The following is a 72,089-nucleotide window of genomic DNA, read 5'->3' as shown; positions in this document are numbered from 1 at the left end:
CACTATTCCACCAACTGTAGGCTGCGCACGCCCCGCAGTAAGGGTTGGTGAGTAGGCAGCGGCTAATAGTGACAAACAGTACTAGAGGGTGCTCCTCCTCGTACTGTTGTCGGTGAGCTGTCACCCTGTGATTGGCTCATGGGCTGTTCTGGTCAGATTGTCTGTCCTATCCATACCTTGGTAGGTATAGTACAGAAGATCTTTCAGAATCATACGGACTGGCTCATTTTGGCGGGATTGTTCCCGCCTTGCTCATTCCTTCATGTGACTACTGAAGTGTCTATTGTCTTGTGCGTGTAGCCCTGCTGTCTGCGGGTAGCCTTCCCTGATGGCTTGTATCCGCAACTGCGGGAACAGGCGGGGTACTTCACCATTGGGAGGCTTTCCCTGCGTGTACAGCTTGCATACTGCGCGTAAGGTTCTCTGAGCATGGTGGGTCCTGCAGGAGCAGATGGCCTTTGCGCAGACGTCCCTGTTCAAGGTGAGTCTTGCGGGACCAACTGGGCTCTGCTGGGACCTACCTCTTCAAGTCCCCCCAGTCCAATGTTCTTCTCATGAATGTTCAATAAAGTGAGGTGAACTTTTGGACTTTAAGCAAGGGGTTTTGAAAAGGTTTTTAGTTTTAAGGTTCTCCGTGGGGATTCTTCCCGCGGGTTTCCTAATGTCACTTGCAAAAATTCCAGATTTTTTTGCTTGATCTTTGGGTATGATGCGGGTAGGTATGTAACCTTCTCGCGAGTCAGGAGCGTTGAGTCTTACTTGTATATAGTCTCCATGGGGTCTTGGTAGTTTTCAACATAGTGATCAATTATGCTAAGACCACCAATTCCATCACGGAGTTTCAAACAATATAATTCTCGACGTTCCCATTATGCGGGGATGTTACTCCTCTATCCGCAAGCATTGCCCAGAAGATCCTTCTTGGTTTCAATTTTCTGCGGGGCGCTGGGTATGTGAAGGGTTTTGCCTTAACACTACCCGCGCTCGTCTTACGGTTACTTTACTTCCAAGGTATTCTTGGCTTTACTTCCAAGGTATTCTTGGCTTCAATTCCCTGCGGGTGCTAGGTTTGTGAAGGGTTTTGCCTTAACACTGTACCCGCACCCGGCTTATGGTTACTTGGTTGCCAAGGTATTCTTGGCTTCAATTCCCTGCGGGTGCTAGGTATGCGAAGGGTTTTGCCTTAACACTGTACCCGCATCCGTCTTACGGTTATTTGTTTGCCAAGGTAAGGGGTGTTTTCCCGCTTACTTTTGAATCTTTTTTGAATTTTGAATTTCGAAATTCGAAGAGTTGGTGGAAAGATAGGAACAGTCCAAATATCTGAAACGTCGTGCGACGGTTTCTTCTGACTGTGTTAGGACGTGCAGGAAGTTATGGTGACGTGACAGTACATGGTCATTCCAGACGCTTTTTCAGGCGCGTGGGCGCTGTTTTTCGGGCGCGTGGCCGCGAAATTAATGGTACGCGTCCTGTCAACAGCTGTTGCCAGCCTGCTTTTTGCCACGTGTCATAGTTTCATTGCACCTTCGATTTCTCTCTCCTCCGCATTAAATTCATCGCATTAATTGCGATTAGTATATAAAGGGGGAGAGGGTCCTTTGTAATTCACATCTTCACTTCTCTTCATCTCTAAGGCGATTTCTGGTGAATACTCTCTTATTTAATTGAGCATTCCTCCGAAATCGTTTCTTCTTCTGCAATGTCTTCTCATGATGCTGAAGCTGTAGTCGACGATAGGAGTACTGCTGGCGAGTGCCAGTGTGCTCTACCTATCGATCTGTACCAGTATGTTGTCAGGAAATTCATGCTTGAGTCTCTTGAGCCTGAGTTTCCTGAACCTCATCAGACTGTGTACGATGCCCCCAGTGGCAAGATCGGGGTATATGCTGCATTCTTTGTTTATGGGAACCTTAGGTTCCCATTGACAAAGTTTGTGTACCGTGTCCTGGAGAGGCACGGTGTGCACCTGACCGAGGTGCATCCGATGGCGATTGCCAAGGTTCGGCACTTCGAGTGGGTGTGCCGAATTCTGGGCATTGAGCCCTATGTGGACCGCCTGATGACCTTCTATACTTGGAGGTGCATCCAGGGGTGGTACACCCTGACGACCCGGATCAAGGGTCTGAAGATTTGCGCGACCGAGCGCAGTCTCCGATCGTGGAAGCGGGAGTTCTTCTACATTTCTGCCCGCGCTATCCCTATTGCCATGAAGTTTAAGAAGGGGCAAGCGCTTCCGAGCCTTCACGCTTCCAGCTATCAGGAGGCGGAATGGTTCGCGAAGATATCTCTTGTCCAATCTCCGGTTTACCGCTTTCCGGAGTCCGGGATGGTAATGCTGGGGATGAGCCGGGTATGGAAGGAGGCGTCTCGGTTCCCCATCCTTCTCGAATACGGTTTGAATTCTATTCCTTAAGGTATGTCTTGTCTTTTTTGCTGATTTGAGTTTGTCTTCTAACTGTTTCTTTTCTTTCAGAGGGGAACAATTTGGAGTCGCTCCTGTACCCGCGGGAAGCTGACGGTCCCGTGCAGGTGGGTACTCGTGCTCTAGACGAGAACGAGTTGCCCATCCTGGAGCAAACAGCGGATCGGTTTGTGGAGGTCTATCCGCTGGGCCACGAGATCCAGAGCCACCGGCGGCCAGGTAAGGCGTTATTCTATCCTCCCCCTCTCAATGCTGTACCCGCTGCTGGAATTCCTGACATCCTGTCTTCTTCTGAGGAATCCGCAGATGGTCCTCCGTTGGTGCGGAAGAAGAGGGCTGCCGGTGGGAAAGGGAAGGAGAAGGTGGCCTCCACGGCCGATCCAGTGGTCCTATCTGACAGTGAGTCAGATAATGAAGAGGTGGCGGGGAACCCCGGTGGCGAGAAGACCACTGTTCCGGAGGCTACGACTGCTACCTCCGGAGTACCAATGGCGACGACGGTGGCCGGCGTCAAGAGACCGGCTCCATCGGATTCGTCCCCGCCCGTCCGTACGTTCAAGCTCAAGAGAACCCGTAAGTACAAACATCCTTATCTTTGTAGATTTCACTTTATAAATTTATTTGACACTTATCTTCTTGTGCAGGCGTGGATGTTGACGCATTCCAGGGTGGAGCGCAGAGGAGTACCTCTCCGCCGATGATGGTAGGCCCGGTCAGCCTACCTGAGGCGACGACCCAGGCGCCTGCGCCTGCTTCCGCTGGATCAGTTGCTCACTCCTTTGAGCCGACTGTTCCAGCCGAGATGACGTCACCGCCGGTGGTAAGTGCGATTTTTACAGCATCTTTCACCGAGCCGGCGGTTACGATTGCTGCAGATTCTGCGGCGGCGACCCCGACGGCGACCACGGCGGCCACTACTATGCCTCCGCCACCGGCAACGACGGCCGGCCCATCAGGTACGCGCAGGGCTTCTCGCCAATCTTTGCCACCTTCCCATCTGCCCGACCTTTTGGATGGATTTCCCTTAGGTTCAGGCGATGGGTTTGGTGGCTATCGGCCTGTGATCGACCCTACAGGTGCGTAGGGTTCTTTTGGCTTTTATATTTATTATTTTTTTTTTATTTTTTTTTTTCATCTTTTCCTAACTGCTTTGTTTCTTTTGCAGTGTCGGATTCCAATGAAGTGTATGTTCCGCGATGGAACATCCGCCGAGGAACAACCCTTCGTACCCCTGTGGAGTGCGTGGAATGGGCTCGCCACGCTGCTCCCCATGGTGCGTTGGGGGAAGCCATGGCTAGCTACCAGGAGGGTAGGCTAACCAATGAGCTTCGGGTTCTCCAGGCCCGGATGCAGCCGCGCGTCGAGCTGCTTTGTCGTGAAAACGACAAGTTGAAAGCAGCTCGCGCCAAGGACGTATCTCAAGCGCGGGCTCTTCGGGAGGAGAACCAACAACTGTCCGCAGCTGCTGCGGAGAAGGAGAAGGCCTTCAAGGCCCTTGAGGTCGAGGTTCAAGCGCGACTCGAGGCCCGCTCCAAGGCTGCCCAAGCTGTTAACGAACAGCTTCGGCTAGCTAAGGAGACTGCGAGGAACGCGACCGAGAGGGCCACCAAGGCTGAAGCCGTTGCTGAGCCTTTACGCATGGAGAACGAGGAGCTCAAGGCCAAATTAGAGGCTCTCCAACGTGCTCATGATGCCTTGGCAATGGAAGATGCCAAGAAGCTCCAGGAGATCTTGGACCAGAGGGGTGTGCTTGACCACACTGAGCGGAAGCTTAAGGGCGTCGAAGAGGCTGCCGCAAAGGAAGTGCTACTTGCCAACCTTAACAAAAGCGAAGCCGAACGCGCCTGCACCCAAGCTCAAGCCGCCCTTAAAGAAGCTCTGGTTGCCAAGGAATGGCTTCTTCGAGAAGCGTTGTCTCAGGTATGTTTATCTTTACGTGTTCACGCTTTCCTTTGTTCATAGAAAAGGTGTTTTGACACTTGTATCTTTTTTTTGTAGGTTGTGCGTCGGGTCTTCTCAGAGACTACCTATGATGATGCCATGAGCGCAGCCCTCAACGCTTCTCATGAGGATGGGGAAAAGGCCGGCTTCCTGCTTGGTCTAGGGTTCGTTGAGAGAGGCTTCCCGCCTTCCAACTTCCCTTTGTTCGATGTGGATACCGAAGCTGCATATGACCAAGCGGTGAACCAATATGCCGCCTTTCCGCATCCGGTGGTGGAGAAGGTGAAGGAAGTCGCTGCTGCTGATGATGGACTTGCTATCCTCAAGGCTTTCCTTGAACCGCCACGCTCTACTGATGGGGCGGGTCCAAGTGGAAGTGGTCCTGAAGCTTGATTCTGAAGAACCCTTCCCGCTGCTAGGATAGACTTTGTATAGATTCTTTGTAGGCGGGTAGTTACCCGGCCATTCTTGTAACGAACAATTATGAAATATAAATCTTTGTGCGGCTAAGACCGCTTCTTTCATTGGATTCCTTGCTTTATATGACTTGCATACTTTAAATTAGCAATTTTCCAAGTGTTTTAGAATAAGTTAACCTTTGAACGTGCTAGATAGGTTGAAGTTTTGCTTCCTTGTTCGTGATTGTGCGGGTAAGACCGTTACTTGCACTTACAAGGACGGCTAAACTTTTACTTACATCTGACCTGCGTGTAGGTTTTCCTTATCCTTTTTTAGTATAAGTTAACCTTTGAACGTGGTAGATGATAGGTTGAAGTTTTGCTTCCTTGTTCGTGATTGTGCGGGTAAGACCGTCACTTGCACTTACAAGGATGGCTAAACTTTACTTACATCTGACCTGCGTGTAGGTTTTCCTTATCCTTTTTTAGTATAAGTTAACCTTTGAACGTGGTAGATGATAGGTTGAAGTTTTGCTTCCTTGTTCGTGATTGTGCGGGTAAGACCGTCACTTGCACTTACAAGGATGGCTAAACTTTACTTACATCTGACCTGCGTGTAGGTTTTCCTTATTTTTAGCGTTGTTTATGCGGGTTTTGCCGCCTTCCACACGCAACTACTTCACACATTGATGCGGTGAATACCGGCATATGTGAAGTTCATAAGTTAAAGGTAAGGCTATCAACACATTGTGAAAGGAGAATCATTTCCATTAGAAGTGGCTCTAGGCCTTTTCTTTACAAGTTTGGAATTGATCTACATATAACATTTGCGTAATTGAGCTCCATTCCATGTTCTTGGGATGGGGGTACCATCGAGCCTTTCAAGCCGGTATGCGCCTTTTCCCAGGACTTTGATAATGTATGGCCCTTCCCAGACCGGGGCCAGTTTTCCTGGGCGCTCTTGGTTTGAAGCCTCGTTGTTACGCAGTATGTAGTCTCCTATACTGAAGTTGCAGAGTTTTACCCGCGTGTTGTAGTACTTTTGCATTTGTCGTTTGTAGTTCTCTTCACGCACTGCGGCTAAGTCTCTGCGTTCCTCGGTTAACATAAGATCCAACCGTCTTTCCGCATCATTGTCTTCTGGCTGACTCAAGACCCTTGGTGAGGGTAGACCAATTTCGACCGGGACCATGGCTTCAGCGCCATAAGTGAGGCTGAACGGGGTTTCTCCCGTACTGGCCTTTTTCAGCGTTCTGTTTGCCCAAAGGACGTGCGGAAGCTCGTCCACCCAGCCGGATCTGTGTTCCGATAGTCTCTTCTTGATGCCTTCGACGATGCTCTTATTTGCTCTTTCCACCTCACCATTACCTTGCGGGTGTGCCACTGAGGTAAAGGTGTGGGTGATTTGAAGTTCTTTTAGCCACTGTTGTAGCTTCTTGTCAGCAAAGTTGGTGCCATTATCGCTCACCAAATTCTGTGGAAGTCCAAAACGACAAATAATAAATTCCCAAATAAATTTTTTGATATGTTTCGCGGTTGTTTGGGCTAAAGGTTTTGCTTCTATCCACTTGGTGAAGTAGTCGATGGCTACCACTAGGAACTGAACATTTCCTGCTGCTGTAGGAAATGGGCCTGTCACATCGATGGCCCACTTCTGAAATGGCCATGAAGAAGTGACCGGAACAAGTTCATTCTTCGGGCGGTGCGTGTTGGGTGCGTAAAGCTGGCAAGACCTGCATTTTCTGATGTATGCCAGTGCATCCGTATGCATCCCCGGCCAAAAGTATCCCGCGTTGTTTAGCTTGGCTACAACAGCGCGGGGACCTGCGTGTACTCCACAGATGCCTTCGTGTACTTCCCTTAGGAGGTAGTCAGCATCTTGGTTGTCCACGCATCTCAAGAGTGGGCCAAGAAAGTTACGTCTGTAAAGGATGTCATTGACAAGTTGATAATTCAGTGCTTTACAGCGTAGTTTTCTTGCCTGTGTTTTTGATTCTGGTAGTGTTCCTGCTGCAAGGTAATTTATTATTGGTGTCATCCACGTTTCTATACCGATTTGGATGACACAAATTTCCTTGTGCGGGACTGATGGTGCTTCGAGGAGTTCAATGCGGATGTCCTTTCCCAAGTGGGTGAAGGCTAGTGATGCAAGCTTGCTTAACGCATCCGCAGATTTGTTTTCGCTGCGCTTGACATGTATGACTTTACAATCATTAAAATCACGCATAAGGGTTTTTGCCTGGGCAAGGTACAGGGCCATTGTGTCATTCACAGCCGTGTACGTCCCATTTATTTGGTTGGCCACCAGCATGGAATCCACGTGGGCTTCCAAGTTTTTCACTCCCATCTTACGCGCAATTCTCAATCCGGCCAAGAATGCTTCATATTCGGCTTCGTTATTCGTACTTGGAAAATCCAACCGAATAGCGTAAGTATATTCTTGGCCTGTTGGGTTGGTTAATTTTAACCCTGCACCTGAACCCTCGTTACTGGCGGCTCCATCAGTGTAGAGTCGCCAGACATCATTGATGTCCTGTGCTGGGGAGGGTTGAGCCTCCTCCTGGCACTCTTTCTCCCGCGAAGCGGGGACCTCTGCAATAAAATCGGCCAGGACCTGGCCTTTTATGGCTGGTCTTGGCTTGTACTTAATTGCATATTCTCCCAATTCAATTGCCCATTTGGCTAGACGTCCCGATAATTCGGGTTTGCTTAGAACGTTTGAGAGTTTGAAGTTGGTGAGAATGGTGATTGGGTGGCCCTGGAAATATCGTCTTAACCTGCGTGAAGCGTGTATAAGTGCTAAGACTAATTTTTCGAGGGTAGAGTACCGGGTTTCTACGTCTGTTAGTACACGGCTAACATAATAGATTGGCATCTGGATGCCTTTTCGTTCTATTAGCAGGACTGCCCCGGTTGCTCTATCTGTTGCGGAAAGGTATAGGATTAACTCCTCTCCCGCTTGTGGTGCTGTAAGTGTTGGGAGTTCGATCAGGCGTGACCGAATCTCCTGAAAAGCTGCTTCCGCTTCTGGTGTCCAGCGGAAGTGCGTTTTCTTTAAGCAGTTTCTCAATGTTGACACGAAAGGAAACGACTTATCCGCATGGTTTGCCAAAAAACGACTAAGTGCGACTAGTCGTCCGTTCAGTGTCTGAGCCTGTTTGATGGTGGTAGGTGATTCCATTTTAACAATGGCTTCGACCTTTTCAGGGTTCGCTCTGAAGCCATCTTTAGTAACAATGACTCCCAAGAACTTCCCTTCTTCCATCCCAAATGAACACTTGCTCGGGTTGAGCTTCATGTTTATTTTTCTGAGCGTGTTGAAAGTTTCTTCAATGTCTTTCAACATCGCTTCTGGCTCGCGGCTTTTGATGACCAAATCATCCATATAGACTTCCAAGTTTCTCCCGATTTGGGCATGAAACTCTTTGTCCATCATTCGTTGGTACGTGGACCCTGCATTCTTAAGTCCGAATGGCATCATTTTATAACAAAATGTACCATCGGGCGTCCGAAATGCGGTTTTGTCTTGGTCATCTACGGCCATGTGGATTTGATGGTACCCCTTATACGCATCCAGGAAGCATTTAAGGCGAAATGGTGCCAACGAATCCACCTTAAGATCAATTTCTGGTAACGGATAACAATCTTTGGGGCATGCTTTGTTCAAATCTTTGAAATCTATGCACATGCGCCATTGTTTGTCATTCTTCGGTACCATTACGGGATTTGCAACCCATGTTTGATATCTACTAACGCGTACGATGCCTGCGTCAAGGAGTTCCTTGACTTGGGTTCTACACGCGTTAGTTTGTTCAGGCCCCATTACTCTGCGCTTTTGTACGACCGGCGTAACAGCCGGATCGCACTGGAGCTTATGCTCCGCCTTACTTCGGGGTACACCAGTCATGTCAGCTGGTGCCCACGCAAAGATGTCAGCGTTTTTCTGCAGTAAGCGTTTGAGCAAGGTGCGTGTGGGATCAACGATTGTTGGTCCAATGGTAACGGCCTGGTCGGGGTATTTGCCATTGAAGGCCCATTTTTCCGGTTCGGTGATGGTTGGTTTAGCCATTTTCGGTTTGGGTTTAGATGAGACAGATGCGATGCATACCTGGGGAATGCCAGTGATCATCGCTACACCCTCAGCTGTTGGCCATCCCATCATGCCGTGGACTGAAGATACCACGGCGTTGAATCTTGCCATCCCGTCTCTCCCGAAGAGAATGTCGTACGTGTGGTGTGGCTTCCTCATCACGACAAAGTCCACATCCTCTGTGCGGGAGTGTTTTCCATCTGTAAGAGTGACGGGGAAAGATAGGATACCCAGGGGGGTTTCTGTACTGCCGTCAAACCCTTCCATTGAAGCGTAGACCGTTTCCAAGCGTTCTTTGTCTTCATCATCCAGCTTGTCAAAGAACTGCCTGTACATCACTGTTGACGAAGCGCCGTTGTCAACAAGAGTGCGGGAAGTGATGTAATGCCCCAGCTGGCTTTTGTTGACGATGGGGCCTTCTTTGCTGGGGCCTCCTGGCACTCGCGGGAAGCGCACCTCAGCTTCCTTCCACGCGCATGGTTCTGTCGCTCGTCTTTTTCTTCCTCCGACCTTGCCGTGAACCATGTTGATGCTGATGTCGACGGGCTTTCGTCCGTTACCTCTGTACCGGTTGTCATTCCTTCCTCCCTTCCTGATTGATGCCACGAGATGTGCAAGTTTTCCATCCTTGACAAATGCTTCAACAATGTCTTTCAAGGATGTGCACTCTTCAGTACCATGACCCTTTGTCCCGTGGAAATCACAGGATTTGCTTTGATCCGCATTAGGTTTCTGCCGGATCAATGGGGCTTTTGGCCATGGCAATTTTTCCGTGGCAAATATCTCCGTGACGCTCTTGGTGAGTGGCGTCCACCGGTGTTTTCGGTTTGAAGGGTGTGTGTTGTCCCTTCCGCCAACAAGAGGGCGAGAGCTGGATGAGGTGTCAAAGTTTACCCTTGACTGCCAAATACCTAGCCGCCTCTTTTTGTTCTGCCGGGCGGTCTTAACGTTGTTCTCCCTTGTCCTCTGCGTGTAGAGGTGTGTACTCTGGGGAAGATCTCTTCCCAGCTGCTTCTCCGTCTCGGCAAAGCGCTTGGCTGCCGTCATGATGGCATCCCATGTCGATGGCATGCCGTCCTTACCCGTCAATGTGCGGATAAGCTCTGGGTACTCGGCGCCCTGGATGAAAGCGGCGCGAACAAGATCTTCACTTATGTTGCCCAGACTCAGCTTCTTGGAGTTGAAGCGGGTGATGAAGTCTAGTAAAGATTCATCCTCCTCTCTAACGCAGTTGAGGATCGTCCACTGCTCTTCAGTATACTTCCTCTGCTGGCTGAAGTGCTGGCTGAACTTGTTCTGAAAGTCCGCCCAGTCATATATGTGGTGGACCGGTAAACGATCGAACCATGCCCTGGCTGCTCCGACCAGAGTCATCTGGAACATGTAACACCACGTGGGTTCCGTCCAGTTACTGACGGTAGCCCCCGCAATGAACCTGTTCAAATGGTCGTCTGGGTCGGATAGACCATCATAAGTACCAATGTTGGACATTTGTTTGGCACTTCTTGGGGCGATTGCTTCCGCAATGTCCCTCGCAAATTTTGACTTTCCTGCATTCGTAGCAGTTGGTCTAAAGGTTTTGGAGAAGTCACGCGGGTTTCTCTCCGCATTTGTTGGTTTAAAGGCTTCCCCAAAATTCCTTTTTGGCTGGGAGTCCGTTTCCTTACGCTTCCCTTTCGCCTTATGGCGAGGGTTTGCGTCGGTATCGGACTCCTCCCTCTCGTCTGAGTACTCGCCCTCGCTGTTCATAATGAAGTGTTGGCGAGTACTGCCGAATTCGTCAGCCTGTTGAACTGAACGCAAGCGTTCGTCCAACTCAGCTTGGAACTCTTTCTGACGTTCTTCGGCCCACGCCTTCACTTGATCTAGTGTTTGGCGAGGGACCCTCGTTCGTTTTTCCAGCTGGGTATCGGTGAACCCCAGTGGAATATTTACTGCACTTGCCCCGGCTTGGGTAGTCGGGGTAGTGTTCGTAAGGATTGTATAACCGCCGGTGTTCCCCCCAGTTGCTGGGGTTGTTACCGGGGTTTCTTGGTCGGTTACTGGCCTTTGGACCGGAGTAACGTTAACCATTTCTTTAGAAAATTTGAAAAAACTAAATTAGTTCTAGCTTTTATGCACGGATGGCGCCAATGAAGAAACACTAAGTGAACCCTGGACAGATTATAGATAATCTGGGGGTTAAGTAATGTTTCCCACGGATGAGGTCTAGCTGAGAAGGTTGTTCTTCAGGAGACCTGCAAAACAGACACCGTAAGCTCGTCACTGAGAAAGGGGGGGGGGGTTCCTCCTTGTGACCACCCTCCGGCGTGAGAATCAGACTAGATTGCTCTGAATATAAATGTATATTAAGAGACTGCTAGATAACAGGATAGCAGATGATCTTACCATTCCAAGATGTTGGAGTATTTATAGCCGAAGGTAGGTTTCCTAGAAGGTACAGCCGGCTGAATAGTATTCCTGTTCTACCAACAGTGGACTGTGCACAGGCCATACTGGTTGGTGGATAGGTTACGGCCAACAGTAACAAAGTCGGCTGCACTATTCCACCAACTGTAGATTATGCACGTCCCACCTACTGTGGATTATACGCCGGCCATGCTGGTTGGTGAATAGGTTACGGCCAACAGTAACACTATTCCACCAACTGTAGGCTGCGCACGCCCCGCAGTAAGGGTTGGTGAGTAGGCAGCGGCTAATAGTGACAAACAGTACTAGAGGGTGCTCCTCCTCGTACTGTTGTCGGTGAGCTGTCACCCTGTGATTGGCTCATGGGCTGTTCTGGTCAGATTGTCTGTCCTATCCATACCTTGGTAGGTATAGTACAGAAGATCTTTCAGAATCATACGGACTGGCTCATTTTGGCGGGATTGTTCCCGCCTTGCTCATTCCTTCATGTGACTACTGAAGTGTCTATTGTCTTATGCGTGTAGCCCTGCTGTCTGCGGGTAGCCTTCCCTGATGGCTTGTATCCGCAACTGCGGGAACAGGCGGGGTACTTCACCATTGGGAGGCTTTCCCTGCGTGTACAGCTTGCATACTGCGCGTAAGGTTCTCTGAGCATGGTGGGTCCTGCAGGAGCAGATGGCCTTTGCGCAGACGTCCCTGTTCAAGGTGAGTCTTGCGGGACCAACTGGGCTCTGCTGGGACCTACCTCTTCACATGGATTTGCTGTTTTTGAGATCCTTAAAATGCATACACAAGCTTCTTTACGTCTATTAATAGTTATCTCCCAGACATCAATATTGTGTAATTATTTCATATCAAAATGCCCAAATACAGTTTGAATTAATTAGTTATTAGAGAGAAACTAATAGATGTTCTTGCTTCAAAAGAATAATAGGAATTGTATAAATCTATATATAGACATATTTGTATTTTCTAAATAATTAATTTTTGCTAAATTCACTAAATTTAGAAACTTATTGTATTTAGTTGAAAAAAGTGAATATAAGAATGAGAGAAACCAGCGTTATTTCAAAATGATATGATAACAAAATACGACTTACGTGTTTGTTTTTGCTTCATCTTTAAGTAAACAAAAAGGAAAAATCAATTCTCGTCTTGAATATTAACTATAAAATATCAAAAAAAAAAATGTTTGTTACGAATGCGTCATGACTCTTGATGAGAGTCATGCTGAGTCTTCACAAGGATCGGCCTTCAATTTCACATATGATTGATGTCATGTCGATTAGTTTGTTATTGTCTTGAGCTTGTCAGTCATCAACAAACTAACACCAACTCTTGACCAGTACAATACCGATAAAAATAAACACCTTGGTGATGTTCGGTTTATTTGTACATATTTATTTGGGTTAACGTATTTGTTTTACTCGTTTATTTTAGGAACTTTGGTACTTCATACATGTTTATTGTGTTTTAGGTCACAGGTACTTAACGCGCTTAATTTGGACCTGTATGAGCATGGAATGAAGACCCGGGATGTCCAGCACGCTTACCGAGGCAGTTAAACGAAGTTGCTGAGAAAAGAGGCCCATCGCGTAGCGCGATGGGTGTTGAAGGTGGGGCATCGCGCTACGCGATGCCCTGTAGGTTCCTGCGTTGAATTTGGTCCATCGCGTGGCGCGATGGACCAAGAGAGGAGGCCATCGCGCTACGCGATGGTCCCCAGAATTGTGAAAGTTAGGGTTTGTTTTATATTACGTTCTTGACGACCCTAGACGCCATTCTGGACCTTCCAGGAGATTTCCAGAGCAGAAGAGCAAGTCCCCATCATCCCCAATCATCTCTAAGTGTCCTACATGGCCTACCAGATCATAATCGAGGACCGAGAGATGCCGATGCGTGGCTAGTTTCTTCGAGTCATACCCGGGATGTAGAGTATTGTATCTTTCAGTTTTTCTCATGTATTTAGAATGAATTGATTGTTGTCACACCCTCAAAATCCACTAACGGAGTTTTACCGTCAGAGGGTGTGAACTAACATGATCGGAATCATTAGTTATAATCAAACCATAAGAACGTTTAAATGAAAATAAGTGTGGAAGCGTAAAAACCAAAAGACAAAAGTTGCGTCACGCAGGACGACTTAAAAACCCAAGTAATAATAGTTAAAAACATGTTTGCATATCAGAATGTTCAAAAACCATGCATGATCCTATACCGTGCGCCCGCCTCGGCTACCTGAGAATAACATACTAAAAGTGTCAACACGGGGTTGGTGAGTTCACAAGTTTATATCAATAAAGCGTTACGTTTGCGTTCAGCGTTTTGCGTTTAGCGTTTTGCGTTCAGCGTTTAGCGTTTTGCGTTCAGCGTTTTGCGTTACCAAATAGTGTTATGTCAATTATATATCTATAGGTAGCTAGCCTATAAAACAAGTATTACTAAGTGTTCGACACCGAAGCTGACTGTTTATCATTTGCCTTGCCACCAGGTCTATCCCGAACATGGTATGTGTTTAGCCAAGATTACACCCACTCGACCTCCAGTCGAGTTTAGCGTTGGGTGGGGTTTGTCAAACCCAGTAGTACTACTCAACAGTGACTCGCTATTCCAAATATTAACCGGTTCGATGTGTAGGACTTCAAATGTTTCGTTTGCCACTTAGCCTTTACAAGTGATATATAATTTACTAACAAAATCTTAAATGCGTTTATCGGAGTATGTTATCTCCCCCAAGTGAAAAGCGTTTAAAACAGTTTAAAAGGAGTAAGTGAAACTCACTGTTTACGAAGTATTCCCAAAATAAATCACCAAGATGCGCGTCACAGAAAACTCTCTTTAGTGTTCTAAAACAACAAGGAGATTTTCTAAGTATCGGAATTAATATCGAGTCTCTAGACCCGGCACATAATTCCTAATCACAAGATACGTTTCGTGTTTGTTTGTGAATCGTGTGTGACTTAACGAGTACATTTGTGATACGATACGAGTGTGAGCAATTATTTACGTGTCATGTATTAATAATGTACATCACTAGCAATTACTCCCCGTAAGGGCAATTTGGTCACACATAACAATTAACTAGCAATTATTCCCCGCAAGGGCAATTTGGTCAAAACACGACAACTATTTAGCAAGTATTCCCCGCATGGGCAAATTGGTCAAAACATAACAATTAACTAGCAATTATCATGTTTCATGCATTTTCACAAAATTCAGCAGCTAGTTTCACCGAGACAGAAATTCTACTTGAAAGATTGTACTATTCCACTGATCATAGCATCTCAATTAATTTACCAAAAATCATCACTAAAGCATGCATGTGTTAGGTTTCTAGAACATATTTTATTTTATTTTTATTCCACATAGATTTCTTATAATGATCAAAACACTACAGCAAACTCATAACAGTCAAATTCATGCGCAACAGAATATTATTTGAAATTCCCGTTAAATGAAAAATCCAACAAATGCAAGACCACTTGGGTTAGGTTCCTAACTCAATAAGTCAACTTCCAGAAGTGGAACCAACCCAATTGGTCTCGTAGTTCATGAGATATAACATTTACAAAACAACCTAACAGCAGGTCTAACAACTCAGCTTTGCACAACGTTTTTGTAAAATCATAAAGGTTAACTTTTACACGTCCAAAAATTGCAAATTTATATTCTTTAGAAACTAGACTCAACCTAGTTTACGGTAGTATCAATTATCTCAACCAATTTTCACATTTACACCCCGTTACAGTCAAATGAACATCAACAACACAATCTGTCCAGAAACTGTTTGCATCCAAACTCAACATATTAACTATTTATGGACCACAAATCATTCATATAACATTCTAGACACTATAATCACTATCCATGCATATCAATTACACCATATATACATGGTTAGGGTTTTATTTGAATTCAAAATCAAGAACACATCAATTAACATGTAATAATACCAATTCTAGTTATCATATCACAATCAATCCATCATCAAATCAAGATAAAACATATGAACACATATACATATGAAAATCGGACCTAGGGTTTGCAATTATACCTTCAAAAACACCAATACAAGCAATAGGATGGTAGAGGATGGCTAGAAACGGATGTAGGATGCTTCAATTGTGAAAGACAAGATCAAACAATGGTAGTATGTGTGTGTATGAAGGCCGATCGCAAGGGGGGGGGGGGTTAGAGGCTACCGTCGGGTATGAGGGAGAGAAAGAGGAGAGTTAGGGTTTATAATAATATTATTTAATAACAATATATTACACTCAAGTCCCTCAACTTCCACATGTTACTTCTCTAGCTTAAATAATTAGTTCTAGCACATTAAGTTAATGTTTATAAGAATGTTATCACATAACACATAAGTCTAACACATAATTATCACATAATTATTGTTTTGACGTTTTTCGTTTATTCACCAATCGTTTGCGTCAACTCGTTTGCGTTTCGGTGCAATTCCCGAAAGACTACACATGTAGTAAGTGTTAAGCGTCATTTAACCCTAGTTTAAATGTAATGAGGTGTGCGTTATAGATTCAGTGATCTTTAAGTTTAAATTGACGGAGTTGAGTTAACAGAGTTAACCTGAAATTGACGATTGTCACAATTGTAATGATCTTTGATTAATCTATGAGTATTGATGTCTAGTATTATTGTGCACTCAGTCGGTTTAGGTTTATTTCGATCAGAACGATTATTGTGCCAGTTGCTATGATAATTGCTTATAGGATTGTTTTGACTAGTTGAATATGATGAAGCATACGCTTTCCCTTAGTTGAGTCACACTGGCAGGGACTGTTTGATAACCAGTGCCGTGTGTTAGTAAGCGTTGATGCCTAAGGTTTGTCTAGTTAGTCAATCGGTGTTAATCAGTGATTGTTAATCTGTTAAGTTGCATGAGTTTGCTGTTAGGTTAATTACTTGGATTCCCGGGTGTGATTTGTCTTTGTTAATTGATTGAACACGTGATTACTTGCTTGCTTGTTACAACATATAAACCAATTGCTAGTGTGATCAACACTTTAATTGAATTACTTCATAAGTTTAGAAATTGATTTCACTTCACACTAACCACATACTCCTGATGGATACGATACCTGACTTACCCTAGCTGCTTAGGTTAATTAGGTTTTTGCATGACTCAAACGACGGTCATCACTTGGCACATTAATTAGCGGATACATGTTCTGATACTCCAATAGATAATCACCATAAAGTGACTTGTTAGCCACATTTTCAAATGGCCATGAACACATAGTTTGCATACTTTTTATGTATCTTCATTAGTTAAAGAAATGTTTTATTTTTTATCTTTAAAAGATATGATGGAAATTTATAAATAAAAAATTTAAAATGATAATGATAATTTGTTTTCATATTGTTACTTAAGATATATGTGGCAGGTTAACTAGAAGAGACTAGTTAAAGCGTCACATCACTAACATGTAGGCAGTGGCTTTAACTAACTCACCATTTAACATGCACGTTGTGGTTTAACTAGATTAGAAAAGGAAAAAAAAAAGAAGTGGCTGGTTGAAATGAGCTGGATCCCACCTCAATATCCTTTCAAAGGCGTAAAGGGACTAACGCCCAAGCCTTGATGCCCCCTTTACATTACGTAACCCAATGTTTTGAGACGCTAAAGAGATGATGTAATGAGTAGGTGATGTTTGGGTATTTTGTATATATATTAGTGTGTTAATTATGTAGTTTTGTTTAGTATTTGTTAGAACTTTGGTACTTCATATGTGCTTTTGTATTTCAGGTCATTGATCATTAAAAATGCTAAATTGGACACTTGTACGAGCATGAAATGATATGTTGGGAAGACTGGAGCATAAGTTGAAGTCTTGGGAAGTGTTAGAAGGATTCGGGAGGAGTTTGGATGAGAAAACTAAAGCCGATGCTAAAACTGAGCAAGATGGGTTCACAGAAAGCAACCCAGAAGTAAAACGAGCATATCCTGGGCTAGAAAATGAGTTACGGGACCCATAATATATGAATTTTGGGTTTCTCGATGAGAGGAATCCAAAAATGAGGATATCTTCCATCGCGTAGCGCGATGAGATGGGCATATGACCATCGCGCTACGCGATGGTCCCCATAGTCGGGAAAGTTAGGGTTTGATGTTTTATTGCGTTTTGACGACCCTAAACGAGATAATTCACCTTGGAGGCGATTTTCAGAGCAGCAAGGAGGGCCACCATCACTTCCAATCATCTCAAGGCATCATACATGTTCTACCACATCATAACCGAAGCCCGACAGATGCCGAGACGCGGCTAGACCCTTCGAGTTATGCCCGGGATTTAGAGTATTGTATATTTCAGTTTTTCTCATGTATTAAGAAAGAATTATTTGTAACCGTCTTTGATTAATCTATGAGTATTGATGTCTAGTATTATTGTGCACTCAGTCAGTTTAGGTTTATTTCGATCAGAACGATTATTGTGCCGATTGCTATGATAATTGCTTATAGGATTGTTTTGACTAGTTGAATGTTGAATATGATGAAGCATATGTTTTCCCTTAGTTGAGTCACACTGGCAGGGACCGTTTGATAACCAGTGTCGTGCGTTAGTAAGCGTGGATGCCTAAGGTTTATCTAGCTAGTCAGTCTGTATTGATCATTGATTGTTAATCTGTTAAGTTACATGAGATAGATGTTTGCTTACTTGCTTGAATCCCTGGTGTGACTTGTCTTTGTTAATTGCTTGAAAGTCGTTTACTTGTTTGATTAATATTAAAACCAAACTGTTTGCTAGTGTGATCAGCACTTTGTTAATTGAATCACTTCATAATGTTAGGAATCAGTTTCGCATTACATTGACCACATACTCCTCGTGGTTCGACACCCTACTTATCCTAGCTTATTTAGGTGATTAGAAACACTAATTTTAATACTTTTGACTAGATAGCGACAATCTAGTATCAGTAGGTGACGCCTCAAGTGAACACACAACACATAGGGTATGTTTGCAAGGAGTTTTTAGGGGCTTCAAGCTTTTAAGAAAAAACTCATACTTAATTAAAAGCCTTGTTTGGTTGGAATGAGCTTGAAGCGGTCATGAGAAAAAGCTTAAAGCTCCAATTAGTAACGTTTAGAAAGAGCTACAAGCTTTTAGTATTTTAATTACTTAAATAACCTTTCAAAATAAGTATATTTAATATTATTGTTTTTTAATTATGCCTATTTTGGTCATTTTATACATTTATTAAAAACTCCAGCTACTCTGCCAAACACCTAAATATATCTAAAAACTACAGCTTCCAGTCACCAGCTTCCAGCTACCAACTAGTTTTGCCAAACATACCCATAATGTTACAAAACTTGGTTTCCCATTTAATTTTCAATCGTAAAGGTTCTATTTGGACAATTGTGATAGTGTGGGCCGCTCTTGTTGGTATTTTTAAGATGGTTATGTTTGTGATTCCATGGGTGATCTTCACACTTCAACTCCTTCTTTTTATTATTATTATTATTATTCTATCATTTCTTTGATTGTCCACTATAATTCCTTACAATCATGAATCCAAACCAAGTGAGAGTTCACAATGATTAAATAAAGTTTCAATCAAATAGTAGAAGATATATCTAACCATGTAGTATACATCACACAAATATATGATTGGCCGACTAAAAAGCGTCTCTCCCCTATACGAAAAATGCTCATGTGACATACATCAGTTACTACATGGCACATTGGTGACAAACGCGATGAATACACACACTTGGTGAAAGGAGTAAAACCAAGTATATACAAAGAGTTTATTGATGTTTTATTGAAATTTCTCAAAAAAAAAATTTTATGAAAGCCTAATCCTAGTGGCATCCTATGGTTACTAGAAACGACATTTAACTTAGCAGGAGTTTTCTAAAATGGTAGGAAGCAGTGATTGTATGCGTTAGACATGAAAATCACCAGTTGAATGAAAGTGTTAATAAAAATAAGGTGACTATAGATAACTGACATTATGTTAGAAGTGGATATATCTAAACACATGTAGTTGAATATGGTCTACTTTTTAACGTTTCAAAATATATAGTCTCAAAACTTTTTTATACAATAGAAACTTTGATAAAATTCTTAAAAATTCTACCTTTATAATCAACTGATCAATTAATATTTAAAACCGTAATTTCAACTCAAAAGTCAGCCGAAGTTCTTAAGGTTGCAACGAGGCGAAGTAATGGTTTGTAACTGTTAGTTACATGTGTTATGTGTGAGTGTGAGAGTCATACTTGTTCATTTTAGCTCTAACCTATAACTGTTATAACTAGAACTATTGAATTACAAACAAAACATGCATAAAGAAAAATATTATAGACAACTATTTAACCTCAAAACAAAATATATATATGCTTCTTTCATCTCGTTGTTTAATTCAAAAATCTCGACTAAATAATGTTAAAATAGTGTAATTTTTAAATCATATTATGAATAGTTAATTTTAAACTCGAACAAAAATACACGTTGATTACATCATTTTAGCTAATATTCAATTTTATTTGATATAAATAATATGTAACTTGCAAGATAATTAATATTATGTAAATATAAAATAACTCCTGTCATTTCACTTGCCCTTTTATTTCAACTTATCCATTAGATAATTTAATAAAACTGATTGATGACAATTTGTTATTTAAAGTATAAATATATAGTTACTAATTCTTTGTAAAATATTAAATATGAGTAACCATTTTATTAACCTTATCATTATAAAAGATAGACGAAAAAAGAATGATACGTTGACATGGACATGATAACTGCACTATACCGACCTTTTTAACTTATAAGATTCGATTTCAATTAATTTAATTATTATTTATTAGTGAATAAGTATGATTCAAAAAACAAAAAAGGTATTCGTAGTTGTCGATTAGTCATTTTTATTATGCCGAAGATGTTTTTTCCTTGAAAATACTTTTATACTCAGGATGTAGTTTGGGTGATCATGCTGACTAAATTAAGGTTGTAGAAAATTGGTTTAGGCGGTTGAGTAATCGACGACAGTGGCAGATTCAGAAATAACTTTGATGAGGGCAATAGGGGGACTTAACACAAATTTTAAGGGGTTGATCGAGATTTTCACGTACGAATAACACTAAAATAAGTTAAAGGTGTGCGGCCGCTACCTCTCTCTAAAGAGTAGCTCCATCCCTACTCAACGAGTAATCCTGAGTACTCTTCGACTATGATGAATACCCGCAACTCCCTAGTCGACTGATTTGGCAATGCCTAGCAACTTCTGCAACCATAACTACCGTGATGATACGTGGCACAACATGAAGTTTAGTTGATGTATGTTGGCCAAAGCTTCATATTATAGCAAAGCATGAAGTTTTTTTGTGATTTTTTTATATTATATCCCTTTTTATGTCACAAAATCTTTATTAACTATTGGCTTTCATTTCTTGTTGCCCCTTGTCTAAGGACTTTCTTTCGCTTCTTAAGTTGTTATATCATTTTTGTTCTACCCCCTGTAATTACACTTGTACACATGCGTACACTTGTACACATGCGTAAATTAGGTTTTATTTTTGTTTCTCTTGCCGTAGGTCTTATCGCCATAGCTCTTTAAAAAACAATTAATACATGTATTTAAATGTGACACACATATACAGAAACAGGCGTTTCGCATTATTGACAAGCCAGAGTTGTTTGTGTAGTATTTTTAGCACATGACACATCCACACTATAAGTATTTATAGATTCTACAGACAAAACTCGAGCTAACAAAACTTGAATTGTTTTTGGAATATGCTTATAACTTATAGAACAATTATTGTTATAAATTTGGTTGATCACCTAATATATATTCAATAAAACAGTTTAGTTTCCAAGCTAAAATGAATGAGATTGAGAGTAAAGGTTTTTTGAAATAAATTAATAGTGGTTGCAAAATGTTTTTGAAGCTTTAAATTTAAACTAGTTTGGTGTGTACAAATGTATTTGGCTGGTCAAACTAGAAACATGTTTACTTTTGTTATTATAACTATTACTAGGATAATTATTATTGTTGTTTAAATTTTGAATGTAAGTTGAATAACTGGAAGTGACTAGAGGTTGAAAGTGACTTGGTTGGACAAAGAAATGGCCAACAAAGACCTACTTTGCCCATTTTAATCTTACTTTTAAATCGTTTGTGTTATGATTCTCTTAAATTGGTGAATATGACTTAATAAGGTATCCAATGCCAAATTGGTTAAGCAAATAATAATATAATGTCGACTCAATTCAACTTTAATACATTAATTTTGTGTTATTAACAAATTCCTTTCATCTCAAAATGGAACACGGTACTATGGTATTAATCCTGTTATTCAAAATCTTAATCATTTAACTTTTTCGATCGGTGGTTCATATTTTTTAAAATGATTAGTTCTCACGTACAAATGTCATGTACATACATAAAAACCATTAAAGTAATGTCTTTATATGGTTTTTTATATTTAAACGTCTACTTACAAATGTGTAGATTATGTGTAGGAAATATACACATGATTTTCATATGTGTATGCTTTATAAATAAACAAATTTTATTTATTTGTTTTTTAGAATGTAAGAAGAGGTTAATATATAGTGCATTTTAACCATTTTTTTTATTTTATTATTTTTTAAAATTTGAAAGAAATGATGAAGGGTTATCAAATATTAACCAGATCAAATGAAATCAATGGTTAATATGATCTAAGGGTGTCATGTCATCAAACTTCTTATTATAATGGTTGAGATGATCTATATAAGTTCAAATTATTAAACAACATGTAGAACATGTACATGATACTGTATTATGTGATTTTGATTCATTTACTCCTTCGAGTTGTCTGTTTTGTTCATATTCAAATAATGTATACTCTAACTTTATAGCAAAAAAAACGAAACCCAATTATTTGTATCAGCGATTGATTTTATATGTTTTTTTTTTCAACTCACGATATTAACGAAGAATTATTATGAATTATACACTATTTTCTCTTATAATTCTCTGAATTCTTTCGTACACTCATTTTTCCTGGTTAGGAACCAAATAGAACATTCCAAACATATTAAACACATAAGGTGTCATGATTATAGTCTAAGGAGCATCATAAACACTATCAAAGTCAAGAAATCAACATTGAACCCTAACTATCAAGAAAAAAAGTCAACAATTTCTTGATCTTGCATCATATTTGAAACCATTGGTTTATAATAGCTAGCCATGAATCATCTTTTGAAACAATTCTAAGCTATTTTGCTCAATGAATGTACACTAATTAAGTTAAAACCCATCAATAACTCAAGAATGGAGAACTAGATTAATGTGGATTCTTATCAAAGAAACTAGATCCGTCTAATCACTTTCATAAGATTAGAACTTGTTCACCTCTTCATGCATGATTCACACACATACACTCACAAATAGGTTTTGTGAGTCATTTAACCGCTAGCATTGACAATTTATGACGTTTTGATCCAAAATTCACCGTTCTTAAGATAGACTTTCGCATTACGTCAGAGGTGAGAATATCATTTTAATATAAAATAAAATACTCTACATATATTTCTTCGACATTAAGATGATGACAGGCACACATTTTCTATAGCAAAATTTTAATAAATAACTATACATTCAAATATTAAACATAGTAAAATGGTACGAAGATAAGTACAATATAACTTGTGATAAGAAGAAAAATGTCAACTTGCATGTTTTTAAGGGTTACACCAACCATCAAATATGAGCATGACTTGTAAAACAAGGCTTACTTTTAATAAGTCAATATGATCTTATCTCTTTTGTATACCGTACGTACTCGGTGACCAATTCTCCTACTTCCCAACTTGTTTCACTTTTATTAATATCAATTCACTAGCTGGCAAAAACATATGATGATATGAAAGTTGCACATTTGAATAAACTAAGATATTATAGATATATAACAACCAACTATATATTAGTTTAATTAAAATGTCAATCTAATGAGTATGAGGTGATCAACCACTAGCCAATTGGTTGACTTTTTTTGAAAAACCTTGGGCGTTTGATGATTGCTACTTGGAACGTATATCATCTAGCATAATGTAAAAAAAACCGTTGCCCGGTTATTGTCAAGGCCAAATTGACGTTTTATTGAGATTGATAATATGTTGCAATCTACCATATGAACCCTAATCCTGAGGGGGAGGAAGCGCTTCTCTAAAATACCTAAAGTACCTTAGGATTTCATCATTCCCGTAATCCCACCTTATTTTTACCCTGAAATTTTATAATTGGTAGCTCCACTTCTTTCAAAAATACGAACCGTTTTAATATTCTCTCTTCCCTCCTTACACACCTAGCTCTCTCTCTCTCTCTCTCTCTCTCAATGGGTACTACAACCTGAAACCTCAACTTTCAAGAAGTACTTCATCAAGTGGCGGTGGTGTTCCCTATACCTTACAAGTATTTGTAAAGGGTACCCACAAGGAACCCCTATCTCTCTAATGGGTTAAGCCAATTGACCTAAAGTTATATCCGCAATGCATTCTAACGTGTAACACTGTGAAAAAACCTCATCTAGTTTTGGGCCAAAAATGTCAAGATTAGAAGTTAAAGGGCTAAAAATGTCAAATCCAGAATTAGAAGGACTGAAAATGAAAATTTTCACCTTCGTGTATCGCGAAGATGCAAAGAAGGACATCTTCGCGTATCGCGAAGATGCTGGCACACATTTCAACGTTATCCAGTGACGTGGTGACACGTGGCAGCCTGGGTTGACATGCAGAATTGCGGCGCCGACTTAAGCAACTTCGCGTATCGCGAAGATGCTCAGGCAAACATCTTCGCGTATCGCGAAAATGCACAAAAACCGCTATAAATAGGGCAGCCACGAACACAGCCCATTCATCCCATTTTCACACTCATTTTCACACACATAACCTGGGTAATCGTGCCAAGGGTGTTCTAGGGTGTTGAGGGTTGTTTTCGTGAAGAACCGGGGTGTCGTTACGCTGTTTAACGAACTGCTAATCTCGTAATCAAGATACGAGTTGAACTGCTGCTGAATTTCTCATCTTTTGTTCTCGCCTAGCCGGATAAGGTAGGATTAGGGTTAAGTAAGCCTGTTATATATAGTTATTAATACCTGGTTATGGTTATAGTCATTAAACTGTAATTATTTTTAAAGTAATGTTTTATAAAGCAAAGACGTTGCTTCCACGTGAAGTAATGTTATCAAAACTATTATTTTGACGGGCATGTAGTAACTGGAAGGGGGGTATCATTAGTAGACTCTTCTTGCCTAAGGAAAGCAATTCGTACAAATCCCAATCAACCGAGGGACCCGTTTGCTTACCTGGAGATGTTTGCCAACGTGATATCCTTTATTAGGCCAAAGCGTGCTATTCCAAACGTCATATGTAAATTCAAAGTATTTTTATAAAAAGACTATAACCATACTAAGGTTAGGTCAAACTTAAGAGTCTGCTGATCAGACCTCGAGTCTGCTGAACTGAATCAGACATTAAGTCTGCTGATCAGACCACGAGTCTGCTGAAATTGAATCAGACTTTAAGTCTGCTGATCAGACCTCAAGTCTGCTGAATTATGCCAACTAGGTACTTATGCATACCTATTATGAATATAGGTTAATAGCATACTGAAGTCAAGGAGGTTGATATTTCCTACTGATAATATAAGGTGAACACGTTAACCTTTTACTGTCTAAACTGATTTTACTCTTGTAATAGACAGGTTGTTTATTACAAAGAGTCTGATAAATGTTTGCATGAGATATAATCTCTAAAATCATTATAATACAAAGTAGATAATAAAAAGCAACTCAGACCGAATACACATGTGTCTGGATCCAAACATAACTGATAATTGGCAGACAAAACCAAGTCAATCATAACCATTTCTCCAACAGGGTTATATAGCCTAGGGGAAGGTTGTCTCCGAACAGGGGCTATATACTCGGGGAACCTTTGAATTGTGTGTGTAGGGCAGTGGTACAAATCCCGGGAATGGACAGGCGTTCCTGCTGAGATTGTGAAACAAAAAACTATATTTGTATTTAACGACTGTTATAAATGTTTTATCGAGTCAACGTTTCACCAGCATATAGCTGACGTGTTTTTCCACCCCTTGCAGGTAACTAGATGATAATATATGATATACAAGGATTGGAGTCATAGAAGATCGCTCGAGATGGATCGTTTTTGAATATTACAAATCCTTGTATAATTAATATCACGGTTTTGTAAAACTGAAACTCGGTTATTAAATTCCGAGTAGTTTTGATAATGTAAATTAATATTTTATTACTGAAAGACTTCCGCTAAAATAAACCCGCTACTCTGATATATTTACAAAACAGATACCAACTGATGGTCACACTTCTAGGCCTTGGATTGGGGTGTGACAGGTTGGTATCAGAGCCATCGGTTTCAGCGAATTAGGTATTAAAATTAGTACCTAAGCTTTAACCATTTATCTGATAGTTAGGGATAAGTTATGATTGGTAGTCTGCATATCCCTAAGTTATTATATATACAGATGTCATACAATAACTTCTACGGACAAAAACGTCGGGTCGCAAGGCGATCTAATCCTGCCCCCGATGCTGAGCCGTCTGACTGAGTTAGCACAAATTTTGGTCCTAAGTGGCCAACTGTTTCGGTAAATCCGACTGAACCGGTGTACGTAAACCCGGCTGATCTGAATCCGATGAATCTAAACCAGTCAAACCCTGTTGATCAAATCGATCCTTACTTGGCTTACGGAAGCCAACTAATTTATGCTCTGAGAAGTCCAGAAATGCCAATCGAAATATCCAGTGACACTTCTGAAAGTGTTCCAATGACCGGTACCCCGAACTATTATCCGTATAATATGGAAGTTCAAAGTAGAGTCAAACAAGAAACCAGTACTGAATCTTCGAGTTGGATGAACTGCCATTCCAACCAGAGCTTATGTCATTTTGGATCACCCCCACCAGGTGCTCAAACTATAGCTGAACCAAGTCGAAGATCGGTTTATTATTCTGATAATCCTAATTTTCCACCGTATCATGGACCGGTACCAACCATAGATGAACAAGCAAACAAGATACGGGAAGAAGCCCATCTGATTGAAGAATTCTATACAACCAATCTTCCTGATGAGGAAATGCGGGCATATATAGCTAATCCTCACTTGTATCCGAGAGAAAACGCTTATCTTTTTCCTTCGGCATCCGCACCGGTCGGGTATCCCAACCCACCCAACTCAGTGATGGATGAATTAAGAAATGAAAGGATCAAGAAGAAAAAGATGGGTGATAAGATCATAAAAAAATGTGATAAAATAAAGAAGATGGTTAAGAAATAGACCAAAGATTAGGATTATATAACTATTGTTGTTGTATTTCCATCTTCTGTAATATTATGAATAAAAGTTTGCATATTGAGTTTTAAATTCATGTATTTATATGATTTACAGAATGTCTGAACAACAAGAAACCCGAGTCAGTCAAGGAAGTCAAGCTGATAAAGCAAAAACTCCTGAAAATAATAATTCACTGCCTGAAGAATATATTGGAGAAATTCGCGATATGATAAGAGAAACAGTTTCTCCGTTAATCAAAAAAGCTGTGACTCCTCTCATAAAAACTTTTCAAGATCACACCGCGAATTCAAAAAGTATGGCTAGATCAAAAACAAGATCAATTAAACAACCAAGTCTAGCATTTTTGTTCATTCTAAACCAGAAGATTCAAAAAGGACAAGGGATGATAAAATAAGAGAACTGAAAAATAAGGGATACGAGAGTTCTACCGCTGAATATGAACCGAGACAAACAAAGAAAAAGAAAGTCAATACGGGATGTACGTTTAAGGACTTTCAAGTGTCTCAGACTGAATATACATGTGTCTGGATCCAAACATAACTGATAATTGGCAGACAAAACCAAGTCAGTCATAACCAGTTCTCCAACAGGATTATATAGCCTAGGGGAAGGTTGTCTCCGAACAGAGGCTATATACTCGGGGAACCTTTAAATTGTGTGTGTAGGGCAGTGGTACAAATCCCGAGAATGGACAGGCGTTCCTACTGAGATTGTGAAACAGAAAACTATATTTGTATTTAACGACTATTATAAATGTTTTATCGAGTCAACGTTTCACCAGCATATGGCTGTCGTGTTTTTCCACCCCTTGTAGGTAACTAGATGATAATAGATGATATACAAGGATTGGAGTCATAGAAGATCGCTCGAGATGGCTCGTTTTTGAATATTACAAATCCTTGTATAATTAATATGACGGTTTTGTAAAACTGAAACTCAGTTATTAAATTCTGAGTAGTTTTGATAATGTAAATTAATATTTTATTACTAAAAGACTTCCGCTAAAATAAACCCGCTACTCTGATATATTTACAAAACATGTACCAACTGATGGTCACACTTCTAGACCCTGGATTGGGGTGTGACATAACGCTTATATTTGTTTATTTTTAACGCGATCTTATTTGATGGTTGGGTGCCTCACTTCTTCTAAATTCTTTCTTTTGAGTTTTGTATAACAAAAACCAAAATGGAACTTGTGGTTGAATGTAGCATGCTATCAATCTTGGTGTTTAGTGCAAGCTAACAAAATGAATAAGACAAATTTTTAAGGTGCTTTTTGTTTTTGAAGACAAAAACAGTCTGCAATCTTATTTTATCTGATTTCATGTCCGCAACTGAATATATAGTCTGAAGGTCTTCAATATGAAAATATAATATTGTTTGTTTTATAAACTAGATATCGTCTACATAAGATGAAAATTAGTTACCTAAAAACTGGATATCGTCTATATAAGCTGAACGGTGGTGGTGGTGGTGATGGATGGTGGTGGTGGGTGTGGACGGTGGTGGTGGCCGATAGCGGGTGGTGATAGTGGATGATGGTTGTGGCCGACGATGGGTGGTGATGGTGATGGACGGTGGTGGTGGCGGACGGTGGTGGTGGGTGGTGGTAGTGGACAGTGGTGTGGCCAGGTGGGGTGGTGGTGCTGGTGGTGGGTGGTGGACCGTGGTGGTGGCGGACGGTGGGTGGTGATGGTGGCAGACAGTGGTGGTGGGTGGTGGTGGTGGTGGTGGTTATGGACGGTGGTGGTGGTGGTGGTGGTGATGGATGGTTGTGGTGGGTGTGGACGGTGGTGGTGGCCGATGGCGGGTGGTGGTGGTGGTGGTGGGTGGTGATAGTGGATGATGGTTGTGGCCGACGATGGGTGGTGATGGTGATAAACGGTGGTGGTGGCGGAAGGTGGTGGTGGGTGGTGGACCGTGGTGGTGGCGGACGGTGGGTGGTGGTGGTGGCAGACAGTGGTGGTGGAGGGTGGTGGTGGTGGTTATGGACGGTGGTGGTGGTGGTGGTGGTTATGGACGGTGGTGGTGGACGGTGGTGGTGGCGGACGATGGTGGTGGGTGGTGGTGGCGGTGGACGGTGGGTGGTGGCTCACGGTGAGTGGTGGTACTGTTGGACAATGGGTGTTGGTAAGATGTGAAAAAGTTGAACAATAGCTTATTTTTTAAGACCATAAAAGCAGTTTTCAGATATTATTTTCTAAAAAAAACAAACAGTGTTCAGAAGCTTATGTCCGCGCGCCTGCAGACATAAGCCCCTTACAGACCCTTTAAGCAAAAACAAACAGAACCTAAATGTGAAAATGTAGTTATAAAAAATTGCGGTTATTAGCGATGACATCAACGTTTTATATGATGACATCTCATCAATCAATGACATTCTGGTGAGGTGAATCAAGTATACTATGAGTTTATTAAAACTTTTATGTTCTTTAATTTTCTCTTTTAAGTTTATACCAAAAGAAATATTATATTGAAATAAAGTATGTTTACATGAATATACATAATGGTTTTGAATAGATATATATACCAATGCAATAAATATTCTGACTACATCAAAATGAGCTTCTATATTTTATAGTAAAGTTTGTTTTATTCAGCAACAAGAAAAAAAATATGGTGCAAAGAAAAAAACCTGTTTACAACATCAAATAACTCTTTTATTAATATTCTTTCTTTACAACAGCTAGAGGTGCACAAAAAACCCGTACCTGAAACCGAACCTTAAAAAAATACTCGGAACTGGTTTTTTTTATACCTGGGTTTTTAATACCCGAACCCGTACCCGACCCTACCCGTAATGTACGGATAGGGTATGCATTTTAGTACCAAAACCCGTACCCGGAACCAGGCCCAATTTATACCCGGTAATACCCGGAACGGGTTTTTCCAATACCCGAAACCGGGTTTTTCAAATACCCGAAATTACCCGAAAAATACTTGAAAAATACCCGAAAATACACCTAAAAATTGTAACCCCTTAAAAAATCCAATCTATACCCGGAAAAAACCCCAAAAAAACCCAAAAATAGGGTTTTTCAATACCCGAAAATAGGGTATTCAAATACCCGGTTTTAGAATACCCGGTTCCATACCCGACCCGAACCCGATGCATAGGGTATGAGACAATACACGGACCCGAACCCGACTCGGGTATTACCAATACCCGATTTTCCAATACCCTGTCATACCCGAACCCGATTCCATACCCGAACCCGGGTATTTGGAAAACCCGATTTGTGCACCTCTAAGTCTCTAACAACACCAAATCTATATAGTTTTATAGCCGCGGCCCGCAAGCCCACAACAACTATGTAGCCCATGTTTACTAAAGAACGTCAACAACTGGAAGCCCACTTACTTCACAAGCCCATATACGTCTAAACCTACAACTCTACAAGGCTACAAATAAATTCAGTTAAAATAAAGGTGTCCCAAGCCCACAAAGAAAGACAACCTAAAGTCCTAAACCATAACCGAACCGGTTTGGAACTGGTTATAGATGAACCGGTTTGCAATCGATTAAAACCGTAAGTTCAGAACCGGTCTTGAACTTTGGACTAAAGTTTTGCCCATGTAAAAGTTAGGTCGAAGAGTATGCTGCATGTGTGCGTATCTTGAACCGAATGACCTATTCAAAAGGTCAAATTAGCCATGTCGTAGATAAACATACACAAGATGTAATTTAAAGTTCAAAGCACAAGCTTTAAATAATTCAAATAAAAAGATTGTAACTAAGCATCTCCTTAACACGAACTTTCAATATATACCATGAAAACAAGTGAAAAGCGTTAAAAAAAACTAAAGAAAAATAAAACAAGTTGGGCCATTTTAGACAAAAGTCTAAAAACCCATAAATATCCTATTAATCAACAAGAACAATGTACTGTAGCCTTTAAGAATTTATGCTATGAGTAATATGTATGTGCGAGAAGTATTAAGAATAATACTTAAAAAATAATATATTTTGTCCTCAACCGTATCCTATTTGTTTGTCAAATGTTAGTAAAGAGTAGTAAACAAATAAACAAGATAAGTGTACACATTTTATGGGACGTATATGGCGAGGACTGAGGAGTCGCATGCTCTCATGCATTAGCAACAAGTGAGTGAGACACATAACCGTAACGCTAGCGAAAATGATGGTTTGGTAGTCGAAAACTACAAGATAATATATGATTAAAGTGATAAAAAACGTGACAAATCTTCTCTAAAATTCGGTATATTATGTCTAAAATTTGTGGCATTTATGGCATCCCTTCAAAAACTTGCTTTAGGATAAAAGACAGTTATGAATAATTTGGTGGCATCTACATCTAAAATGTAATAAGTTTATACAATAATTCATAATAATAAAAATCTTATTTAGAAGAAAATTTTCAAAAGCCATAATCATAAACATACCAATAACAACAAAAGGCGTAAGGACCGTAGTTGATACACGAACCAACATTAGTCTAGACAAAACTTATTTTATCAGTCCGACCAAGTTAACCAGGATGAAACTCGTTACCTTAATTGGATCAACGTTGGTCTAGACAAAGGTTGATGTGAACCGGGGACAGAACTTACTGCATCATGCATTCAATATAAACATGGCACAAACACACTACACACATTATGAATACGTACTTGCTACAGCTTTCCCTTCAATATGCCTTTTCTACTTGTATTTACTTGCAAGTACTACATCTCTATTATAACTCTTAACGTTAAACTTCATCTCACGTTGAAGTTGGGTCACAATATACGTGCCGTGAAGATATCATATATAGGATGTATATGATTCAATCCCTATGAAGTGTAGCATTTAGCTAATCGAAAAAAAAAAAAGTAACCACCCATTTTACACACTACAACTATCCGGTTGTTACAACATTAATTTAACAATATTAAACCTACTTTGATTTGCTAATCAAAATAATCACTTATGGGCATATATGGTATAATGCATTAATTCTCAAATAAATAAGTAAACTATTATATGACATCTATATATATATATATATATATATATATATATATATATATATATATATATATAAATACATTTTAGCATCTTTCAATTTATTCATTTTTCTATTTCCATAAATAACAAGTCATTATAGAATTTTCTTATCAATAAATAATTCAATAATAAAATAAATATTTAACATTAAATTTAATGCATTTTTAGTAATGTTTTAATTACATGTTTTTGCACCTACATTGAATACATTAAAATATATTGTGTAACTCTAATTATATTCAAGAGATGGTCATACCTGTACCTTTGTTATTTTAAATTTTATATGTTTATTGGATGATTTCTATATTTCCACCTGTAACGGTCACGGGTTAATTTGATTCACTTTCAAAATTCATATTCTTGCTAATTTTGCAAATCTAGATATTATCAAACAATGAAAGGTATCGAAATCAAAATGGAAAACATTATGCCATATCCAACACATTTCATATTAACCTGTTATCGATCAAACAAGTAATAATTTTTTATTCTATTTTTGAGTGTTTGCATTTATTTGATTTTAACATAGTCTTAACAATAATATATGTTTTCATATATTTTATATTTTTCTCACCATTCCGTCCATCCCAAAGTATCTATGTATTCCAAGTCTTTATCCTCTTTACATCAAGGTTTGTAATTTCATATTTTATTACTTTTTAAGTTACCCTCACTATAAGTTATTTATAGCATGATCTGAATACCATTTATGCATTATCAACTTAACACACTTGTTACTATGAAGAATGGCCAAAAGTCAAATTAAGGTTAGCGGGTCTGCCGAACCTATTCTTTAAACGAATATAATATTATAGCGTTTCTTGTGGTGTTTATTTTACTATGCTCTGTTGTGATTGTGAAACAATTTTGTAAATGTAAGAATGATACAACAATTAGAGACGTACAAATATAATCTTTCATGATAAAAAAAACATTTTAATTTATGATTCTCTCTCTCCCCCCCTCTCTCTCTATATGTATATATATATATATATATTATTTATTAATCAAACATATTATTATACAGTTGAACAAATTTATAAGAGCATCGCTCTTCATTTTAAGGCTATGTCATCCTAAGGTACTACTAAATTGATGCATCAACTATCTGCTTTAGGTCAAGCAAGACATGGATGCATCTACATTGTCTATAAGAAAATATTTGGTGATTTATGAAGTTTATGTTATAAAGTTTTAAATTTTGTTTGTAAGCATTCTACTATGTAACTTCATTTTTTGTGAACTCATGTTTTGCAGTACTTTCTTTCTGTATAAATATCAATTGCAGTCATGGTTTTAAAAAATGTTCGAGGCGCACGCCTCGAGGCGGTTCGGAGGAAAAACGTGTATGAGGCGCCGCCTCTGCGCCTTATTTGACACGCACGCCTCGTTTATGTGAGGCGGACGCCTCACCATCGAGGCGGTATGGAGGACCGAGGCGCACGCCTCTAGAAAAAGTGGTCTAGCGGTCTTTTTTTGGCGGGCTAATATGTTTGGCGGGCTGGAAACATTCTGGTGGAAGTTCGTCATCTAGAAAAAGGAAAGCCGTTCAACTACATTTGATTGACGAGGATGACGATGATGACATGAGTTGGAATGAGGAAGATGATGGCGATGAAGATAATGAGGAAGATGATGATGAAGATGACGAGCTAGAGAGTGATGCCTTTTATGTCATTTGAGTTTGGTACTTTGATTACAAACTTTGTGTGTTTTTTTATGTGTTTGATGTATTAGACTTTGTGTTTGGTTTTATGACTATTGAATCTATGAACTTTTTCACTTTTTGTGAGATATATAATTTTTATATTTATTTTTCTAATTCCACCTCGGTCTTACGCCTCGTTTCGCCTCGAGGCTTACGCCTCGTGAGGCGAAGGGAAAACACCTCGAGGCTCGTTTCTGTATTTTTAAACCTTGATTGCAATTTTATATCATAGTGACATTTCAAAAAACATATTAAAAAATATGTTGTCATTTGAAATTATATGTGTGTACTTGACAACTTCTATATTTCCACCCGTGTTGTACACGAGTCAATAACCTAGTTATTGTATATATACATATATGTTATGATACAACTATTGTAGCAAACATGTACACACTATCTTGTAATACTATTTTGCCATATTTACATGACCATTTAGTAATGTCACATGCATTGCTCTACAATTGTGATTCAAGTATTTGGTAGCTTTAAAGTATTCAACATCTACATGTACTAGACCTATGTGAGAATTAAATTTTGGTAGTTGGATAAAGCCATAAATGCTAGCACTGTCGTCCAACAGTTTCTGTAATTTCTGAAAATGAAAGAACCAACAAGCAACAACTCTCATTTAATTATCATCAAAGAACACATTCCAATTTGCATACGTACCCCCGTGTTTGGCCCATTCAAGTTTTCAATTTAATAAATTAGTTCACACCCTAAATTAAAATCAATGACCAGCAATTAAACCTGTTTTTATTTGCGTCTGAAACCATCCCAATACCCGAGTGGGAATTTCTGAAAAGGAATGTCAACAATCATACTGTGAGAAAAGCCATAAGATCTCAAACATTGACCTTCATCTCATGTCATTGAACCAGATGGCCAACCGCACTAGCAATTAAACTAAGCCTTGAATGACGGGTAGGCTTGGCCAGGTTCGATATTGGGTTAGAAGGAGTTTGGGTCGGAACCGGACGGACTCGAGTGGAAATGAGATTAGGTTTTAAGGAGTTGTTTCAATAAAGTATCACTTCGTCGGGTCAAAACTGATCAATATCATGGTTGCTAATGGTAGTGTGTACTAACATTGAAGGCCCTAACGTAGGACACATGTTTGTTAATAAAAGGTGTAACTTATAAGTAGATTAAAAAGTGTGTAAAGTTGTAGTTAAAAAGATTAAAAAAGAGAAAATTTCAAGAAAACCTTTTATTTTAATTTATTTTTTTGGAATTTAAGCCTCATGAGTTACGACCCTATGCTTGGAATATGACTTGGTGGCTCTTTTATCTTGCTTCACGCCCATTACTTGCCCCATGTACACGCCAAGACGCCCCATGACACCTGATATTACTCTTTTATGCTTACTGGACATTTGGGGTTAAGATTTAGAGGGTTGTCGATGACATAGAGCATGTTTGGGATTGAGTTTAAAAAATTGCTTATTGGCTTATTAATGTTTTCGAAAAGCCAATAAGTTAAAATGTGTTTCGTAATTACAAAAATATTTTTTATTTTAACTTTTTGAAAGGGTTAAAAAACAGTTTTCCAAACCTCAAATTCTGACTTTTCAAAATGACTTTTTAAAAAATTCAATAAACATTTTTCAAATTCAATTCCAAACATGCTCATATACCCTAGCATAGTAACATGCAACTATATACTCATAAATTGCTTAATTTTATTTTTTAATATATCTTGTTATTTGCTATTTCCTACGGTCCCATAAACTAAATGGCCGCTTAATATTTTAATTTTAATTTATAATAATCATGCCATCGTGACATGATGTAGTAAAATTTTAAATAAGGTTTGCATTTATTTGTTTGAAATTCGTATATCAATGATTAAAATCGGTGCTTCTTCAAGGACATCACGTACCTTATTGTGCAGGGCAACTTAAATGCCTACAAAATCAAACGCAAATAGGTAATTAATTACTTGGTGCATTATTTATCAAACTCTAAGCCTCTTCATTTTAACGAACAATGAAATCCGGTCATCTGTCGTCTGCGTTATCAATGACAAAAGACCACATACGTCTGCGATTGCAAACAATGCCGGTGACCTGGCCCACCACCAGTTCAAAAGAAAACTCACTATTGTAAAATCTTTGGCTCACACACAACAATTATTTTTTTATTTTTGTCATGAACAATACAATAATCGTCGAATTCCCTTAGAAAAAGTCATCATATTACTGCTAGAGCAGTACTTCTTTGGTCAAACACTAAGTTTATTGATAAGATTTAAACTATCAACTTTTTTTAAAAAACACATATTACACCACTGTATATGATTAGACCAAATATCTTTTGGTAAACTATTACTTTGTTACCAATCTTATCTATATTCTTTAGGTTTAAAACTAAACATGAAAATTTTTGCTGAAATAAAACTTCATTAAAAAAAAAGTGAAATGGCTTGTTCACTCAAAATAGTTAGATTTTTGTGACTTTGGAAACTTCTGCTAAATGGGGTACATGTTTTTGTAATAATTTTTATACTTATATGTGAGTTATAATTCATGCAATAACCATTTCATAGGGATATTATGCTTTTATCAATTAATATTTATTCAGCACTCAATAATAATAAGAAGAAAATGTAACGGATGCAGTTAGCTAAATATGTGACAATAACCAACCAAATGTATCCACCATTAATTTTTTCTATAATTTTTATACAAGTTGTGTAATCATATTAAACTTAGGGACATTTGTTTTTTGTTGTTTAAGGAGATGTTTATTTTTTTTAAATGGCAAATTTTGTCAATAAGATGTTTGTTAACGCACGACATCCTTTTTAATATCGTATTACATGAATATATGAATTTTATTTAGGGTTAAATTTGTATATAAGTTGAACGAAAATTAAAAAATATTTTTTTAACACAATTAAATTTTAAGAGATTGGTGAGAAAATATCATTGAATGATGCCAAACAAATCAACTGTTTCACAAATAACATTCAAATATGTAGTTGACACTTGACCCAACAAAGAGTGATCGATATTAAACATTCAATCGTACTAACATAACTTTTCACCAAACATATAATAATAATAATAATATCATATGTAGTAACTTGTTACCTTGAATTACATAAATTTTAATAAACTATCTATGTCGTTGTTGAGAAGCGGATATCCACTTCAACCATGAAGTTCTATGTTTATGATACCAACTGCTGTACCATGATAACGAGAAGCGTTGAGTATCATCAAACATGGTCTTTCTATATGTCGTTTATTCAAGTAAACCGTGTTATTTCTTAATCTCCAAATCACCCACCAAACCATGAACAAGACATACTCAATAACGATTTTCTTTTTATTCTGCACTTTGAATCTATCAAGCCACTCCATCAACATACTAGGAGATTTATCATTTATCGACAAGAATTGGCAAGCTGACTACCCGAGCCAAGCAGCCACTAGATTCCAAATATGAATAGCCAACGAACAACGGCCCAATAAATGATCCATTGATTCCCTTTCAACATTACAGCAAAGACATAACAAAGAAGGAATATCCATTATCCAACACTTTATCTTCCAAATAAATAATACTGATTACTTATTATATTAACTCATCCGTAAATACTTAAACGACAAACACACTATTTTTCCACAAAATTTTATTATATTAATATTTTAATAAAGAAAGCAAAAATCATGTGAGTGGGTTTACGTGTGTGTGTGTGTGTGTGTGTGTGACAAGAACCACCTGTAACTCTGCAAGCAACTTTATATAATGAACTAAAGATGATAGATATATAGCAGATGCAAATATATATATCATATGGCCATGGCTCACATATCTCCACCAAATTAAGCTGCTGCTGCTGCCTGCACTGCAGTCAATTCTTGTGGGCCCCACTACATCATTAACTACCCGACCCGAATCCCACCATAACAACAATAATATCTTTCAATTTATTCAACTGTAACACAATACACAGATCCATATTTGCTTACAGAAGGTGTGATGTATATGTATTTGTTACATATGTAACAAACAATTGATTTTAGTTCATTCATATGATGGCTACTTCTTCTACTTCAATATCTCCTCAACTTCGTGCACACCCACCTTTTACTCCTGTAAGTTGTTTGATTCTTTTGGTTTTTGTTAGTTCACACTCAGACAGTCGTTTTGAACCAAAAAAAAGAGTCTATTAACTTTGAATGTTATTTGGTCAGAACGTTCGTAAAACACTAAGAATTGTCTAAGATGGTTGTTTTGAAAAAAAAAATAACACTTTGAAATTTGATTAGAATGTCCTATTTAAAAGGTGTTTCTGGTCAAACTTTTAAAACTATTGGTCAGAACAATCGTTTGGGTAATGTCCGGATTACCGTTTTGACAACAGACACAAAACTTTTAAAATTTCTAGTCAAAATGGTCATCCGCAAAACCAGACGAGTTTTGACCAAAAAAGTTAAAACTATTGAAATTATTAGTTAGAACGACGGTTTGACAATATTTGTACAATATTTTGACGGTCATTTGGATCACTGAAGGTCTAAAGTTCAAATTTTGATTAATACTGGTGAGAACGGTCGTTTGACAAATATCCTGATGACCGTTTTGATTATAGACAGTCAAACTTTAAAAATTTTTTGTCAAAACAATTGTTTGACCTCTATCCAGATGGCCATTTGAAAAGGTGTGGGATTAGATGTCAGACGGTGTGTGTATATAGTAGGCCGCAACGCGAATGGCTGGTTATAATTTTCATGTTTGCAGATTCAGGAATGTGAAAGAGAAGGAAAAGAAGAAGATGAATCATGCGAGCAAAATAGTGTAAAAGCTACACCAAGTGACCATTCAGAAACCAGCAAAGAATCATATTATGTTCATCAACCAACTCCTCTCCACCAAACCTCAAAATCCGCTGGCAAACCGTCGAAAAAGAGATCCGAATCACGCGATTCGGACGACCGAGGAGTGTCGTGTAACAAGTGCCGACCGGGCGTTCGGGAAAAGTTCTCGGTCGTCATTCCGCTCGACACTTCAACCGTTGGGCGTCACTCCAACGCTAGCCCGAACGGGTTATTCAAATCGATCTTTTCATCTCTCGTGAAAAAAAGTCCGAGATCCACGTCATCAGCCTCGGAGACCGAGGGACCGGGATTGACTCCGGTACGGTTAAACTCTTCATAAGTGTGTGTAAATGATGTCGTAAATAATAATATTGTATAATATACATTATAGTATTATATAGTATTATGCGTAACCCATATTTACATAATACTACTAATTACATATTGTGTCTAATAGGTCCCGGAAACCGAGGACCAATGGAAGGCCGCGGTGGCGGAACTTTCTCATAAGCTCATCCAAGCTACCAAAAAACGCGACGAAGCGATTCTAGAAGCCTCTAGATTAAAATACTCGATGGCCGAGCTCGAAAAGAAGCTCAACAAGCTTGAAATGTATTGTCATAACCTAAAGTCCGGACTTGATGATTGTGCCAACAAAACCGTGAAACACGAACCGATCAAGATCGGTAACCACGATCGTGTGATCGAGCATTTCCTTGTCTCGGTGTCGGAGTCCCGATCGTCAATGAGGCATCTTTGTCGCTCGTTGACTGTTCAACTCCCGCAAATAGATGGAGGGAAGCTATACGCCCGTATACAATTACTCCTCCAACCGTATGAAATCAAAGTGTCCGCATCGACAAACCCGAGAATTATTGTTATGTATCTTGAAGCTCTTTTAAACCGGGCGTTTTTCGAAGATTTTGAATCGGCCGGGTTTCAAAAATCCGGGTCGAATCGGACCCTAAACCCGATCCAAAAGTGTGAAGAGAATTTCAAATGTTTTATGAGATTAAAAGAGTTAAGTTGGGAAGAGGTTTTAAACAAAGGGACTAAACAGTTTAGTGAGGAGTTTAGTAAGTTTTGTGACCGGAAGATGAGTGAAGTGGTTAGTATGTTGGGGTGGACCCGGGCTTGGCCCGAACCGCTTTTGCAAGCCTTTTTTAGTGCGTCTAAAGCGGTCTGGTTGGCACACCTTTTGGCTAATTCGGTTCATCCGGGACTACCTATTTTTAGAGTGGATAAAGGGGTTCGGTTCGATTCAGTTTATATGGAGGATATGGGTGGGGACAATGTGAAGAAGTTTATGTCGCCTACGGTTCGAGTCATGGTTGAACCCGGGTTCTATATATATGGTAATGTGGTTAAGTGCAAGGTCATATGCAAGTACCATAACAATGTTTATTCAAGTGAAAAAACTTTATGAATATGATCAATTTGTTTTATGTTTGAATAGTAATTGGAATAGTGATGGTTTGCCTTTTGGGGTTTTGTCAACTAAAAAGTGATTTATTTATTTATTTTTCTTTTGTTTTTGGTTGGATTTTGTCTTGCATATTTGTTCTTGTTGATGAGTCTATGTGGCTTTTAGGAGAGAATAAACTATAAAGTGCCTTAATTTGGAATCCAAAATATGGTGATATGATTATGGTTTTTCTATTGGAGTTTTTTGAGAAGTTTGTCTTGGTTATTTTGATTGTCTTTTCTTTTGGAGTGAAATTGTACATTGTTTAAAGAAATATCCTTTTTTCTTATCATGGAAATGAAACATAATGACAAATATGGTACTTGTTCCATTCCAGAATGTTGGTCTTTTAACTTTTAATTTGAAAACATGTTAGAAATCAGCATCACACCAATACTATTTAAATTTTAAACATAAACTATAGAAGAAAATGTTAGCATTTCTTTTTTATATAAACTATAGAAGCCGCGTTGTTGGTGTGGGCGTGAAACCTTTTGCCTTCGATGTATCCACTATAGTAAAACTGTAAAACAAAGACAACAGTTGAAAATATAGTCGTAACATAACCAAACAAAAGAGAAATGACTCAAAGGGTATCGTATCGTGTTCAATTCGTTGTTAACTTGGCATCAATTCGGCCAATGTCGGCTTGTTACAACACAGGAACTCACTATGGTAAATGAAAAACAAACAAAATGAAATCGAAGTGATGATAAGGTTTGCTTTTTTTTTTTTTAAAGTTAAGCAATGTTGATGATCAAAGAAAAAATCAAATTGAGTAACATTTAAATATGCTGAAAACGTATATTACTTAAAATATAAAAGTAAAATTGAAATTTGAAAGAAAATTAATATTCGGGTATGCCACCCGAACCACTTAGGTTTGACCACACGAACCAAAGGAAACTTGTCACTGTTTTTTTAACAACGTTTGAAACTACCTCAGTTTCAAACGTCTATACCTCAGTTTCAACGTTTGAAACTTGTCACTACCGAGTGAGCTTTTATAAGACAAGATGTTAACCGTCTATACTGATTTTGACGCTCAAGAGCTGACTAATCCATGAATGCCATCAAGAAGGAAATCCACCACTGTGGAAAAACCCTCTTGAGTCAAGTTTCAAACCTAAGACTATAAGATCCCAAACATTAAATTATCACTCACATGCCATTGGACCAAAAAACCAACAACAGAATCTTGTCACTGTTCACGCAAAACTCCTCAATGTTACATGAGTTGGGTATTCAATCTTTGGTTAAGGTTGTTGAGAAATGTGTTTGGTCAAACCCGAAAAACACTACACAATGGTGTCTTTTTCCCGATTAAGGTTGAATTTTTCATGTCGAAAACATATCATTGGGTAGGGTGGCTTTGAAGGTTTAAAGACAAGTAGACATATACAATAGACAAAATCCTAAATTGGAATCTTGTTAATGTGTGTATTGGATAAGATAGAGGACGAGGAATCTCATGTGCTTCGATATTTGTCCACCTTTGTATCGTACTTGATTGTATTTTTGTACCTTCGTTACACCTTTTGTTTTATTTTGTGGTTTAGTAAGATATATGCTGGAATTTAAACTATATATATATTTTTTCTTTTATTTTGGAAAATAATAATAATAAGTTTTTTTTGTGGGGTCTGGTAGAGAGAGACGTGTCAAGCCCATTGGGAACAACCCTGCTGTTAAAGGACCCAAAGGCTTTGTTAAAGAACGTGACTTTCGGTTTCAAACTTTATTGTTAACTATTTGGATATTATTTCTACCAAGCGTGAATGAAATTAAGGGTGTCCGGGCCGTTAATCGGGTTGGGGTGGGCTTGATTCGGGTGGTTCGGTTAGACTGACGCCTACACTTCGAGTAAAGGGGTCTAGTAGGGATACTGGGTTGGTGATGCCGATGAAAGAAATAAAGAGGTTTACTTGAAATTAGTGTTATCAGAAAATTGTAAAAGTTACTAGCAATTTGATGGAGAGCCAATTCATGAGCTAGAGGACTCATTTATACCATAATGTGTAGTGTCAATTGTGTCGGGTTAGATATATAAAAATATATATTTTTATTTACTAAGAAGGTAATAATTTGACCTACAAACTCAAAACATAAAGATGAAAGATTTATCATAAGATAACCTAAGATTGACCTCACTCGATGAAAAATGTAAATATCGATTAAATTATTATCCAAGTAGCATTTTATGAGAATTACAAGCATCAAAAAGTAATTGGTGCATTACAAAGAATCAAAGATGATGCAAAACATGTAGTTCACTGCCTCGTTTTTTTGGGCAAAGGGATGAAAATGTCAAAGTCAAAATAATAGACTATCTTTGTGTTGTACAATAGTCATTACGGTTACGTGCATAGAAACATGTTAAACATGCAATTTCTCATTTTTCTCTTAACGTTTATTCCATACTAAGAAGAGCCTCACACGCTAACAAGAAAGGGCTTCTTAGAATTTAAACAAAATGTTTATTGTAAAATACATAATTCCCAGTTGATTGGCCCATTTTTATCTTAAGCCTGGAGCGTTTAAAACCGGACTTAATGAGGTTTTCACAAAGTATGGGTTTCTTCCTTAATGATGTTTTTTGTTGAGTTAGACATAAAGCATCAAAATCAGTATGAGTAATAAAAAAAAAATAAGTTTCCAAGACAAAGAGATGAAGAGTAGAGGTGCACAAATTGGGTTTTTTAAATACCCGGGTTCGGGTATGGAACCGGGTTCGGGTATGACTGGGTATTGGAAATCGGGTATTGGCAATACCCGGGTCGGGTTCGGGTCCAGGTTTTGTCTAAAAACCATACTCTATGCATCGGGTTTGGGTCGGGTATAGAACCGGGTATTCTAAAACCGGGTATTTGAATACCCTATTTCCGGGTATTGAATAAACCCTATTTTCAGTTTTTTTCGGGTTTTTACGGGCTTTTTCCTGGGTATTTTTCGGGTATAGATTGGATTTTTTAAGAGGTTGCACTTTTTTGGGGTATTTTAGGGTATTTTTCAGGTATTTTTTGGGTAATTTCGGATATAAATCAGGTATTTGAGAAACCCGGTTTCGGGTATTGGAGAAAACCGGTCCAGGTATTTGAGAAACCCGGTTTCGGGTATTGGAGAAAACCGGTTCTGGACCGGTTCCGGTTTTTGGGTATTACAGGGTATAAATCGGGTCTTGTTCCGGGTACGGGTTTTTGTACTGAAATGCATACCCTATCCGTGGGTAGGATCGGGTACGGGTTCGGGTATCAAAAACCCGGGTATTAAAAGAACCGGTTCCGGGTATTCTTTTCGGGTCCGGTTCTGGGTTCGGGTTTTTTTTATGCACCTCTGATGAAGAGGAGACAAAGCTTTAACATAAAAACAAAACAATGGGCTTAAGAAATAAGTGTGACCGTGTGGGCTCTTTGTATGCTGGACGATGGGCCAAGAAAGAGGTGAGGCCGTGACTTATTTATTATTTCAAATACACCAACACCACACATAGTTGTCAAACACATGTTATCTTAACCCAACACAATTAACACGACCATCCAACCATAACATGACATGTTAAATATTTCATTCAAATCTACAAGAGATATACTTTTCTATCATCTACTAATTCTAAAAAATATGATGATTTTGATCACATGAGCACGATTTTTATTTTTGGCATCAACATGAATTACGGTGGACGGATTGGTGTACATGGAGGTAGCGTTCTTCATCATCTCTTCAATCTTCATTTATGTAACGACACTCCTAGAATCGTGTGCTAACACTCCCTTGACCATTCAACCCGATTTTACATCATGTCGATTTCGTTGTGGCCTTCAACCCTTCATGCTTCGGGTAGTTACCCCGCTACGGCTTCACTTTGGCGGTACCCCGGGTCACCTCAGCTTTTCCTTTCTGTTTGAAAAAAGTAATAAAAGAAAAGGGCATATTGGTCATTTTCACAACAAAACCACCCGACCCGGCCCGCTACACCCTTCTATGTCGTACAACTCCGTCAAATAAACTTCCAAGCACGGGTCGGGTCGGGTCGCAACTAACCAAGTCAACCCATTTTCACTCAAACCTCTTCCATTTAACAATCCAATACTCTCTCTCTTCTTTCTCTCTCCTCGAACCACCGTCGAACTCACTGATTTCTCCGATCTGTGGTTTCCGTTCAACTTCCGGCCGTTGAATTAGCACCTATTCGAATCCACTATGTCGATGTCAGATTCCGATACGTCTTCTCAAGGAGGCATCGAGTATAAGAATCTGCGGCAAATTACTCGTGATCGTGAGTTCGTTTACCTATTTCTATCATATATATTGTTGTGATGGTGTATTAAGTTGATTTCTGTTCGTGATTAGGTTTATTAAGTTGTAATATAGCTGTAGTGTGTATTATTGTGTGAATTGATTAGGAACGGAACTTATGAAGGTGTGTTATTGTGATTGATTTCACTTATCGAACGGTATAGGATAGTGCTTATGCTTATACTTACTGCTTGAGACTTGAAAGTTAAGGATATCGTATGCAAATCTAATTAACTATTAGCTATTCGAATCAACTATGCTGATGTCGGATTCGGATACGCCTTCTCAAGGAGGCATCGAGTATAAGAATCTGAGGCAAATTACTCGTGATCGTGAGTTCGTTTACCTATTTCTATCATATATTTGTTTATAATTATGTATTTGCTTATTTTAAGTTGATTTGTGTTTGTGATTTTAGGTTTATTATTAAGTTGTTAATATAGCTGTAGTGTGTGCATATTATGACGTTGTGTTTATGAGGTTAATTTCACTTAGCGAATGGTATAGGATAGTGCTTGTGCTTATACTTACGGCTTGAGAGTTGATAACTGAGGATATCGTTTGTAAACCTAATCGTAAAAGAGAGTCAAATTACTGTGGATTACTAGACGTGTAATTAGCCAGTTTAGATTTGTAGTATGAATTCTCATAGGCCTGTAAACGAACCAAATTGAATGTTCATGAACTGTTTGGCTGGTAGTTTGTTTATATAACAAACAAACAGACACAGACACTTTTGTTTGTTCATTTACTTGAACGAACATTAACACATGTGTTATTCGTTCATTTATGTTCGTTAATGGCCGTTTATGTTTGTTTAGTTACGTTCGTTTAAATTTCAGTAAATACATAGGTAGGTTGTTTATATAAATATAAACATAAAAGAGGCTTGTTTAAATCTAAACCACTAGTATAGATGTGTTTTTGGATGAATCGTGATGTATTAGACTTGCTCGTTTTTGTATGTTAATGTTAGGTCAATTGTGTTCATTTATGTTCAATTATGTTTGTTTAAGTTTGTTTATATATCTGTAGTGTGTGTTTTTTTGCCTTAATTGATTAGATAGAGGATACTGCTGATGCTTATACTTATTGAGACGTGAAGATTAGGAAATCGTTTGTGAACCTGATGTGTGAGTCGTTCTAGGTTTAAATTGTTAATTGTACAAAATAGTTCAAATCAGTGTATTACTAGACATGCCATTAGCGATTTTAGATTCATTGTATGAGCTCTCATAAAGCATCTAGTTTATGTATTTGTATGATATAGGATGCTTCTCATGCTTATACTGCTTGAGACTTGAAGATTAAGGAAATCGTTTGTAAGCGTGACGTGTGAGTTGTTCTAGGTTTAAATTGTTAATTGGAAAAAATAGGTCAAAGCACTGTATAACTAGATATGTAATTAGCGAGGTTGGATTCATAGTATGAATTCTCATAAAACATGACGAGACTGTTATTTGTGGTTTTGTTAAGCTTAATCAAGTAGTAAGTAGTATTAGTGAAGCTCTACAGTTTGATTTTTGTTAGGATTGGTGTATGTAGGGCTGTTATCGAACCAAACCGAACATGGCCTTGTTCATGTTAGTTCATTAAGCTTTTACTGGACAAGCAAACGATGTTACAAACAGCTAACCCGAACGAAAGTTATTGTTCGTGTTCGTTCATTAAGGAAATGAACTTGAGCGTGAACATTTCACTAACACAAACGCGGACACAAATGAACACAAACAATGTTTTTTTTATTTGACTATCTGAGGATTGTTAGTGTCAACGGTTCGGTCTGGCAACCAAGTTTGTGTTGGTGTTTTTTTAACATTCATACTCATATGTTAATTTACACACACACACACACATGTACATATATATATATATTAATCATGTATACTTTTTGTATTATACTTAATAATTTTGCTTAAATCTATATGGTAGTAAGATTATAAAAGTCATTAAAAATATTAAAAACCTTTAATGAACAAACATAAACGGACATAAACGAACACATTATCGAACGCTCACAAACACAATTGAATGAACATGACCTCTGTTCGAGTTCGCTCATTTATTAAACAAACGAACATAAACAAATTTCCTGCGTAACGTTGGGTTCTTTTCAACCCTAGGTGTATGAGATTTAATAAGGTTGCAATCTGAGGTTTATTCTGGTCATATAAGATGCTTCTAGGGCTTCCAGTAGTGAAGATTGCTCATGCACATGTTCATTTCGGGCCTCCGGCACTAGATATACTGGGCTTTTTCTCAATGCATGAATATAAAACAAAGGGCATTCTTTATAACTTGAAGAATGCTTGAATAACACCAAATCCAAATCGAGTTAAATTATTAAAATAAGTTAATAAATAATTGGATTTAAATTTCAGTAGATGTATCAAGTTTTTAGTGAGAATACTGGAAGAAGGTAATGCTTGTTGCATGAGTTTTTACAAAGCACCATTTAAGTAAAAATAATTTGATATTTCATAATGATGATTGTAAGAAGGAATGTTCATGAGAGGATGTTGGACTGTAATTGAGTTTTTGAAGAACTAAGGAAATTGAAGTAACTTAGTTGAATCAAGTTTATATTAATAATATTATTATAGGAAAACTTTTCTTTTTTATTTTGATTTCGGTTTCTAATTTGTCTGGTTAAAAAACTATATTTATTGAAGTTGAATTGGAAAAGGCCCGACTGTTTCACACATATTACTGTATTCGTGGTAGAAAATGAGCTTGAGCCTTGAGCTTTAAGATACTTGGTAGTTCAGATGTGAATGGGCCAGTTATGAGTTTTTGCTACAATGTAACAATCTTCTGTATAGACAGTTGAGCACCACACATGAATATCACATGGCTTAAAGCATTGCTGATTTTATCCAATTTTTTTATTTTTTGGCATTGCTGAAGACCTATCCTATCTGTTAGAAGACCTGAGATATGTGATAGATTTTAATCCATTTGGTTAATGCCTATATGCTGACATGAAGGGTTGCTAACAAAGTCACTCCATAGAGCAAAACATCCTAGTAGAAAACAAAAGCAACAATGTCATGAATACTCTTGGTCGGTGCTATTGACTGTTAATATCTTTTACTTGAGTCTTCAGTCTTGATCCATCTCATTAATGTTTCCCCTCATCTGTTTTTGTCAGAAAACAGTGAAATAACCAGGGTTTGAATTAATTGTTAGAAGTTTTTAGGTCTATATATCATTAGTTGGTTTTAAATATACTCAATGATCAGATTCACTAGCTTTGTTTGATATCAGGACCAGTTAGTTACTTATATATTGGTTATGTGTAGTCTGATTTCAAAACTATGGCGGTTGACTGAGTAATTTACTGACTGCAGGATTATTGTATGAAATGCTTAGGTCGGCCAAAAGACCGGATTCAAAATCAAATTGGAAGGTATGCAACTCATAGTCATGATTTTATTGATCTAAGATTGGTATTTAAAATCTCGAAATTCATTACTTGTAAACATGGAGTAAATTATCATGGCCACACTTTGATTATAATTGGAATTGTTTAAATGAGATGAGGTTATGCCCCATGGTATTTCTCAGTTTCTTTATTGAACTAATAGTTTTTATCTTATTACAAATCTGCTCTTATTTTTTCTTTTAAAATTTCGCTTGCTGACATTTTTGATTAGGTATTGATCATGGATAAAGTGACTGTAAAAATTATGTCATGCTCGTGCAAAATGGCGGATATCACAGACGAAGGAGTTTCATGTAAGGCGCATCTCAGAAAGTTTGAATTCTTTATTCTTAATCTTTACTATAATTGCATTATTTACTTTCACATGGTTCTTTTAATGCTTGGCTGCTTGCAACCACTTCATTGCCCATACTTTTATTTGGATTTAACATTCTCAGCAATCTTTTCATTTTCTTATAACTATTCCAAAAGCTTAAACCTATCCTCTTTTTTATAAAAAAAAAGCTTACATCTTTATGAATACATCTGAAATTGCAATTCATGTAAATGATAAATACAACACTATAATTGCCCATCATTATTGACTGTGGTCAAATCGTAACGAGTAATGATTTATGTTTTCTTTCTGTAGTGGTGGAAGATATAAACAAGAGAAGACAGCCACTGCCCACTATGGACGCAGTGTACTACATACAGCCAACGAAAGAGAAGTAATTTAAATTCTTTTACTTAATATTTTTCCCTGTTTTTCTTTCTTTACATATAGTATTAAGTTTTAGATCTGTAATACATAACTTGTATATTGAAATGCAGTGTTCGTATGCTGCTATCTGACATGGCTGGAAGGACACCTCTTTATAGAGAGTATGTGAAATATCATAGGCCTTCTTTCACGTTTCATTTTTGCATCTCATCATGAAAATATGATGTTTAAATCTTTGTATGGTTCCTTAATATTTGTTTTATTTCTCTTTTCAGTGCGTACGTCTTCTTCAGCTCTACTGTCCCAAAAGAATTGGTTAATTACATAAAAAAGGAGCAAAGTATAAAATCTCGTTTACGTGCTATGAAAGAGGCATAAGCTCACTTTTAATCTTTGTTCTTTATATAAGTATATTTCATAGTTGCATACTTGTATTTACTTTAGATGTAAATTTGCAGATGAATTTGGAGTACTTTGCCATTGATAGCCAGGTATCTGATGCTGATATTGCTATTATTTTTATTATTGTTGTTGATTTTCTTATTATTCATATTATTATTATTATTATCATCATTATTTTATTATTATTATTATTATTATTATAATATTGCTGCTTTGTGGTTTTGACAATAAATTATTTTTTTACGAGACAGTGTTTTATAACTGATAACACAATGGCTTTGGAAGAGCTTTATGGGAATGAGGAAATGACCCGTAAAGGAGATGAGTGCTTAAATATGATGGCCAACCGTATTGCAACCGTGTTTGCTTCATTATTGGTATGCAGTTATCCCCTTCGTAATGCTATCAAGGCTGAAGGAATCTAACATTAGATGTGAAACCTCTTTCTTTTTCTAATTTTTTATAAACACTTGTTAGGAATTCCCGTTCGTGCATTACCGTGCTGCCAAATCTCTCGATCCCACCACAATGACCACGATTCGCGATTTGATCCCTACAAAGCTCGCTGCAGCTGTTTGGAATTGTCTTATGAAGTATAAATCTCTCAAAAGTTTCAACTTTCCTCAGACAGAAACGTGCGAGTTGCTCATTCTGGATAGATCAATAGACCCGGTATGTTTCTTTAGGCTTGCAACGGATTGAACCAACACGAATGGAGCATGTTCATGTTAGTGTTTGCTCGTTTGATTTTAACCAAACATTAACAACTAAACGAACGCAGTTTTTTGTTCGTGTTCGTTTGTTAAGAACATGAACGTGTTCGTGTTTGTTTATGTTCGTTCGTTAACAGAATAAATGAGCGGTTCACTAACGTAAATAAGCGAACGAACAGTCACAAACTTAAATGAGAACATAACTAAACATAGATGAACGGACATAACTAAGCTAAACCAATTAAAAGTAAATGTGAACAACACTGTGTTGGAGCGAAAAAGCTACTGTAACTAAATAACTTGCAATGGGCCAAAAAAATTCAAAAGAATGTATAAGGAATGTGGACGAAAGAACTTAAAAGAAAAGTAAAATAACGGACATACATAATGCAACCAACAAACATAAACGAATTTTAATGAACAAATGTAGACATGTGTTCATATTCGTTCGTTTCACTAAACAAACAAAAAGTTTTGTTCAAGTTGTTCGTTTATTAAATAAACAAACATAATCGAACTTCCTGCCAAACGGTTTGTTAAATGTTCGGTAAATCTACAGGCCTGTGTATCTTACTTAACCGGTTACGATTTTCTTCCTGTAATATATTGATTTTAATATTATCATCTTGTAGATTGCTCCTATCATTCATGAATGGACATATGATGCCATGTGCCATGATTTACTAAATATGGATGGAAATAAATATGTTCACGAGGTTAGTTTATCATTCTGGGCATGGATTGTTCACCAAGTTTTGTCTTTTTTATTTTACTACTATATATCAAGTAACTATATTACTTAGGTTGCAAGCAAAACAGGTGGGCTGCCTGAAAAGAAAGAAGTCCTTCTAGAAGATCATGATCCCGTGTGGCTAGAGCTCCGTCATTCACATATAGCAGATGTATGTCCTATTTTTTATTATTTAGTTTTTGTAGTTATGAGCAGGTGCTTGCAAATGGTTTTTGATAATCTTGTATTTTCAGGCTAGTGAACGGTTGCATGATAAGATGACAAGCTTTGTGTCCAAAAATAAAGCTGCACAGATGCATGGTTCAAGGTCTGTATAATGATTGTTATGAAAATTCTTAAAACTTATTTAGAAGTTAATTAAAACTTTTTATTTTGCATAGAGGCGGTGGTGAGTTATCAACCCGAGACTTGCAAAAGATGGTTCAAGCATTGCCACAGTATAGTGAACAAATCGACAAACTATCCCTTCATGTTGATGTAAGTTCACACAATATATCACTTTTCCAAATTCCAATTGCACCCTCTATTACCAATATGATTGCAACAGATTGCTGCAAAGATTAATAGCATTATAAGGGAGTCGGGGCTTAAAGAAGTGGGGCAACTAGAACAAGACCTTGTGTTTGGAGATGCAGGAACTAAAGAAGTCATCAACTTCCTGAGAACAAAACCGGTGAGTTATAATTTTAAAACGTTATCTAGTTTAATCAATACCACAAACATCGTATGTATGTTCATTATGTTTCTGAGCTGTTGCCTAATGCAGGATGCTCCACGTGAAAGTAAACTGAGATTATTAATGATGTATGCAGCAACTCATCCAGATAAATATGACAGTGACAAACTTGCAAAGTTAATGGAGGTTAGTTTCATACTTACGATATATTGTTATTATGGAAATTAGAGGAACTGTGTTTATGAATTATGGAAATTGATTGTGTATGTTTTGCAGTTAGCAAGACTCCCTTCTGACGATATGAATGCTGTATACAATATGAGATTTTTGGAGGGATCATCAGAATCTAAAAAGAGTTCAATCAGTGCTTTTTCTTTAAAGTTTGATGTTCACAAGGTAAATGCATAGTTCTGTTAAGCCGGCAAACTGGTCGGGTCAGGCGGGTTCGGGTGACCAGTGAAAACGGGTTCTGAACTAATTGAATTCGGGTTAAAATTGGCTGTTTCAAAAGTATACCAATTTGGTTCTGGTCAAAGCGGATTCGACACGAAAAACTGACTAAATAAACATAGAAATGCACTTTTATATCTGAATGTCATTTCTTATTATTAATTCAGAAAAGGCCTGGGTTAAGAAAAGACCGTGTTGGTGAAGAATCAACTTGGCAGTTATCACGGTTTTATCCAATGATTGAGGTATGAACTTCTTTTTATTATTCTATTATCTTTTCTCATTAACAGAAATAACCAACTAAAGCACACATCACCTGCCAGGAACTAATCGAAAAGCTTAGCAAAAACGAACTACCAAAAAATGATTACCCGTGTATGAATGATCCAAGTCCCACTTTTCATGGGCGATCACAGCCTGAGTCGACAAGTATGGTTGATGCGCCACCTGCTCATTCAATGAGATCAAGACGTCCAGCAACATGGGCCCGGCCCCGAGATTCTGATGACGGATATTCAAGGTCCGTCTTTATTGTTATTATATTATTAATTAAAATAGCTAGTTTCATACTTCCATTGTTATTTAAGAAAGCTGTAAAACTAAAGCTGACCCTTTTGCCCCTTTGTTGCAGTGATTCTGTTTTGAGGCATGCATCCAGTGATTTTAAAAAAATGGGTCGACGTATTTTTGTTTTTATTGTCGGTGGAGCAACAAGATCAGAAGTAAGTATTTTCTATTTTTTTTAAATAAATGATCCGTTTTTAAGCCTAACATAACAAACCTTAAATTACATCTCATTGCTCTCAGCTGCGGGTTTGTCACAAGTTGACAAATAAATTAAAGAGAGAAGTTGTTCTAGGTTCTTCCAGTCTTGACGATCCTCCACAATTCATCACGGTCAGTAATTATGTCCTTAAATTTATAAAAACTTGACAAATAGGTTCTTCTTTGCTCGTGTGAATTGTTTGTTGGTTAATATACGTTTAACATGAATTTGCAGAAACTTAAGCTGTTGACTGCGAATGAACTCTCGTTGGATGATCTTGAAATTTAGTGATGCATTTGTGGTTGTTGCGTGGTTTTCGGTTTGTAATCATCAATTCAAGTCACTTATCTCTAGTATTTCTGCTATTTGACAACTGATGTAATATTTATATCTCGAACATCTTAAACTTCAGGTTTTGCTTTTAACATTGTGCCCCCCTTGGCTTTAGCAGGTGTGCTTATACAGTTTAAAAGATGATTGGATGTGAATAATTGGCTGACCATAACTTGTGTTCGTATCGTTAATATTCATTCCGTTTATCGTTTGCCTAATTGAAACTCAGCTCGTTGTCAATTCGAGGCTTCAAGCTCATGTGACGGACTTAATATCAGTTTTGCTTCATATAATCTTTATATTGATATAATCTAGTTAATAAGTGGCTAAAAAAGGAAGGGTGAAAGTTGGTGGAACATATGCTTTTGAAAATAGGAGTCATCACAAGTGAGACCACTTTTAGATGACTAGATTCCATCCTTTATGACTAAAGCTACATAAATAGTTTTGCATCTATTTTTTTTAACTCATGTCTGGCTTTATTTCCATACAAATCTACCACTTTCTTGTGCGATTTTTTTAAGTTATTTTAAGGGCCGAGCCCAGTTTGATTCAGTTTGGTTCGGTTATTAGGCGAAACCGAAGTTATCGATTTTTTAATATACAATTCGTTCATTTTTCTGTTTGGTTATAGTTGGTTTCTTTTTTCTTCTAGTTATGCGTAGACATTGCAAAAAAATTTTAAAACCGAAAGCGATGATTTTAAGTTTGTAAAAGCGAATTAGATTATCACATATATATTCAACTAGTTTTTTACCCGGCGCGTTTGCGCCGGCAGGTCAGTAAATCCGAACTATGGTAAAACCCAAACATTATCGGTCCTGAGTGTTGAGGCAGTAAGTCAACTTGAATTCGGTCGGTTTCGGTTACGTGTGTTATTGTACGAGAACCATAACAAAAAAAGTTATAAAAATTGAGGTGGACCAATGAGGTGGTGTCGGTCGGTAAAACTTGAGTGTTGGTAAAACCCAAGCGTTGAGGCGGCGAATCTATGCAAATTTGGCCAGTTTCGTTCGCGTTCGTTACGAAACCGAAACTAAATAAAGAATCGCCATTCGGTTGGTGTATGTTACATTTGTTATACTATTGGAACTAAAACTAATTAAAAACGGCAAGTCTACGCAGATTAGGTCGGTTTCACTTACACTCGTTACGCATATTAGGTCAATTTGAGTCACACTTGTTACGGTATCGAAACTAAAATAAAATAAATAAAAACACAACAAAAATAATTAGAAGTGTAATAATCAAACTTAAAACAAATAACAAAAACTAAAAAGAAAACAAAAAAAATATATAAAAAATTTGATCCAATAACATACAGCCAAGTGGACCAATCGTGTTTCGACGTTTCCAAACTTCTCTTTTATATATAGTAATAATAATTCAAAAAACAAAGATAGGCGCGTGCTACGTAGAAACATACGAATATAAAGTTGTTAGAGTAGTATAGTTTAAAATTCAACAAAGTTCTTAATCAAAAGACACTGAAAGTTTAGTCCCGTTATTCATTCATCTACAAAGTTTAGTCTTAGTCTTCATTATATTTATAGTCTTCATCACCGTCGATCGGTTCGGTCCAGTTATTCAAAACAACATAAAATTAACCGTCGGTTAATGCTCCGATTCGGTTTTTCGGTTAATTCGGTTTCGGTTTCGATTCGGTTAATTCAGTTTTTTGCTCATACCTAGTTATTTTTCAGTTTCATACAAGCTTATTAAACTCAACAAAAGTTGGAGTCATGTCTATTACTATTTAATCTTACAAGTATACATGCTTTCTGAATAATATGAACGGATAGTGGTTCTATATGTGGAGGCCGTGCTGGAGAATGGGGGCTATCGGCAAGTAATAGCTAGTCAGTCGGCCGGTGATTGATTAATTTTTGAGTAATTGGTGAGAGCATCGGTTGGAAAAATAGGGACTATCGGCGATCGCTAGTCGGTGGGTGAGTGATCAATTTTGGGTAATTGGCGAGAAAATCGGTAGTTGGACCTAATCGGTCCTAGCCGGACCCTAATTCCAGCAGTTTGCGGCCAATTTTGACGACTCCAGTAGTTTTCGATCAATTTTTGGCAATTCCATATTTATACGTACATAAAAATGCGCACGTGTGTGTATATGTATCTAAATTACATATAAAGAATGTGTATTTGCATCCAATTTTTGGCGACTCCAATAATTTTCGGTCAATTCCATATATATACATACATAAAAATGTGTGTGTATATAAATTATATATGAAAAATGTGTAATATATAAACGATTAATTGCTAGTTCGCACCTCATTGTTCGACTAGCGACTAACAAGTTCTACAACCCCGTGTAGAGTTGTTCTAGATATGATGAGTATGTAACTCTTAGACAAATTGAATTTTAGTAATTTAAACCATGACCGAATTATAATAATTATACTACTAGTTTAATTTGTGTCGCTCCCAACTTTTACCTCACTCGATTTCCCCTTGCAAGGAAGATACGTTTCCTCATTTAGCTAATCAAGTGTATACTATGATGACTATGCGAGTGAGATTGTCCTTGTCAACAATTAATTGCTTAATATGTTATTGGTTATATTGTCCATGTGAATTATTATCTCACCTCCGTTTTAAGTGAAATAAAACTTAAAATTTAGTTAATGTATTTTTTTATATAAAAAAAATGAATTACCAAAAGAAATTCAATCTTAAAAGTATGAAAATAGAACAAGAAAGTAGGAGACAATATTAGCTGTGGCTAGGTTGGAATATAATAGCAATGAAAGTAAACCTACCATAAGATTTGTGAAGCCAAATCTTAATCCACTACGACTACAAAGTACTTGTAGCATTATTTTGATTCCAAATACATCACATTTCAAACTTTTATTATTGGTGGTGGCCCTCTCACTCATTCCGTACAATTTTATGGGCCAATTTTATGTAAAGCTCAACCGTTCTTGCTTTGTTTCCTTTCTTTTTGTATTTGCCATTTTAAGTTTTCATTTTTATTTATAACTTTCTAGACAGTACTCCTTCATGGGTAATTAATATGTAATATTATTGGGGTGCGTGGGGGCCCATATCCATGGATTGTATCAATAGTTCAATACATGAAATGAATCTTAGGTTGTAATTGTACATCCAAAGGTTTGGGCAAATTAAGGTTTTGGTACATTGGTTATATGATATAGGTAACACCCTTTTGTTGAAACATCATTTCTTGCTTTATGTCTCTTTCAAAATACATGTAACATCAACGCCATTGATTAATGTTAAATTAAGAGTTATTTTATAAGGTGCATAAATCAACACGACTGATTGTTATAGTAAGATTTATTTAGGTCACGCTTGTTTATAGCAAGATCAAATGAAAAGAGAGTATTTTTAAGAAATTAGGATTTCTAGGCTAAAACGTGTACCTTGTATTATATTATTTTAAGGAAAAAGACGATGTCTTTTTCTATACTTCCTTTTTTTCTTTTTCCTCACGTATTACATTTTTATCTTGACTATAGTGATGAATTTTCTTATACACCACGAGCCGGCGATGATGAGTTTAAATGTGTGGTCCATGACTATGATGATAATTAAACCATGATGAGGTCTATAAGGGTTCAATTTTTATATTCTAAGATTGAGTATTAGTTACAAAATCTGTAAATAATAAACACAATAAACTTGTTGATAGCACCTGCTTCTGGTACACCTTCCTTCCATCAATTAAAATATACATCTAAAAATGTAATAACAAATATAAAATTATATAGACATGCTTTAATGATAGTTTTGTTTATTATAATATATAGATATGTTATAACTAAACAAGTCCTCCAATTTTAGGTTTGTTGGGTATTTATTTCGTATTGCATTTTATTATACTAAAAACCGAGATAATTAAAACTTTTATGTCATGAGAATCAAATAGGCTAAATATATTTTTATTCCTCTTTTACCCATTTTTTAACGTTGGACTCGCTCACGTTCTCTATCCATAACCACTGGCAAAATAGGGTCAAGCGACCTTACACTTTTTCGAATTTGTATGTGAAGAAACACTAAGTTACCCCGGGCAGATTACAGATAATCTGGGGGTTAAATAGATGTTTCCCACGAGGGGTTAAATCCGGCAAAGATGGTTCTTCTGATAACCTGCAAAACAGACACCGTGAGCTCGTCACTGAGAAAGGGGGGGGGGGGTACCTCCTTGTGACCACCCTCCGGCGTAAGAATCAGACTAGATTGCTCTTGAATATAAGTATATATTAAGAGATTGCTAGAGCAGATATCAGGTATAAGATGTAAGATACAAGATAAGATAAGATGATCATACCATTTGGGGTATTTATAGCCGAAGGTAGGTTTCCAAGAGGGTATAGCCGGTTGAATAGTATTCCTGTTCTACCAACTGTGGCCTACGCACGTGCCATGCTGGTAGTTGGTGGGTAGGCAGCGGCTGACAGTGACCAGGCCTGCTGTGTACTATTCCTTTTCCACCAACTGCAGGCTATGCACGTGGTATGACAGGAGTTGGTGAGTAGGTAGCGGCTAATAGTGATATACAGTACAAGAGCATGCTGCTCGCCATACTGTTGTCAATGGGCTGTCGTATCTCTGGTCAGATCTTTTGCCCATACCTCGTCAGGTACAGTACAAAAGATCTTCCAGTATCGTACGGACTGGCTCATTTGGGCGGGAGTATTCCCCCTCCCGCCTTTGTGCGGGATTGTTCCCGGCTTTGCTCATTCCTTCAGGTGACTACTGAATTATTGAGAGCAAAATGCCTTGTGCGTGTAGCCTTGCTGCGCGGGTGGCCTTCCCTGATGGCTTGTATCCGCAGCTGCGGGAACAGGCGGAGTACTTCACCATTGGGAGGCATTTCCTGCGGGAACAGCTTGCGTACTGCGCGTAAGGACGTCATGTCTCTGAGCATGGTGGGTCCTGCGGATCCAGTTGGTTTCTGCGCAGACGTCTCTCTTCAAGGTGAGTCCTGTGGGTCCAACTGGGCTCTGCTGGGACCTACCTCTTCAAGTCCCCCCAGTCCAATGTTCTTCTCATGAGTGTTTAATAAGTGAGGTGAACTTTTGGACTTAAGCAAAGGGTTTTTGAAAAGGGTTTAGTTTTAAGGTTTTCCATGGGGATTCTTCCCGCGGAAGTCCTTATGTCACTTGCAGAAATTCCCGACTTTCCTGCTTGATCTTTGGGTATGATGCGGGTAGGTCTGTAACCTCCTCGCAAGTCAGGAGCGTTGAGTCACACTTGTGTGGATTCTCCATGAGGTTTTGGTAGTTTTGAACATAGTGATCAATTATGTTAAAACCACCAATTCCATCTTGAAGCTTCAAACAATGTAGTTCTCGACGTTCCCGCTATGCGGGGATGTTATTCCCGTTTCCGCAAGCATTGCCCAGAAGATCCTTCTTGGTTTCAATTCCCTGCGGAGCGCTAGGTATGTGAAGGGTTTTGCCTTGACACTGTACCCGCACTCGTCTTACGGTTACTTTACTTCCAAGGTATTCCTGGCGTCAATTCCCTGCGGGTGCTAAGTATGTGAAGGGTTTTGCCTTAACACTGTACCCGCACCCGTCTTATAGTTACTTGGTCGCCGAGGTATTCTTGGCTTCAATTCCCTGCAGGTGCTAAGTATGTGAAGGGTTTTGCCTTAACACTGTACTCGCACCTGTCTTACAGTTACTTGGTTGCCAAGGTAAGGGGTATTTTCCCGCTTACTTTTGAATCTTTTTGAAATTTTGAAATTCGAAGAGTTGGTGAAAGGATAAGAACAGTCCAAACTATTGAAACGTCGTCCGACGGTTCCTTCTGACAGTGTCAGGACGTGCAGGAAGTTATGGCGACGTGACAGTATATGGTCATTCCAGGCGCTTTTTCAGGCGCGTGGGCGCGAATTTTCGGGCGCGTGGCCGCGAAATTAATGGCACGCGTCCTTTCAACAGCTGTTGCCAGCTTGCTTATTGCCACGTGTCATAGTTTCATTGCACCTGCGATTTATCTCTCTTCCGCATTAAATTCATCGCATTAATTGCGATTAGTATATAAAGGGGGAGAGGGTCCTTTGTAATCCACACTTTCACTTTTCTCTTCATCTTCAAAACGATTTCCGGCGAATACTCACTTTTTCAGTCGAGCATTCTCTTGAAATCGTTCTCTTTTTCATACATGCAAGATGTCTTCTGTTCACGATCTTGAGGCTACAGCCCAGGAGGCTGGGGTGTACGCCGAGAACCCGTCATCCACGTCCGACAAGGATGACAAGAGCACTGCTGGCGAGTGCCAGTGTGCTCTGCCTGTCGATCTATATCAGTACATCGTCAGGAAGTTCATGCTCGAGTCTATCGAGCCTGAGTTTCCTGAACCTCATCAGACGGTGTATGATGCCCCCAGAGGCAAGATCGGGGTATATGCCGCATTCTTTGTCTATGGGAATCTTAGGTTCCCCTTGACGAAGTTTGTGTACCGTGTTCTGGAGAGGCACGGTGTACACCTGACCGAGGTACACCCGATGGCGATCGCGAAGATTCGCCACTTCGAGTGGGTGTGCCGGATTCTGGGCGTTGAGCCCTTCGTCGACCGCCTGATGACCTTCTACTCTTGGAGGTGCATCCAGGGGTGGTATACTCTGATAACCCGGATCAAGGGTTTGAAGATTTGCGCAACCGAGCGCAGTCTTCGTTCATGGAAGCGGGAGTTCTTTTATATCTCCGCCCGCGCCATCCTCCTTGCCATGAAGTTCAAGAATGGGCAAGCACTCCCCAGCCTTCACGCCTCCAACTACCAGGAGGCGGAATGGTTCTCTAAGATTTCCCGAGTCCAATCTCCGATTTACCGCTTTGCGGAGTCCGGGATGGCGATGCTCGGGATGAGCCGGGTGTGGAAGGATGCGGAGGCGCAAAAGATCCCGATCGTCCTTGAATACGGTTTGAACTCTGTCCCTTACGGTATGCTCTGTCTTTTTTCTTTATATAGGTTTGTCTTCTAACTGTTTTTCTTTTATTTCAGAGGGGAACGACTTGCAGTCGCTCCTGTAACCGCGGGAGGCTGATAGTCCCGCTCGGATGGGTACTCGTTGTAACACCCCGACCAAAGGCGGATTATACATCGGGGCGCCACATATTGTTTCATTACTCGTGACACTATTGGTGTCAATATTTATTAATACACATTTTATCGCGCACGCGCAGCGGGGAAAATAAAGAACATAAATCAAACATAAATCAATATATTATAAATTATAACATTCAAACATCATTAACTTGTCCTGATACATTTTAATTCTAGGTCCAAAAGTAAAAACGTCCTACGTGTCCACAAGCTCCAAAACAGCTACTGCAAATCTGAACATGTGTTAAAATAAACGTCAAACACTTGCGTGTTGGTGAGAAATCAAGTTTAATACAATACATAGATAACAATAAAATCTGCGCGCAACATGTGTATGTCTGGTTTTCAACAAGGGTGTAATCTGATCGGGACCAACTCTAAGAGACAAGACTGCCAGTGCTCACAATTGAGCTCACAAACAAGACTAACTGTGCATGTGTAAACAAAAGAGAAAATCATAAACGAATGTTCTCCCGTGTTCATCTAATGGTACCATGAAAACTGCGGAATAGACCGTCCATACGGTTAATGATCCACACATACAAATAAACAGCCAAGTCTACGTCCTCAACACATGGGATACTGCGCGACTAAAGTTCATAAACAGTTTAAGACTCAAGTTTTGTATGAACACATGAACATCCCAAAGCATTTAAAATAAAAAGGGATTAGATACGAGATAACTCACTTGATAAACGATGCGGTGAAAGATATGCAAGAATCAACTCTTAAACAAGCAAAGTTAACCTATAATTAAGATTATTGTTTTAACGATCTGTTTTAAGTCTTGATAATAAGTTAGCATAATTAATAAGTAAATTATTATATAATATATATATATATTACCGGAAAAGCAGGGCAGAACAGGGAGGAAGACGGAGGCAGAGAGGAAGACGGCAGAGAGAGCAAGGAGCAAGAGAACAGGAGAGATTAAGTGTTTGTGTGTGATGTGTTATGAAAATATTATTATTATATATAGGAAAACCCTAGGAGACACAAACCCTAGAAAAAGGGGAAAAGATCTCAAAAAGTAAAAGAAAAGATATCAACGGTAAAAAGTTCTGAAAAGTAAAGATATCAAAAGATATGGCAGCTGCAGGGGGCAAGATAAAGCTGACAGGGAACAGTAAAAAGCATGGGCGGATCAGATAAAGGTACTGGTCAAGCATGGCAAAAGCAGATCTCAAAAGATTATGTCAGTCACTTTATCTGTCAACCAATGGGGTTGGTGCGCATGCTGCGCCGAAAGTAACTATTCAGACATTAGATGGGTTAGGTCAACGGCTCAAAAGATAAGACAACACAAAAGCAAACGGCTAGATTTAAACAGAAGATACAAGGGTTAAGCGCGGGAAGGCTGAGTGCGCGAGCGCGAAGGCTGGCACAACAATCCTTAGCGCACTGCGGGAAGAATCACAAATCCTTAGCGTGCTGCGTGAAGAACAAGAATTCTAAGCGCATCGCGGGAAGAACATACATTCTTAGCGCATTGCGGGAAGAACATGCATTCTTAGCGCGCTGCGAGAAGAGTTCTCTTCACGCATCGCAGGAACAAGATGTCTTCACGCAGGCTTCCATGTAAGGAGTCTGGCGCGTGGAGCTGCAGACATCCTTAGGCGGGAAGAACCAAAGGACAAGCAAAGAGGAGGGAAACAAGGCGTAAGGGCGGGACGGCGACAAGAGGGAAAAGAAGGCGGAAAGAGAGAAGGAAGAGGGAGGGGACGGCGGAAAGAAAGAGAGAGAAAGAGGCGGGAAGGAAAATATATATTATTATTAAAAGTAAAATATAAGTATAAATATTAAATAATAAAAGAGAGATCGGGTCAGAGAAACGGGTACCTGGATCGGGTCGGATCGGGGCAGATGTCACAGTCTCCCCTACTTTAAGAAATTTCGTCCCGAAATTTATCTCGAAGTAGGTTGCACAGAGAACAGGTGCGGGTACTTGATCTTCATTTGATCTTCCCTTTCCCATGTAAACTCGGCTCCGCGCTTGGACTCCCAGCGAACTTTCACGATAGGGATACGACTGCGCTTGGTTTGCTTAACCTCGCGATCCATAATCTCAACAGGCTTCTCAATGAAATGCATGGATTCATCAACTTGAACTTCATCAAGTGGAATGTGAAGGTTCTCGTCAGCTAAACACTTCTTGAGATTGGAAACATGGAACGTTGGATGCACATTACTGAGCGCGAGCGGCAGGTCAAGTCTGTAGGCAACTTTTCCCACACGCGCGAGAATCTTGAATGGACCAACATAACGAGGAGCAAGCTTACCCTTCTTCCCAAAGCGGACAACACCTTTCCAAGGCGACACTTTGAGGAGAACAAGATCACCAACTTGAAATTCGAGAGGCTTTCGCCTACGATCTGCGTAACTCTTCTGTCGGCTTCTGGCAGTCAGCAAATGATCACGGATCTTGGCGATTTTATCGGTTGTCTCTTGAACAAGTTCGGGTCCTGTGATTTGAGTTTCACCCACTTCGCTCCAACAAATCGGGGAGCGGCACTTACGACCGTAAAGTGCTTCAAATGGGGCCATACCGATACTGGAATGATAGCTGTTATTATAAGAAAACTCAATCAAAGGCAGGTGCGAATCCCAATTACCTCCAAAATCAAGAACACAAGATCGGAGCATATCCTCAAGAGTTTGAATAGTTCGCTCAGACTGACCGTCAGTCTGAGGATGATATGCCGTACTCATGTCCAAGCGAGTTCCTAGTGCAGATTGGAGAGATTTCCAAAAGCGAGATATAAAACGGCCATCGCGATCGGATATGATGCTCAAAGGAGTACCATGGCGGCAGACAATTTCCTTGACATAAAGCTGCGCGAGTTGCTCAACACGGTAGTTTTCACGAATGGGCAGAAAGTGAGCAGACTTAGTCAATCGATCCACTATTACCCAAATGCTATCATGCTTGCTTGCTGTCAAAGGTAACTTGGTAATAAAGTCCATTGCTACACATTCCCATTTCCACGTAGGAATTTCTGGTTGTTCGAGCAAACCAGATGGGCGTTGGTGTTCAGCTTTAACTTTAGAACAAGTCAGACATCTAGCTACGAACACAGCAATATCCTTTTTCATGCCAGGCCACCAATAAGTAATGCGCAAATCCTTGTACATCTTATCAGCGCCAGGATGAATAGAATACCGAGATTTGTGCGCTTCACTCAGGATATCAGCGCGAAGATTCTCATCAAAGGGAATCCAGATGCGATTAAGATAGCAGAGAATTCCACTCAGATTAGGGACAAAGAGTGCTTCCGCGCCACACGCTAACTCGGCGCGAAGGTTACCATTACTGATGGATGCGCGCTGCGCGTCACGAATACGCGATTCAAGGTTGCTTTGAATCGGCGCGAAGTGAAGCTGGGTGCGCGGCAAGATACAGTTAAGTTGGCAGGGTTTTCGGCTGAGCGCATCGGCTACCACATTAGCCTTACCAGGATGATACCGGATCTCACAATCGTAATCGCTGATGAGTTCGTTCCATCGGCGTTGCCTCATGTTAAGTTCCTTTTGATCAAAGATATGCTGAAGGCTTTTATGGTCAGTGTAAAGGATACACTTAGTACCATAAAGGTAGTGTCTCCAGATCTTCAAGGCAAAAACAACTGCACCAAGTTCGAGGTCGTGAGTTGTATAATTCTTTTCATGAACCTTGAGTTGCCTTGATGCGTAAGCGATAACCTTGCCTCGTTGCATAAGAACACAACCGAGACCTTGGTTGGATGCATCGCAATACACGACAAAATCATCATTACCCTCAGGTAGCGCAAGAACAGGAGCTTCACACAACAAACGCTTGAGCGTCAGAAAGGCTTCTTCTTGCTTCGAGCCCCAAATATACGGTTTACCTTTGTGCGTCAGAGCTGTTAAAGGCAAAGCGATCTTCGAGAAGTTCGAAATAAAGCGCCGGTAATAACCAGCTAAGCCTAGAAAGGAACGGATCTCAGAAGGAGAGGATGGCGTAATCCAGTTCTTGATTGCTTCAATCTTGGATGGGTCGACATGAATACCCATCTTGTTTACAACATGACCAAGAAACTGTACTTCATCAGACCAGAATTCACACTTGGAAAGCTTAGCATAGAGCTGCTCGGTTCGAAGCTTCTGCAACACCAACCGAAGATGTTGCTCATGCTCGGCCTTGGTCTTAGAATACACCAGAACATCATCGATAAACACGATCACGAATTTATCCAAGAAAGGCCTACACACCCGATTCATTAGATCCATGAAAACGGCGGGTGCGTTGGTTAGACCGAAGGACATGACCAAGAATTCAAAATGGCCATAACGAGTTCGAAAAGCAGTCTTCGGAACATCATCATCGCGGATGCGCAACTGGTGATAGCCAGAGCGGAGATCAATCTTCGAGAAACAAGAGGCACCTTGGAGTTGATCAAAGAGGTCGTCAATACGCGGTAAGGGATACCGGTTTTTAATGGTGAGTTTGTTCAACTCGCGGTAATCAATACACATGCGAAACGATCCATCTTTCTTTTTAACGAACAACACCGGAGCACCCCAGGGCGAAGAGCTAGGGCGAATGAATCCTTTAGCAGTCAACTCTTGAAGTTGGCTGGCCAATTCTTGCATCTCAGCGGGTGCAAGACGATAAGGAGATTTAGCCACGGGGGAAGCACCAGGGACAAGATCAATACGGAACTCGACTTCACGAGCGGGAGGGATACCAGGAAGATCATCAGGAAAAACTTCAGGAAAATCACGCGCAACAGGGATATCGCGAAGCTTCTTTCCTTCATCGGGTTTAACCACATGGGCTAGAAATGCAATACACTTCTTCCGCATGAGTCTTTGGGCTTCGGCGCAAGACATAAGTTTAAGACCACTGGAGGGTTTTTCGCCGTAGATGTGAAGATCACCATTTTCTCGAGGTATGCGAATCATCTTCTTGGCGCAAATAACTTCGGCGCGATTATGCGAGAGCCAGTCCATACCAATGATAACATCAAAGCTTCCAAGAGGCATAGGAATGAGGTCGATCAGAAAATCGTTTTCGTTAAGGTTAAGCGTGCAATCTTTAATCACTGAGTTAATTAAAACAGTTTCACCGTTAGCCAATTCAACTGAAAAACCTTCTTTTAAATTGTTGCGCGGTCGCGCAAGCTTCTGCTCGAAGGCGCGAGAGATAAAGCTTCGATCGGCGCCAGTATCAAAAAGTACAGAAGCATAAAATCCGTTAAGTAAAAATGTACCATTAACTACGTCATTATTCGCTTGCGCTTGGTGCGCGGTTATGTTAAAAGCTCGTCCACGCGTCACTTGGTTCGAAATCTGGTTCACCGGATTCGCTTGTGTGATTTGCACTTGCAGTCTCGGGCACGCGTTCCGGAAATGACTGGGATCACCGCAGTTAAAGCACGATCTGGGTCGTGGGTTTTGGTAGGTTGGTTGTGGATTCTGCGGGTAGACTGGTGGTGTTGGCGCAATTGGATTGGCGAGAAGGACTCTACAGTTCTCAGCAGTGTGACCAGTACGGCCACATCGGTTACAAAGTCGACACGGGGTTTGGGTTGGGTGGTGAAATCTACAGGTTGGGCAAAAGGGAAGGTTTCCTGTGTAAGGTTTCTTAGTTGGCGGGGCAGGGAGTGCTGGATTGGTTAAGGCATAGTTATGGACTACAGGAGGTGCTGGGTAGGTTGACAGTGGGTTAGGCGCGTAAACTGGGGGTTGGTAAACGGGTTGCTGGACAATGGGCGGGTTGGTAAGCGCATAGGCCTTGCGCCTGCGCTTGAGGTTGTTACGGTTTGAGGGTTCTGGTTTGGTATCTGTTGGTTCAGGGGCAGTCTTGGTGAGTTTGGTCTTCTCAGTTCCCCGCAGGAACAGAGTTCCTGCTCTGACATGGTTGTCGCTGAGCACAGCGGCCAACTCGATGGCGTCAGAGAGAGTAACTGGGTTTCTGGCCCATACAGAATCTTGAATTTCCATGGGGAGACCCCCAAGGAATTTCTCTATGGCTCGGCGGGTAGGGGTAACAAGGTGAGGGACCAGTAAGCTTAGCTCGTGGAAGCGCGTCGCGTACTCGCGCGCTTCACCGCTGTATTGCTTCAAGTTCCAGAATTCTTCCTCCAGGCGCTTAACTTCGTTGGGAGGGCAGAATTCTCGCGTAAGAATTTCCTTGAATTCCTCCCATGTCATGCTAGAAGCAGCCTCTGCGCCACGCGCATGGGCTACTCCATTCCACCATGTAAGCGCTCTGGATTCCAGGACACTGGAAGCATATAGGGTTCGTCTGTCTGAGGGGCATTGGGTGTGAAGGAAAGTGTTTTCTATCTTCTCGAGCCACTGGAGCATCACGGTGGCTCCTCCAAGACCTGTGAACTTTGGAGGGTTACCCGCATTGAAGGATTTAATGTTGTAACTGGAGGTATTAGCATTGTTTTGGTTTAAGGCTTGGGCTATTGCGGCGGCCATTTCCTGGGAACGTTGCTGTCTACGCATGCGCGAGGCTTCTCTTCTCTGAAATCGGCGAGATAGCGGAGGCATTCTATAAAAGTTTTAATTTTAGTTAATATCTTGGTTTTTAGCACAAAGTTTTAATCTTATAAAGCTTGGTTTCACGGAGTCAGTTACAGTCAACAGTTAAAGTAAAATAAATGATCCTAAATGCAGACTTAATAAAGGTAACAAATTCGAATCAAGAAATCGACCATTCGTGTATCACCATGACTTTCCGAATTCCCAATTGAAAATATACGAGCAAACGAGTATTGGAGATTGACGATTCATGTATCACCATGACTTTTCAATCTTCAATATAAAGCATACAAGAAAATGAGCATTGGAGGTTGACAATTCATGTATCACCATGACTTTTCAAGTCTCCAACCTCATAACATAATCGTAAATGGAAATTGAAAATCAACTATTCATGTATCACCATGACTTTTCGGGTTTTCAAATCCCACAAACGAATATGTAAGTAAAATCAATAAAAATCGAAATTCAACCAAAATCGAAATATCGCGAAATAAAACATAAAATCATATACTGCGCAAGCGCGAGCATATTCATAAATAACGAGTAATTAACAATAAGCGCGCAAACATGAGATTTCTCTCATGCGCGAGAAGGGACTCTTAGGTATTCTAGGCCGTTACGTCTAACCACCTATCCTAAAGTCAACGAGCTCTGATACCAATCTGTAACACCCCGACCAAAGGCGGATTATACATCGGGGCGCCACATATTGTTTCATTACTCGTGACACTATTGGTGTCAATATTTATTAATACACATTTTATCGCGCACGCGCAGCTGGGAAAATAAAGAACATAAATCAAACATAAATCAATATATTATAAATTATAACATTCAAACATCATTAACTTGTCCTGATACATTTTAATTCTAGGTCCAAAAGTAAAAACGTCCTACGTGTCCACAAGCTCCAAAACAGCTACTGCAAACCTGAACATGTGTTAAAATAAACGTCAAACACTTGCGTGTTGGTGAGAAATCAAGTTTAATACAATACATAGATAACAATAAAATCTGCGCGCAACATGTGTATGTCTGGTTTTCAACAAGGGTGTAATCTGATCGGGACCAACTCTAAGAGACAAGACTGCCAGTGCTCACAATTGAGCTCACAAACAAGACTAACTGTGCATGTGTAAACAAAAGAGAAAATCATAAACGAATGTTCTCCCGTGTTCATCTAATGGTACCATGAAAACTGCGGAATAGACCGTCCATACGGTTAATGATCCACACATACAAATAAACAGCCAAGTCTACGTCCTCAACACATGGGATACTGCGCGACTAAAGTTCATAAACAGTTTAAGACTCAAGTTTTGTATGAACACATGAACATCCCAAAGCATTTAAAATAAAAAGGGATTAGATACGAGATAACTCACTTGATAAACGATGCGGTGAAAGATATGCAAGAATCAACTCTTAAACAAGCAAAGTTAACCTATAATTAAGATTATTGTTTTAACGATCTGTTTTAAGTCTTGATAATAAGTTAGCATAATTAATAAGTAAATTATTATATAATATATATATATATTACCGGAAAAGCAGGGCAGAACAGGGAGGAAGACGGAGGCAGAGAGGAAGACGGCAGAGAGAGCAAGGAGCAAGAGAACAGGAGAGATTAAGTGTTTGTGTGTGATGTGTTATGAAAATATTATTATTATATATAGGAAAACCCTAGGAGACACAAACCCTAGAAAAAGGGGAAAAGATCTCAAAAAGTAAAAGAAAAGATATCAACGGTAAAAAGTTCTGAAAAGTAAAGATATCAAAAGATATGGCAGCTGCAGGGGGCAAGATAAAGCTGACAGGGAACAGTAAAAAGCATGGGCGGATCAGATAAAGGTACTGGTCAAGCATGGCAAAAGCAGATCTCAAAAGATTATGTCAGTCACTTTATCTGTCAACCAATGGGGTTGGTGCGCATGCTGCGCCGAAAGTAACTATTCAGACATTAGATGGGTTAGGTCAACGGCTCAAAAGATAAGACAACACAAAAGCAAACGGCTAGATTTAAACAGAAGATACAAGGGTTAAGCGCGGGAAGGCTGAGTGCGCGAGCGCGAAGGCTGGCACAACAATCCTTAGCGCACTGCGGGAAGAATCACAAATCCTTAGCGTGCTGCGTGAAGAACAAGAATTCTAAGCGCATCGCGGGAAGAACATACATTCTTAGCGCATTGCGGGAAGAACATGCATTCTTAGCGCGCTGCGAGAAGAGTTCTCTTCACGCATCGCAGGAACAAGATGTCTTCACGCAGGCTTCCATGTAAGGAGTCTGGCGCGTGGAGCTGCAGACATCCTTAGGCGGGAAGAACCAAAGGACAAGCAAAGAGGAGGGAAACAAGGCGTAAGGGCGGGACGGCGACAAGAGGGAAAAGAAGGCGGAAAGAGAGAAGGAAGAGGGAGGGGACGGCGGAAAGAAAGAGAGAGAAAGAGGCGGGAAGGAAAATATATATTATTATTAAAAGTAAAATATAAGTATAAATATTAAATAATAAAAGAGAGATCGGGTCAGAGAAACGGGTACCTGGATCGGGTCGGATCGGGGCAGATGTCACACTCGTGCTCTAGATGAGAACGAGTTGCCCATCCTTGAACAGATGGCGGATCGGTTCGCGGAGGTCTACCCGCCAGGCCACGAGATCCTGAGCGCCAGGCGGCCAGGTAAGGCGTTATTCAACCCTCGACCCCTCAATGCTGAAACCTCTGCTGGAATTCCTCTAATCTTGTGTTCTGATGAGGAATCCGAAGATGGTCCTCCGTTGGTGCGGAAGAAGAAGGCTGCCGGCGGGAAGGGGAAGGCGAAGGTGGCCTCCACTGCCGATCCGGTGCCTCGGTCTGATTCAGAGACCGAGAGCGAGGAGGTGGCGGGGAACCCTGGTGGTGATAAGACCACTGCTCCGGAGGCTGCGACGACTGTCACCTCCGGAGAGCCCAGGATGACAACGGTGAGCGGCGTAAAGAGGCCGGCTCCATCGGGTTCATCCCCGCCTGTCCGCACTTTTAGGCTCAAGAAAACCCGTAAGTACAAACTTCCTTCATTTTTAACTTCATAGCTTTCCATCATTAATACTTCTCCTTTGTGCAGGCGTGGATGCTACCGCATTCCAGGGTGGAGCGGGGAGGAGTACCTCCGGACCCATGACGGTAGGCTTGGTCAGCCTACCTGAGGCGACGACCCAGGCGGCTGCGCCTGCTTCCGTTGGTTCAGTTGCTCACCCCGTTGAGCCAACTGTTCCAACTGTGATGACATCACCGCCGGCTGTCAGTGCCATATTTACTGAATCTTTCACTGAGCCGGCGGTGACTTTTTCTGCGGACTCCTCCGCAGCGGCGACCACGGTTGTGAGTTCACCTACGGTGAGTTCACCTCCGCTGGTTTCTACTACCGCGGCGGCCTTCACCATGCCTCCTCCGTCATCGGCAACGACGACCGATCCTTCAGGTATGCTTGGGGCTTCTCGCCAACCTCTGCCTCCTTCCCATCTGCCTGACCTCTTGGACGGATTTCCCTTGGGTTCTGGTGATGGGTTTGGCGGCTATCGGCCTGTTGTCGACCCTACAGGTGCGTAGGGTTCTTTTGGCCTTTTTTTTTTATATATATCATCTTTTCCTAACTGCTTTTTGTTTTTTGCAGTGTCGGATTCCAATGAAGTGTATGTTCCACGATGGAACATCCGCCGAGGAACAACCCTTCGCACGCCTGTGGAGTGCGTGGAATGGGCTCGTCACGCAGCTCCCAGTGGTGCGTTGGGGGAAGCCATAGCTAGCTACCAGGAGGGTAGGCTAACCAATGAGCTTCGGGTTCTCCTGGCCCGGATGCAGCCGCGCGTCGAGCTGCTTTGTCGTGAAAACGACAAGTTAAAAGCAGCTCGCATCCAAGAAGTAGCTCAGGCGCGGGCTGTCCGGGAGGAGAATAGGAGGCTTACCGCAGTGGCTGCGGAAAAGGAGAAGGCCTTCAAGGCCCTCGAGGTTGAAGTTCAGGCCCGGCTCGAGGCCCGTTCCAAGGCTGCCCAAGCTGTTAACGAACAGCTTCGGCTGGCTAAGGAAACTGCACGGAACGCAACCGAGAGGGCCACCAAGGCTGAAGCTGTTGCTGAGCCTTTACGCCTCGAGAATGAGGAACTTAAAGCCAAACTAGAGGCGCTCCAACAGGCTCATGATGCCTTGGCGATGGAAGACGCCAAGAAGCTCCAAGAGATCTTGGACCAGAGGGGCGTGCTTGACCACACTGAGCGGAAGCTAAAGGGCGTTGAAGAGGCTGCTGCAAAGGAAGTGTTGCTTGCCAACCTCAATAAAAGTGAAGCCGAACGCGCCCGTAACCAAGCTCAAGCCGCCCTCCAAGAGGCTCTGGTTGCCAAGGAATGGCTTCTTCGAGAAGCGTTGTCTCAGGTAAGCTTAACTTCATAATGTCTTTACGCTTCTTTGTGAATAGAAAAGGTTTTTATACTTGTATTTTTTCTTTTTGTAGGTTGTGCATCGGGTCTTCACGGATACGTCTTATGACGATGCTATGAGCGCAGCCCTCAACGCTTCTCATGAGGATGGGGAAAAGGCCGGCTTCCTGCTTGGTCTAGGGTTCGTTGAGAAAGGCATCCCGCCTTCCAACTTCCCTTTATTTGATGTGGATACTGAAGCTGTATACGACCAAGCAGTGTATCAGTATGCCGCCTTTCCGCATCCGGTGGTGAAGAAGGTAAACGAAGTTGTCGCTGCCGATGATGGGCTAGCTATCCTTAAAGCTTTCCTTGAACCGCCACACACTACTGATGGTGCGGGTCCAAGTGGGAGTGGTCCTGAGGCTTGATCTTGAAGATCCCTTTCCACCATTAGAGTAGATTTTTATTTTTGTATAGCTTCTTTTGTATGCGGGTATGTACCCAGCAATCTTTGTAATATTTGAATTTCGATGCAATAAAGATTATTTGCCAATCCCCTGGCTTGTTTATTCCACGCATATTCTGATTTAACTTAGCAATTTCTTTAGTACTTAGATAATTTAACTTTTCAACGTGGTAGATAATAAGTTAAAGTTTAGCGTCCTCTTTCATGATTGTGCGGATAAGACCGTCACTTGCACTTAGTAGGATGGCTAAACTTTACCTATATCTGACATGCGTGGAAGTTTTCCTCATCTTTTCCTTTGAAATTTTCTAAGTATTTTGAATAAGTTAACCGTTCGACGCGCGGTTGTCAATAGGTTAGTTCGGTTTCCTCTATCATGATTTGTGCGGTTAGGACCGGCACTTTCATTTAATGGGATGACCAAAGTTTACCTATGACTGACCTGCGTGAAGGTTTACTGTTTTTTGGGTTTATGCGGGTTTTGCCGCCTTCCCCACGCAACGACTTTCCACGTAATTATGCGGTGAGTACCGGCATCAGTGTTGAATAAATTAACCGTTCGACGCGCGGTTGTTAATAGGTTAGTGGTCAGTTTCCTCTATCATGATTCGTGCAGATAGACCGGCACTTTCATTTAGTGGGATGACTGAACTTTACCTTTAACTGACCTGCGTGAAGGTTTACCGTTTTTTGGGTTTATGCGGGTTTTGCCGCCTTCCCCACGCAACGACTTCTTTCACACTTATGTATACGGTGAAGACCGGCATATCCGTGTGGAAAGTTAAGCATAAATGTAAAATCATTAGCGTCGATGTTCTAAGGAGAATCATTTCCATTAGAAGTGGCTCTGGGCCTTTACAAATTTGGAATTGATCTACATGCAAACTGTGTAATTGAGCTCCCTTCCATGTTGTTGGGATGGGAGTGCCATCGAGCCGATATGCACCTGGTTCGGGATCTCGTTGTTTACGCAGTATGTAGTCTCCGGCATTGAAGCTGCAATTTTATTCATGTTTTCCCCAGCTGGGGTTCTACACGCATCAGCCTGCTCAGCGTTCGTTACGCCACGAGGTGTGCGAGCGTCCCATCTCTGACAAATGCTTCGACGATGTCCTTTACGTCTGTGCATTCTTCAGTGTTGTGGCCTTTTGTCCTGTGAAAGTCACAGTATTTGCTCCGATCAGCATTGTGACGATGTCGGATTATTGGAGCCTTTGGCCATGGGAGCTCCTCAGTGGCGAATATCTCGGTGACGCTTTTGGTGAGTGGCGTCCATCTGGAGTTCTGGTTCGACTGTACGTTATCCCTTCCGCCTAACCGATGTTGCAAGCCGGATGAGGTGTCAAAGTTTACCCTTGACTGCCAAATGCCTAGCTTCCGCTTTTTGTTTAGTCGGGCGGTAAGGACGTTGTCTTCTCTTGTTTTCTGGGTGTAGAGGTTT

The 72,089-nt window shown here is 39.8% G+C and overlaps 2 protein-coding genes across 2 annotated transcripts; both read left to right on the top strand.

Annotated features, from left to right (window-relative positions):
• The first annotated feature begins 37,397 nt into the window (after window positions 1-37,397).
• On the top strand, window positions 37,398-39,660 carry LOC143558911 (IRK-interacting protein-like). Its single transcript, XM_077047648.1, has 3 exons — window positions 37,398-37,457; window positions 38,104-38,499; window positions 38,638-39,660. Exons 1-3 carry the CDS (start codon window positions 37,398-37,400, stop codon window positions 39,604-39,606), a joined length of 1,425 nt encoding a protein of 474 aa, XP_076903763.1. The 3' UTR covers window positions 39,607-39,660.
• A 4,524-nt stretch (window positions 39,661-44,184) lies between these two features.
• On the top strand, window positions 44,185-52,200 carry LOC143558902 (SNARE-interacting protein KEULE-like). Its single transcript, XM_077047642.1, has 21 exons — window positions 44,185-44,273; window positions 47,292-47,350; window positions 47,598-47,679; window positions 48,018-48,096; window positions 48,200-48,250; window positions 48,365-48,461; window positions 48,548-48,580; window positions 48,743-48,868; window positions 48,969-49,163; window positions 49,837-49,920; window positions 50,008-50,106; window positions 50,189-50,262; window positions 50,336-50,432; window positions 50,503-50,628; window positions 50,722-50,817; window positions 50,908-51,027; window positions 51,249-51,326; window positions 51,405-51,601; window positions 51,713-51,803; window positions 51,889-51,978; window positions 52,082-52,200. The coding sequence occupies exons 1-21, from the start codon at window positions 44,198-44,200 to the stop codon at window positions 52,133-52,135; spliced, it is 2,004 nt and encodes a 667-aa protein (XP_076903757.1). The 5' UTR covers window positions 44,185-44,197; the 3' UTR covers window positions 52,136-52,200.
• The last annotated feature ends 19,889 nt before the right edge of the window (window positions 52,201-72,089 follow it).

Source organism: Bidens hawaiensis, unplaced genomic scaffold (assembly GCF_021521415.1).
Source record: "Bidens hawaiensis isolate Kalapana, Puna unplaced genomic scaffold, B.hawaiensis_p1.1 tig00019670_1, whole genome shotgun sequence".
Taxonomy (NCBI): Eukaryota; Viridiplantae; Streptophyta; class Magnoliopsida; order Asterales; family Asteraceae; genus Bidens; species Bidens hawaiensis.
This window is presented reverse-complemented; position numbering and strand designations above follow the sequence as displayed.

Coding starts and splice junctions, on each gene's coding strand:
- LOC143558911 (XM_077047648.1), top strand. CDS start 37,398: ATGGCTACTTCTTCTACTTCAATATCTCCTCAACTTCGTGCACACCCA. Junction 37,458..38,103: donor CACACCCACCTTTTACTCCT/GTAAGTTGTTTG, acceptor TCATGTTTGCAG/ATTCAGGAATGTGAAAGAGA. Junction 38,500..38,637: donor AGGGACCGGGATTGACTCCG/GTACGGTTAAAC, acceptor TGTGTCTAATAG/GTCCCGGAAACCGAGGACCA.
- LOC143558902 (XM_077047642.1), top strand. CDS start 44,198: ATGCTGATGTCGGATTCGGATACGCCTTCTCAAGGAGGCATCGAGTAT. Junction 50,818..50,907: donor AACTTGCAAAGTTAATGGAG/GTTAGTTTCATA, acceptor TATGTTTTGCAG/TTAGCAAGACTCCCTTCTGA. Junction 51,804..51,888: donor GTGGAGCAACAAGATCAGAA/GTAAGTATTTTC, acceptor CATTGCTCTCAG/CTGCGGGTTTGTCACAAGTT.